The 66340-nt window shown below is 47.0% G+C and overlaps 3 protein-coding genes across 3 annotated transcripts; 2 read left to right on the top strand and 1 right to left on the bottom strand.

The window, feature by feature from the left end:
• The first annotated feature begins 15940 nt into the window (after positions 1–15940).
• Positions 15941–18241, top strand: LOC119287493. Its single transcript, XM_037567049.1, has 2 exons — positions 15941–16211; positions 17052–18241. The coding sequence occupies exon 2, from the start codon at positions 17065–17067 to the stop codon at positions 17863–17865; it is 801 nt and encodes a 266-aa protein (XP_037422946.1). The 5' UTR covers positions 15941–16211; positions 17052–17064; the 3' UTR covers positions 17866–18241.
• Positions 18242–37637: 19396 nt separating this feature from the next.
• Positions 37638–41224, top strand: LOC119283890 (pentatricopeptide repeat-containing protein At3g13880-like). Its single transcript, XM_037563250.1, has 2 exons — positions 37638–39166; positions 39859–41224. The coding sequence occupies exons 1-2, from the start codon at positions 37638–37640 to the stop codon at positions 40613–40615; spliced, it is 2286 nt and encodes a 761-aa protein (XP_037419147.1). The 3' UTR covers positions 40616–41224.
• Positions 41225–46071: 4847 nt separating this feature from the next.
• Positions 46072–49461, bottom strand: LOC119283889 (ATP-dependent zinc metalloprotease FTSH 4, mitochondrial-like). Its single transcript, XM_037563248.1, has 3 exons — positions 48874–49461; positions 48339–48418; positions 46072–46108 (listed from the first exon to the last, which is right to left on the bottom strand). Exons 1-3 carry the CDS (start codon positions 49459–49461, stop codon positions 46072–46074), a joined length of 705 nt encoding a protein of 234 aa, XP_037419145.1.
• Between the last annotated feature and the right edge of the window lie 16879 nt (positions 49462–66340).

Raw genomic sequence — 66340 nt, 5'->3', positions numbered from 1 at the left:
TCGGTACCAGCAACGCAAAGACTGGACCGGAATTCAGAGAAAACTTCCGTCGACAGACCTTTGGTCATGATATCGGCGAGCTGTTGGCGAGTGGGGATGTGGAGAACGCGGAACTCGCCGAGCGCCACCCGTTCACGGACGAAGAGGATGTCCAGCTCGACGTGCTTCGTGCCGTGGTGATGTACTGGATTGGCAAACAGGTACATGACCGACACATTGTCGCAGTAGACGAGCGTGGCCTTGTCGACGGGGTAGAAGAGCTCGCCGAGCAGCTGCCATAGCCAGATGCATTCAGCGACGGCGTTGGCAACGCCGCAGTATTCGGCCTCTGCACTGGAGCGGGAGACGACGGCCTGGCGTTTGGACGACCAGGAGACGAGCACGTCGCTGAGGTAGATGCAGAAGCCGGAGGTAGAGCGGCGGGTGTCTGGGCAGCCCGCCCAGTCTGCGTCCGTGAACGCGCACAGGTCCAGAGTGCGTGAGGCGCGGAGATGGAGCCCGAGCACCGGCGTGCCGCGCACGTACCGCAGCACACGCTTGATCAACCCGAGATGGCACTCCCGGGGATCATGCATATGCAAGCAGATCTGTTGGACGGCGTAGGCGAGCTCGGGGCGTGTGATCGTCAGGTACTGCAGGGCACCGGCGATGCTGCGATAGGCGGAGGGGTCGGCGACACGAGGCCCATCGGCGGTGAGCAGCTTGCTCTTCGTGTCGATCGGCGTGGGTGAGGGCCGACATGTGTCCATGCCATCACGGTCCAGGATATCAGCAGCATACTGCTGCTGACAGAGGAAGAAGCCGGCCGGCGTGCGCGTGACGCGGATGCCGAGGAAGAAGTGAAGGGCCCCAAGATCCTTCATGGCAAATTCAACGGTGAGCTGAGCGACGACGTGGCGAAGAGCAGCGGCAGACGATGCGGTGAGCACGATGTCGTTGACGTAGAGAAGAAGGAGCGTAGTGTCGCAGTCGTGGCGACGAACGAAGAGCGAAGAGTCGGACCGTGTGGCGACGAAGCCAATAGTCTTGAGGAAGCCGGCAAATCAAAGAAACCACGCATGCGGCGCTTGCTTCAAGCCGTAGAGGGACTTGGAGACGCGGCAGACGTGGTGTGGGCGGTCGGCGTCGACGAAGCCAGCGGGCTGAAGGCAGAAGGCTTCCTCATCCGGCGTACCGTGGAGGAATGCATTGGATACGTCAAGCTGATGGACCGGCCAGCCACGTGAGGCAGCCAGGGTGAGCACGGTGCGGATGGTAGCGGGCTTGACGACCGGTGAGAAGGTCTCGCCGTAGTCGACGCCGGCGCGGTGTCGAAAATCTCGCACAACCCAGCGGGCCTTGTAACGCTCGAGGGAGCCGTCGGCGTTGTACTTGTGCTTGAAGACCCATTTGTCGGTGATGAGGTTGGCACCGGGCGGACGCGGTACGAGCTCCCAAGTGCGGTTGCGCACAAGAGCGTCGAACTCATCGCGCATGGCGGCGAGCCAATTGGGGTCGCGGACGGCGACGCGTACTGAGGCAGGGACCGGCGAGACCCCTCCGGACGTGCTTGTAGTGGCGGCGAGACCGTCGTGGTAGCGCGGATTGGGGCGGAAGACGCCAGTCTGTGCGCGCGTGACCATCCGCCGGGGCACTGCAGGAGGAGCGGACGCAGGAGAAGGCGCGGGCGAGGAAGACGATGAAGAGCGCACTATCGAGGCAGGCGAAGCACTGGTGGAGCAGGAGGTAGTAGCCGAGCCGCCGATCGAAAGATCAACGCCCCCAAGTGACTGCATGGTCGGGAGGCGCGAGCTCGTGGCCGAGGCGGCGCCCGACAGGTCAGCGCTCCCACGTGACTGCATGGCGAGGGGCGCGGGTCCGCGCCCGAGCCGTCCGATGTAGATCCAGCGGGCGAGTTTGAACACGCGGCATGCACGCGCGAGGCACTCGATGGAGATCCCGTCGCCGACGAGCCAGCGGCCATGCGTGAAGAAGAACATGGTGCACGATCGCAGAGGCGCCGCTCGCCCATAGGGACCTGCAAAATAGGAGGAGCAAACGCAGGCGATGGTGGAGCGGCGGGGTTAACTATGGGCGGTGTGGCGAAGGGGAAGATCGACTCGTGGAAGCGAACATGGCGAGATGTGAGCACACGACGCGTCGTGGGGTCGAAACACCTATAACCGCGGTGGTCAGACGGGTAGCCTAGAAAGATATACGCAGTGGAGCGAGGAGCAAGTTTGTGTTTGGCCGTGGCAGCGAGGTTTGGATAACACAGGCACCCGAAGACGCGCAGAAGGGAGTAGTCGGGAGCGACACCTAGGAGGAGCTCATGGGGCGTGCATGGTGTGCTAGCATGACACGGCCGGCGATTGAGGAGATAGGTGGCTGTGTTGAGAGCTTCGACCCAGAAACGCACCGGCATGGATGCATGAAAGAGGAGAGCACGCACACTGTCATTGAGTGTCCGGAGGATGCGCTCGGCCTTCCCGTTCTGCTGGCTTGTGTAAGGACACAAGAGCCGGAGATGAGTGCCGTGGCGACTAAGGAGAGAGCGGACGGCAGCACTACCGAACTCACGCCCGTTGTTGGTTTGGAGCGAGAAGATAGGAAGTTGAAACTGTGTTTTGACATAAGCAGAAATCAAGCAAAAGAGGGAGGACTTCTGGTTTGTGTTTGAGGGGAAACGTCCACACGTAATGTGTGTAGTCATCTGATACGTCTCCAACGTATCTATAATTTTTGATTGTTCCATGCTATTATATTATCAACTTTGGATGTTTATGGGCTTTATTATACACTTTTATATTATTTTTGGGACTAACCTATTAACCTAGAGCCTAGTGCCAGTTTCTGTTTTTTCCTTGTTTTAGAGTATTGCAGAAAAGGAAAATCAAACAGAGTCCAATTGACCTGAAACTTCACAGAACTTATTTTTGGAAGGAAAGCAACCCGGGAGACTTGGAGTCCATGTAAGGGAAGCAACGAGGAAGCCACGAGGCAGGAGGGCGCGCCCTCCACCCTCGTGGCTCCCCTGACGTACTTCTTCCGCCTATATATCTCCATATACCCTAAAACGCTCGCGGAGCACAATAGATCAGGAGTTCCGCCGCCAGAAGCCTCCATAGCCACCGAAAACCAATCTAGACCCGTTCTGGCACCCTGCCGGAGGGGGCAATCCCTCTCCGGTGGCCATCTTCATCATCCCGGTGCTCTCCATGATGAGGAGGGAGTAGTTCTCCCTCAGGGCTGAGGGTATGTACCAGTAGCTATGTGTTTGATCTCTGTCCCTCGTGTTCTTGATTTGGCACGATCTTGATGTATCGCGAGCTTTGCTATTATAGTTGGATCTTATGTTTCTTCTCCCCCTCTACTCTCTTGTAATGGATTAAGTTTTCCCCTTGAAGTTATCTTATCGGATTGAGTCTTTAAGGATTTGAGAATACTTGATGTATGTCTTGCATGTGTGTATCTGTGGTGACAACGGGATATCACGTGATTCACTTGATGTATGTTTTGGTGATCAACTTGCGGGTTCCGCCCATGAACCTATGCATAGGGGTTGGCACACGTTTTCGTCTTGACTCTCCGATAGAAACTTTGGGGCACTCTTTGAGGTTCTATGTGTTGGTTGAATAGATGAATCTGAGATTGTGTGATGCATATCGTATAATCATACCCACGGATACTTGAGGTGACATTGGAGTATCTAGGTGACATTAGGGTTTTGGTTGATTTGTGTCTTAAGGTGTTATTCTAGTACGAACTCTAGGGTTGTTTGTGACACTTATTGGAATAGCCCAACGGATTGATTGGAAAGAATAACTTTGAGGTGGTTTCGTACCCTACCATAATATCTTCGTTTGTTCTCCGCTATAAGTGACTTTGGAGTGACTCTTTGTTGCATGTTGAGGGATAGTTATGTGATCCAATTATGCTATTATTGTTGAGGGAATTTTCACTAGTGAAAGTATGAACCCTAGGCCTTGTTTCAACGCATTGCAATACCGTTTGTGCCCACTTTTATCATTAGTTACCTTACTGTTTTTATATTTTCAGATTACAAAAACCTTTATCTACCATCCATATACCACTTGTATCATCATCTCTTCGCCGAACTAGTGCGCCTATACAATTTACCATTGTATTGGGTGTGTTGGAGACACAAGAGACTCTTTGTTATTTGGTTGTAGGGTTGTTTGAGAGAGACCATCTTCATTCTACGCCTCCTACGGATTGATAAACCTTAGGTCATCCACTTGAGGAAAATTTGCTACTATCCTACAAATCTCTGCACTTGGAGGCCCAACAACGTCTACAAGAAGAAGGTTGTGTAGTAGACATCATCATCTAGCAGAACCAAATAAAACTGATAGCCAGAGATGCTCGCAACGGGAGATGTTCATACATCAAGATGCAGTACATGAAAGGGAAACATGCTGGTGTTGGTAGAACCGCTAAATGGCAGGCGGACGTGCTTGCCCAAACTAATGCATGACACGAATATGGTGCGGACTTGCTAAAGCTAAAATGATCGGCGCCTAGACAGAGCGAAGCGTGCCCGAGCCGTTGATGCCACAAGGTGGAGTCGACGAAACCGGCGAAAGCCGAACGCGAGGGGAGCGTCGGGCGGCCGACAGGGTAGATATCACCGTCAGAGTCACATCAAAGGATCACCGCCTTGGTTCGAAGGTCCTTGATAGAGAAGCCAAAAGCGTCAAATTCGACAGAAACAGGATTATCTTGACAAATTCGGCGTACTAAAAGCAAGTTTGTAATGAGAGAGGGAGAGACAAGGACGTTGCGAAGTTGGATAGGGGATGTGCCCTCGATGAGAGCACCGTCACCGACGTGGGTGATCGGTAGATGAGCTCCACTGCCAACAATGATATGAGAAGGGGAGAGACATGGATGGAGGGAATGGAGGTTACCAGGCGACGAGGACATGTGAGAGGAGGCCCCAGAGTCGAGGTACCAGTCTGAAGCGGTGCCCGGCGAAGAGGGCACGACCGTGGCACTGTGGAGCACCGCCTGGAGAGACTTCATGTCCCATGGCTGAGGCGACGGCGCGAAGGACGAGCTAGCGCCCGAGGAGCCATAGCCATGGAAGGAGCCACCAGGGTAGCCATAGCCAGGAGGCGGACCGCCAGGGCGCCATAGCCAGGCGGCGCAGGCGCGGCGAACATGGCCTGCTGGTGGGGTGTGCCAGGGCGCGGCCCGAGGACGCCGGCACCCGGGGCACGCCAGGGCATGGGCCAGGCCTAGACAAGCCCCGTTCAGGAGTTGGCACCAGGAGCCGGCGCGGGGTAGGTAGGTGGACGCGGTGGCGCGCCAGTGGGTGGTGCAGGGGCGCTGCCGTTACCGCGGTCGTGACGGTGCGAGCGGCCATGGCCACGCATGGCGTCGGCGAGCGGCAAAGGAATTGGTGTGGCAGGTGCGGGGGAGCCGCGCCCAGCGAAGAGAGCGTGGGCGGACTGCTGTCGAGCCGCCTGCTCAGCGCGATGCTCCTCCAAGAGAAGGAAGGAGCACACCTGGAGGAACGTCAGGAGCGGGTTCTGGCAGGTGATATGTGGGATCACGGAGTGGTACTGGCGGTTGAGGCCACGGAGGAGACGAAAGACCTGCCGTGGGTCAGTTGCCGGCTGGCCCAGATCATGAAGTTGGTCGGCGAAGGTCTTGAGCTTGGTGCAGAATTGCATCACCGTCATGTCGCCCTGGATGGTGGCGTGGTACTCAGCGTCGACGTACACCGCGCGGGCCATCTGGTTGTTGCGGAAAAGCTCGTCGATGGCAAGCCACACGGTGCAGGCAGTGTCCTCGGGCTGCATGATCGCATCGAGGAGCTCCGGCGAGATGGTGGCATGCAGCCAGTGGATGACGGTGTGGTCGGCCATCTGCCACTCGGGGTCATCGGGGCGAGGAACCGCCTCAGCATCGACGTGCGCACGGAGGCCGAACATGCCGAGCACCGTGTCGAAGTGGCGCCGCCACTGAGCGTGGTTGCCGGCGAGGAGATCGAGTACGACAGGAACATGGCGACGGATGTCGATGGTCTGGAGGATGGCGGAGGGAAAGGAGGGAGGCGGCGCGGCGGGCGTGGCGAGCACGGCCGACGCGGTGACGTGCTGGAGAGGAGCGGTGTTGAGGACGCCGGCCGCACTATCGACCGAGGAATGAGGGGAGAGGACGGGGTTGTCGTCCATGGCGGAAGCGGAATCGGCAACCGGAGTAAAGGGGTTCTGGTCAGGGGTATCTGATACCATGTTAAGGAGAGGAGAAGGAATAGGATTCAACACTCATCAATTATGCTCAGAGGCTGGGTTTAAGTACAGGTTGCTATCCTCAACCGAGCCAAGATCATGGGTATGCCACTACCTTAGGACGTGCACCACTAGCTATGTTGGGGAACGTAGTAATTTCAAAAATTTCCTACGCACACGCAAGATCATGGTGATGCATAGCAACGAGAGGGGAGAGTGTGATCTACGTACCCTTGTAGATCGACAGCGGAAGCGTTAGCACAACACGGTTGATGTAGTCGTACGTCTTCACGGCCCGACCGATCAAGCACCGAAACTACGGCACCTCCGAGTTCTAGCACACGTTCAGCTCGATGACGATCCCCGGACTCCGATCCAGCAAAGCGTCGGGGAAGAGTTCTATCAGCATGACGGCGTGGTGACGATCTTGATGTTCTACCATCGCAGGGCTTCGCCTAAGCACCGCTACAATATTATCGAGGATTATGGTGGAGGGGGGCACCGCACACGGCTAAGAGAACGATCACGAAGATCAACTTGTGTGTCTAGAGGTGCCCCCCTGCCCCCGTATATAAAGGAGCAACGGGGGAGGAGGCCGGCCCTAGGAGAGGCGCGCCAGGTGTGGAGTCCTAATAAGACTCCCTAGTCCTAGTAGGATTCCACCTCTCATATGGAATAGGAAAAGAGGAAGGGAAAAGGAGAAGGAAGGAAGGGGGCGCCCCCCTTCCCTAGTCCAATTCGGACCAGACTAAGGGGAGGGGTGCGGCCACCCTTGAGGCCCTTTTCCTTCTTTTCCGTATGGCCCAATAAGGCCCAATACGTATTCCCGTAACTCTTCGGTACTCCAAAAAATACCCGAATCACTCGGAACCTTTCCGATGTCCGAATATAGTCGTCCAATATATCGATCTTTACGTCTCGGCCATTTCGAGACTCCTCGTCATGTCCCCGATCTCATCCGGGACTCCGAACTCCTTCGGTACATCAAAACTCATAAACTCATAATATAATTGTCATCGAAACCTTAAGCGTGCGGACCCTACGGGTTCGAGAACAATGTAGACATGACCGAGACACGTCTCCGGTCAATAACCAATAGCGGAACCTGGATGCTCATATTGGCTCCCACATATTCTACGAAGATCTTTATCGGTCAGACCGCATAACAATATACGTTGTTCCCTTTGTCATCGGTATGTTACTTACCCGAGATTCGATCGTCGGTATCTCAATACCTAGTTCAATCTCGTTACCGGCAAGTCTCTTTACTCGTTTCGTAATACATCATCCTACAACTAACTCATTAGTTGCAATGCTTGCAAGGCTTAAGTGATGTGCACTACCGAGAGGGCCTAGAGATACCTCTCCGACAATCGGAGTGACAAATCCTAATCTCGAAATACGCCAACCCAACATGTACCTTTGGAGACACCTGTAGAGCTCCTTTATAATCACCTAGTTACGTTGTGATGTTTGGTAGCACACAAAGTGTTCCTCCGGCAAACGGGAGTTGCATAATCTCATAGTCATAGGAACATGTATAAGTCATGAAGAAAGCAATAACAACGTACTAAACGATCGAGTGCTAAGCTAACGGAATAGGTCAAGTCAATCACATCATTCTTCTAATGATGTGATCCCGTTAATCAAATAACAACTCTTTTGTTCATGGTTAGGAAACATAACCATCTTCGATTAACGAGCTAGTCTAGTAGAGGCATACTAGTGACACTCTGTTTGTCTATGTATTCACACATGTATTATGTTTCCGGTTAATACAATTCTAGCATGAATAATAAACATTTATCATGATATAAGGAAATAAATAATAACTTTATTATTGCCTCTAGGGAATATTTCCTTCAGTCTCCCACTTGCACTAGAGTCAATAATTTAGTTCACATCGCCATGTGATTCAACACTAATAGTTCACATCACCATGTGATTAACACCCATAGTTCACATTGTCATGTGACCTATACCCAAAGGGTTTACTAGAGTCAATAATCTAGTTCACATCGTTTATGTGATTAACACCCAAAGAGTACTAAGGTGTGATCATGTTTTTCTTGTGAGATAATTTTAGTCAACGGGTCTGTCACATACAGATCCGTAAGTATTTTGCGAATTCTATGTCTACAATGCTCTGCACGGAGCTACTCTAGCTAATTGCTCCCACTTTCAATATGTATCTAGATCGAGACTTAGAGTCATCCAGATCTGTGTCAAAACTTGCATCGACGTAACTTTTTACGACGAACCTTTTTGTCACCTCCATAGTTGAGAAATATTTCCTTATTCCACTAAGGATAATTTTGACCGCTGTCCAGTGATCTACTCTTAGATCACTATTATACTCCCTTGCTTAACACAGTGTAGGATATACAATAGATCTGGTACACGGCATGGCATACTTTATAGAACCTATGGCTGAGGCATAGGGAATGACTTTCATTCTCTTTCTATCTTCTGCCGTGGTCGGGCTTTGAGTCTTACTCAATTTCACACCTTGTAACACAGCCAAGAACTTTTTCTTTGACTGTTCCAATTTTTGAACTACTTCAAAATATTGTCAAGGTATGTACTCATTGAAAAAAAAACTTATCAAGAATCTTGATCTATCTCTATAGATCTTGATGCTTAATATGTAAGCAGCTTCACCGAGGTCTTTCTTTGAAAAACTTCTTTCAAAACACTCCTTTATGCTTTGCAGAATAATTCTACATTATTTCCGATCAACAATATGTCATTCACATATACTTATCAGAAATGTTGTAGTGCTCCCACTCACTTTCTTGTAAATACAAGCTTCACCGCAAGTCTGTATAAAACTGTATGCTTTGATCATCTCATCAAAGCGCATATTCCAACTCCGAGATGCTTGCACCAGTCCATAGATGGATCGCTGGAGCTTGCACATTTTGTTAGCACCTTTAGGATTGACAAAACCTTCTGGTTGTATCATATACAACTCTTCTTTAATAAATCCATTAAGGAATGCAGTTTTGTTTATCCATTTGCCAGATTTCATAAAAATACGAATATTGCTAACATGATTTGGACAGACTTAAGCATCGCTACGAGTGATAAGGTCTCATCGTAGTCAACCCCTTGAACTTGTCGAAAACCTTTTGCGACAAGTCGAGCTTTGTAGACAGTAATATTACCGTCAGCGTCAGTCTTCTTCTTGAAGATCCATTTATTCTCAATTGCTTGCCGACCATCGGGCAAGTCAACCAAAGTCCATACTTTATTCTCATACATGGATCCCATCTCAGATTTCATGGCTTCAAGCCATTTTTCGGAATCTGGGCTCACCATCGCTTCTTCATAGTTCGTAGGTTCATCATGATCTAGTAGCATGACTTCCAGAACAGGATTACCGTACCACTCTGGCGCGGATCTTACTCTGGTTGATCTACGAGATTCGGTAGTAAGTTGATCTGAAGTTACATGATCATCATCATTCGCTTCCTCACTAATTGGTGTAGTAGTCACAAGAACAGATTTCTATGATGAACTACTTTCCAATAAGGGAGAATGTATAATTACCTTATCAAGTTTTCTACTTTCCTCCCACTCACTTCTTTCGAGAGAAACTCCTTCTCTAGAAAGGATCCATTCTTAGCAACGAATGTCTTGCCTTCGGATCTGTGATAGAAGGTGTACCCAACAGTCTTCTTTGGATATCCTATGAAGACATATTTCTCCGATTTGGGTTTGAGCTTATCAGGATGAAACTTTTTCACATAAGCATCACAACCCAAAACTTTAAGAAACGGCAACTTTGGTTTCTTGCCAAACCATAGTTCATACGGTGTCGTCAAAACGGATTTAGATGGTGCCCTATTTAACGTGAATGTAGCTGTCTCTAATGCATAACCCCAAAATGATAGCGGTAAATCTGTAAGAGACATCATAGATCACACCATATCAAGTAAAGTACGATTACGACGTTCGGACACACCATTACACTGTGGTGTTCCAGGTGGCGTGAGTAGTGAAACTATTTCACATTGTTTTAACTGAAGGCCAAACTCGTAACTCAAATATTTTACCTCTACGATCATATCGTAGAAACTTTTATTTTCTTGTTACGATGATTCTCCACTTCACTCTGAAATTCTTTGAACTTTTCAAATATTTCAGACTTGTGTTTCATTAAGTAGATATACCCATATCTGCTCAAATCATCTGTGAAGGTCAGAAAATAATGATACCCGCCGCGAGCCTTAACACTCATCGGATCTCATACATCAGTATGTATTATTTCTAATAAGTCAGTTGCTCGCTCCATAGTTCCGGAGAACGGCGTTTTAGTCATCTTGCCCATGAGGCATGGTTCACAAGCATCAACTGATTCATAATCAAGTGATTCCAAAAACCCATTAGCATTGAGTTTCTTCATGCACTTTACATCAATATGACTTAAACGGCAGTGCCACAAATAAGTTGCACTATCATTATTAACTTTGCATCTTTTGGTTTCAATATTATGATTATGTGTATCACTACGATCGAGATCCAACGAACTATTTTCATTGGGTGTGTAACCATATAAGGTTTTATTCATGTAAACAAAACAACAATTTATTCTCTTACTTAAATGAATAACCGTATTACAATAAACATGATCAAATCATATTCATGCTCAACGCAAACACCAAATAACACTTATTTAGGTTCAACACTAATCCCGAAAGTATAGGGAGTGTGCGATGATGATCATATCAATCTTGGAACTACTTCCAACACACATCGTCACTTCACCCTTAACTAGTTTCTGTTTATTCTGCAACTCCCGTTTCAAGTTACTACTCTTAGCAACTGAACCAGTATCAAATACCAAGGGGTTGCTACGAACACTAGTAAAATACACATTAATAATCTGTATATCAAATATACCTTTGTTCACTTTGCCATCCTTCTTATCCGCCAAATACTTGGGGTAGTTCCGCTTCCAGTGACCAGTCCCTTTGCAGTAGAAACACTTAGTCTCAGGCTTAGGACCAGACTTGGGCTTCCTCACTTGAGCAGCAACTTGCTTGCCGTTCTTCTTGAAGTTCCCCTTCTTCCCTTTGCCCTTTTATTGAAACTGGTGGTCTTGTCTATCATCAACACTTGATGCTCTTTCTTGATTTCTATCTTCATCGATTTCATCATCATGAAAAGCTCGGGAGTCGTTTTCGTCATCCCTTGCATACTATAGTTCATCACGAAGTTCTACTAACTTGGTGATGGTGACTAGAGAATTCTGTTAATCACTATCTTATCTGGAAGATTAACTCCCACTTGATTCAAGCGATTGTAGTACCCAGACAATCTGAGCACATGCTCACTAGTTGAGCGATTCTCCTCCATCTTTTGGCTATAGAACTTGTTGGAGACTTCACATCTCTCAACTCGGGTATTTGCTTGAAATATTAACTTCAACTCCTGGAACATCTCATATGGTCCATGACGTTCAAAACGTCTTTTGAAGTCCCGATTCTAAGCCGTTAAGCATGGTGCACTAAACTATTAAGTAGTCATCATATTGAGCTAGCCAAACGTTCATAACGTCTGCATCTGCTCCTGCAATAGGTCTGTCACCTAGCGGTGCATCAAGGACATAATTCTTCTGTGCAGCAATGAGGATAAACCTCAGATCACGGATCCAATCCGCATCATTGCTACTAACATCTTTCAACACAATTTTCTCTAGGAACATATCAAAATAAACACAGGGAAGCAACAACGCGAGCTATTGATCTACAACATGATTTGCAAAATACTACCAGGACTAAGTTCATGATAAATTTAACTTCAATTAATCATATTACTCAAGAACTCCCACTTAGGTAGACATCCCTCTAATCATCTAAGTGATCACGTGATCCAAATCAACTAAACCATAACCGATCATCATGTGAAATGGAGTAGTTTTCAATGCTGAACACCGCTATGTTGATCATATCTACTATATGATTCACGCTCGATCTTTCGATCTCAGTGTTCCGAGGCCATATCTGCATATGCTAGGCTCGTCAAGTTTAACCTGAGTATTCTGCGTGTGCAAAACTGGCTTGCACCCGTTGTAGATGGACGTAGAGCTTATCACATCCGATCATCACGTGGTGTCTGGGCACGACGAACTTTGGCAACGGTGCATACTCAGGGAGAACACTTATATCTTGAAATTTAGTGAGAGATCATCTTATAATGCTACCGTCAATCAAAGCAAGATAAGATGCATAAAAGATAAACATCACATGCAATCAATATAAGTGATATGATATGGCCATCATCATCTTGTTCTTGTGATCTCCATCCTTGAAGCATCGTCGTGATCACCATCGTCACCGGCGCGACACCTTGATCTCCATCGTAGCATCGTTGTCGTCTCACCAATCTTATGCTTCTACGACTATCGCTACCGCTTAGTGATAAAGTAAAGCATTACAGGGCGATTGCATTGCATACAATAAAGCGACAACCATATGGCTCCTGCCAGTTGCCGATAACTCGGTTACAAAACATGATCATCTCATACAATAAAATTTAGCATCATGTCTTGACCATATCACATCACAACATGCCCTGCAAAAACAAGTTAGACGTCCTCTACTTTGTTGTTGCAAGTTTTACGTGGCTGCTACGGGCTTAAGCAAGAACCAATCTTACCTACGCATCAAAACCACAACGATAGTTTGTCAAGTTGGTGCTGTTTTAACCTTCGCAAGGACCGGGCGTAGCCACACTCGGTTTACTAAAGTTGGAGAAACTGTCACCCGCAAGCCATCTATGTGCAAAGCACGTCAGGAGAACTGGTCTCGCGTAAGCGTACGCGTAATGTCGGTCCGGGCCGCTTCGTCCAACAATACCGCCGAACCAAAGTATGACATGCTGGTAAGCAGTATGACTTATATCGCCCACAACTCACTTGTGTTCTACTCGTGCATATAACATCAACATATAAAACCTAGACTCTGATACCACTGTTGGGGAACGTAGTAATTTCAAAATTTTCCTACGCACACGCAAGATCATGGTGATGCATAGCAACGAGAGGGGAGAGTGTGATCTACGTACCCTTGTAGATCGACAGCGGAAGCGTTAGCACAACACGGTTGATGTAGTCGTACGTCTTCACGGCCCGACCGATCAAGCACCGAAACTACGGCACCTCCGAGTTCTAGCACACGTTCAGCTCGATGACGATCCCCGGACTCCGATCCAGCAAAGTGTCGGGGAAGAGTTCCGTCAGCACGACGGTGTGGCGACGATCTTGATGTTTTACCGTCGCAGGGCTTTGCCTAAGCACCGCTACAATATTATCAAGGATTATGGTGGAGGGGGGCACCGCACACGGCTAAGAGAACGATCACGAAGATCAACTTGTGTGTCTAGAGGTGCCCTCTGCCCCCGTATATAAAGGAGCAAGGGGGGAGGAGGCCGGCCCTAGGAGAGGAGCGCCAGGTGTGGAGTCCTACTAGGACTCCCTAGTCCTAGTAGGATTCCACCTCCCATATGGAATAGGAAAAGAGGAAGGGAAAAGGAGAAGGAAGGAAGGGGGCGCCCCCCTTCCCTAGTCCAATTCGGACCAGACTAAGGGGAGGGGTGCGGCCACCCTTGAGGCCCTTTTCCTTCTTTCCCGTATGGCCAATAAGGCCCAATATGTATTCCCGTAACTCTCCGGTACTCCAAAAAATACCCGAATCACTCGGAACCTTTCCGATGTCCGAATATAGTCGTCCAATATATCGATCTTTACGTCTCGACCATTTCGAGACTCCTCGTCATGTCCCCGATCTCATCCGGGACTCCGAACTCCTTCGGTACATCAAAACTCATAAACTCATAATATAACTGTCATCGAAACCTTAAGCGTGCGGACCCTGCGGGTTCAAGAACAATGTAGACATGACTGAGACACGTCTCCGGTCAATAACCAATAGCGGAACCTGGATGCTCATATTGGCTCCCACATATTCTACGAAGATCTTTATCGGTCAGACCGCATAACAATATACGTTGTTCCCTTTGTCATCGGTATGTTACTTGCCCGAGATTCGATCGTCGGTATCTCAATACCTAGTTCAATCTCGTTACCGGCAAGTCTCTTTACTCGTTCCGTAATACATCATCCTACAACTAACTCATTAGTTGTAATGCTTGCAAGGCTTAAGTGATGTGCATTACCGAGAGGGCCCAGAGATACCTCTCCGACAATCGGAGTGACAAATCCTAATCTCGAAATACGCCAACCCAACATGTACCTTTGGAGACACCTGTAGAGCTCCTTTATAATCACCTAGTTACGTTGTGATGTTTGGTAGCACACAAAGTGTTCCTCCGGCAAACGGGAGTTGCATAATCTCATAGTCATAGGAACATGTATAAGTCATGAAGAAAGCAATAGCAATGTACTAAACGATCGAGTGATAAGCTAACGGAATGGGTCAAGTCAATCACATCATTCTTCTAATGATGTGATCCCATTAATCAAATAACAACTCTTTTGTTCGTGGTTAGGAAACATAACCATCTTCGATTAACGAGCTAGCCTAGTAGAGGCATACTAGTGACACTCTGTTTGTCTATGTATTCACACATGTATTATGTTTCCGGTTAATACAATTCTAGCATGAATAATAAACATTTATCATGATATAAGGAAATAAATATTAACTTTATTATTGCCTCTAGGGCATATTTCCTTCAAGCTATACAACTGCTGCACGATCCGTACTATACCTTACGGTAAACTATACAAGGTACATATAGTATAAAACTACCTAGTCTAACACGGGACTGTGATGTCCATTCTCACTTTGATCCGCATGAACAACGCTCCCGTGGAGTCGGCATTCTCGCCTCGATCCACCTTGAGAACCCTCCCAACCTGCTCGCCAACTAGGTCCCCGGTCTCCCTGCCCATCGACCCGCCCGGGACGCCGTACGCCCTGACCCAGATCGGCACCGTGTCGAAGCTGCACTCGTCCACGGTGGTGGCTCTGGGCGCAAAATCCTCCACCACCAACAGATGGTCGGCGAAGCTCCAGGGCCCGACATCCAGAGCCTTCTCCTTGTCGGCCTCCTGGCGGAAGGTGAAGAGGAACCGGTTTCGGCCGAGGTCTTCGCATTCGACGCTGGAACTGGGGCTCCAGACCGCCCCCAGAGGCGTCCCCACGTGCTGCGCTCTCGCCGGCTTATCCGAGAGGAGTTTGCCCACCGCCTGGATCTTGCCGCTCGCCTGCGGGGAGGGGCATGGCTGTTGCTGCTGCTTGTCGGTGATCCGAACCCCCTTCTTCTCGGCCTCGGTGAGCTGCAGGGTGCCCAGCTTCCCCTGCAGAAATGCTCTCCTCGAGCCCCCCATTGCTGCGGTGCTGCTACGAATCCTCCGCCGCCGCCACCACGCACCGGAAGCTAGGATTTTGGTGGTGGGTTCGCTCGGATCCCCGCTCGATCCCTAATCGTAGATTCGGATTTCAGATGGGGCAGAGGCGCTGGAACTTGAACACCTCTTGAGAGGGATGAGAGGGATTTTGGTTTTTTATTTAGGAAATCTTCCTGGAGGCTCGATGTGGGCCAGTGCAGTCCAACTCTTATGGGCCTTTTGTGTAAGGATGGCGCCTTCTTCTGGGCTAATTGGGCTTCACGTTGCCGGGCCTACATAGGACGAAAAGAAGAGAGGTTTTTCGGCCCAATCTTCCGAGCCCAGCTCCTTCCCCTTCTTTCATTCCCTCCCCTCTCACTCGTCTCTCCCCTGCCAGCCGCCGCCGCCGCCACCCGGCTCCTCCGCGACCTCCACCTCACCGCCGCCCAGATCCAACTCCGCCGACGAGCCCAACCGCCTCCATCGTCCCCATCCGCGCCGTCGTCGCAGAGCGAGCCTCAACGACGGCCCCGTCGTCCTCCGCCTCCAGCGGATCCCGCCGCCCCTGCTGCTCCGTCCCCCGACACCTCTTGCCACCGGAGTTGGCCCTCCAGGTAGCTTCCTCCCTTCACCACTTCTAGCGCCTCCCTCTTGGATCTCCAGTATGCATGTCCTTAGTAATCTCAGAAATCGATGCCTCTATCTATGTTGCAAACCTGGGCTGCTCTTCAACTTGGACCGGCGCTTCAGATTAGATTGATGCTTGACTGCCACTCATTTCGGATGATCAATGACTGACTGACTTCTCAGAGTATTAGATTGATGCTAAGGAATTAATTGATAGAATTCTAGTTCATCCGATGCCTATGTGTGTGTGTGTGTGTCCTGGTGGCGATTGCTGTTTGTTTCTTCAGGAAATTGCTAGCCCGTGTGATGCTGCCATGTAAGGTTAAATGTGTAATGTTTCCATGTTCTGCACAGTGTTCATTTGATCAACTGGGCTACATGATGTACGTATAACATAGTGACACATTTCTCTTCAGAGTATTACAGTTGCAGTTTCGGTGGTTGCTGTTTTTTTAAGGAGAAATTGGTTGCCACAATTCTAGTTCATGTCATTGCCTAGGTGTGTGTGTCATAGTAAGGGATGCAAGCGGTGGCCCGCATATCCTGCCTGCAAAACTCTTCAATCTTCATTTAGCACATCACTAGCTGTAAAATTAAGACTAAGTTTGTGGTATTGTCCCCTGCTTGCATCCTTGGTCATAGCGGTTATTGCTGTCAGTTTAGTCAGGAGTGCTACTTCATATGATGCTTCCATGTAAGGTTAAATATATTGCTTTCTTTGTTCCGCACGCACAGCATGAAGTTGTTTCTCATTCTAAACGAATTTCATCTGATGAACCGAGCTAGATGATATGTATAACACAGTGACACATTTCTGCTTTGTGCAGCCAAGGTGGTGCAATGGCCTCAGGCATCATGTTCCGACGTCTTTCCAAGACACTCACCATGAGCCCAGCAACAGCACTGGCATCTGGTATGACCAGCCAGCACCACCAGCTTCAGCAGCGTGCACCGGTGAGTGGCACGTCCAAGGGCAAGGCGAAGCTCAAAGCTGGGATGCCTCTGAGGCGTAGCGTCATAGCCAAGAAGGGGGGCGCGCCTGCCACTGCTGGGAGCGGCGGCGCTGGCCGTGGTCGCCGTGAAGCCATGGAGCGTATTACTCAGATTGCAGAGTCTTGTCTGAAGTCCTCCACTCCTCTACGGCACCTGTCCCCCAAGGAGCGTCTCCGCGAGGCAAAGCGTGAGGAGCTTGGGCTCATCTCCAAGGAACGGCAACGTGAGCTTGACGCTGCCAAGGCTAAAGCTAAAGCTAAATCCAAGGGTGCCAGTGGAGGTGATGGTGACCGTGTTCTGATGGGTCCGCCGGGCCTTGACTATATCAGTCTTGGTCTGGTGGATGAGGAGACTATCCCTGAGTATGAGCTGACAGTTGAAGATGGCCGGCGTCTTGCCAAGGAATACAGCCGTGTGCTAATGCGACGACACCGTGCACGTCAAACTGCAGAGTCAACGCTCTTGAGGCTCAAGAAGGAGGCCATTGCTGCACTCCCTGAGAAGCTGCGGGCTGCTGCTATGGTTCCTGACATGACCCCGTTCCCTGCAAACCGGTACATGGCAACACTCACGCCACCGATTGAAGGGTATATTGAAAAGGTGCGAGATGCTGCCAAGAAGTATTCAGTGAAGGAGAAACTTCGCTGAGTCCGATTCAACATGGGAGGAAAGAGTCTTCTCCATACAAGATGCTGAGAGTTTAGACGCCTTCTTATGCTCCTTTAATTAATTCTTGGCCTCTGTCTAGGTTTGGTGACTACTTTGTGCTATTTTGGTCTTAGATAATCAGATTCTGGTAATAAGCCGTCACAATTTTTATTTGCAAGATCCTGCCATGTTATTCTGACTGAACTGTTCATGTCAGTTTTAGTCCCTCCGTTTCTTTTTACCCCGCATATAAGATTTGTCTGAAGTCAAACTTTGTAAAGTTTGATGGCTACTTTGTGTTATTTTGGTTTGTGATGGTCAGATTCTGGTAATAAGCCGTCACAGTTTTTCTTTGCAAGACCCTTCCATGTTATTCTGACTGAGCTTTTCTACTTCAGTTTTGCTGTGTACTAGTGCATCTTGATATCATGTTGAGCTGAAAGCATTAAAGTGTTTCCCTTGAAATGATGCTTATGCTGAAAGTATGCTGCCAGGGTTAGTAGAAAAATGGCTTCAGGCCATAATACTTGTTATTGCTTCGGTTCTGGGTTGTTGCATCAGTCTGTTAAGTAATTACCTTGTTCATTAAACAGCGGCGAGCATGCCAAATAGGGGCATTTTGAGACATGGTAAATGCAACTGAAAGAACTCTGTTAACTCATCCCCACCTCTGAACCCTTTCTAGAATAGTAATCTGCCGTGATGATACCTCTTGTTTTGCTGTTCCTTTATCTCCTTTCATGTCTTCATATGCCCTGATGATTTCTAGAGAAATATCTAATGCCATGCCATGTTTACTTTGTTGAACTTCTGAGGGTCAGGTCTCGGGAGTGCGCTTTTGTTATGTGCAAATGGTAGTCATAGATAGATATATTTTTCTCTCTCTTTTGTAAGCTATTAATAAATGCCCATAAAGATTTGGGCATCAGCTGCAATGTTCAGGTCATCTCTTCCCTAATCTGAACTTATGCATTCAGTTATTTTAACATTTGGCTCCGGTAGAAGTTCTCTTGATGGAGAGCTTCTCTCTACTTGATGCATTTGTTTTGAACCGAATCAAATTTGTCATATTTGTTCACTTGCACCTGTACTATGATTTCTCTACCGCCTTAAACATCTCTAAAGGGCCAGGTGTTATTTTTTCTTGAATATCAGTTTTGGTTGGCACCATTAGGTGTAGAGGGTATATTCATGCAAGAAACCTAAAACTCCATTGTGTACATTAATGAAAGAAACCTGAAATTCTCTTTTGCATGTGTTCATGCAAGAAACCTCTGAACTCCTCCCAGAGGCCACGTCAGATGCCAGAGTGTCGTATTTAGCCCCGTTGATCTGGACCAAATCTAAACCCACAAACCAGATGCCAGATGCCAGTTTGTGGAGCAGATTGAACATTCTGATACATTATGAAAACATTTTTAGCGCGAGCCACAACACCCGTACAATTGTAAAATAAACAAATATCTATGAGCAATTATAAGACCACAATATGTCTATAAAATGGCACACAATCCTGTTATCTGTCTTTTTCTTTCTTTCTTATCTAATGTTATCTGTCTTATATTCTTGTTTTCTTCCACTCGCAAGGATAGTTACATAGTACACCCTCTATTTCTAAATATAAGTCTTTTTAAAGATTTCAATACATACTATATACGGATGTATATAGACATAGTTTAGAGTATAGATTCACTTATTTTGCTTCGTATGTAGTCAATATTGCAATCTCTAAAAAGACTTGTATTTAGAAACGAAGGAGAGGAAGTATATCTCTTATAGGCAGCTTAATGCGCTAGCATCAAAAAGTCTAGACTAGCTATATATGTGGAGGGATAATCCACATGCCACCAAGTAAACTACCATGCTCGAAGTATCCGACCGACCTGATCCTCTTGAAGTCACCCCTGGCAACATCGGTCTTACCATCGTCTACCTTGTAGTACATCTGGTCAGCGATGCCATTTGAGATTGTCAAGAATACCTTATCACTAGGGACAACATCGTTTCGACCAAAACGACAATGGTGCGAGTAGTAGATGCAATTTCTCTCCACCCCTCCGCGCATGTTTGCTGGCACGTGAACCGCCTTAGAGAATCTCCTCCCCAAAAACAAGGCATGCTCATGCAAGCTTGTCACCTCGAGCCACTTGTGCTTGCACTGTGCCTCCGATCCGCCCCGTGGAGATGTCAATGAGTTTGAACACCTTGAAGAAAGGATCGATGTTTGGCAACCATTTACGGATTGATGCCATCGCAAGCTCGCCTTGCAGATCTAAGATGTATCTCGTGCCACCATCGTCGGTGTAGTCAAGCCATTGCACATCTACCCGACGCTCAGCAACGATCACCGGTGCGCCGTCCTCGTTCAAGCCAATGTCGAACTTGGAGAGTGCCCTTCCGTAGTGTAGGCCATATAGGTCGCCGTTACAGAAGGCGATGTCGGCGAGATCTACCCTAGGGCAACCTTGTATTATCCTAGCTATAGTTGTATAATTAACAGTTTTGCTAAAGCACATAGTTACAGAAATGACCATAACATATTTATATCTATACCAATATAAAAAAACCTAAAGTGGGCAAGTGGCATATCCAATTAATCTCGGCCATCAAATCAATGTCAATCAAACGACCTGCACTGCTTCAATGTCGAGTGTTCATCACGTTTAGCATGCAGTTAATTTCCTGTCAAATATAGTGCTAATCATATAATAACACGCAAATAATATCCTACTTAATATCCGCATACACTTAATATACTTCCAAATTAATGTGCATTGCACGTACACATTGACTAGAATTAACCAAAGAGAATACGTCCCTTGACTTCCCGAACATCCAAGAAGGTTCAAGACTAAAACGATCATATTTGTTTTGACCAAAAGCCGTAGGCATAAATACCGTAATGTAAACGCAGACAACCTTGTTATCCGCCTTATATTCTTCCACTTGATGGATAATTATATATTCTTACAGACAATATAACTTGCTAATACAATAAAGTCTAAATTAGCTATATATGTGGAGGGAGAATCCACATGCCACCCTGTAAACCACCCTTCTTGAAGTATCCTACCGACCTGATCCTCGTTAAGTCACCTCCGGCGACGTCTTTCTTCGTGTCGTCTTCCTTGTAGTACGTCTGGTCAGGGATGTCATTTGAGATTGTCAAGAATACCTTGTCGCTAGGGATGACGTCATTTGGACCTAGACGACAATGGTTTGAGTAGTAGATGCAATTTCTCTCCACCCCTCCCTGCATGTTTGTTGGCACGTGAATCGCCTTAGAGAATTGGTAGCCCAAAAACAAGGCGTGCTCACCCAAGCTTGTCACCTCCAGCCACTTATGCTTGCAATGTGCCTCCGATCCGTCGATGCAGATGTCAACAAGCTTGAACACCTTGGAGAAAGGCTTGTGGTTTGGCAACCACCTATAAATTGCTGCCATCGCAAGCTTGCCCTGCAGATCGAAGATGTAACCGTCGTAATCCATGTAGTGGTCCTTATGATTGCTGCGGTTGACCCTATGCATGGCTAACCGATGCTCTCCAATGATCATTGGTGCACCGTCCTCGTTCACGCCAATGTCGAACTTGACGGGTGCCCGTCCATAGTGTAGGCCATAGAGCTCGCCATTACAGAAGGCAATGTCGACGAGGCTTTCCCTAGGGCAACCTTGCACTGTCCACCCACCATCTGCACAACCAACTCTACATAGCGCGACGCCACATTTAAGTGTCATGGCGGCCATGATACAACTATCTGAGGTTGGCGGCTCTGAGAATACAATTTTCAAGGCATAGACCTTGCGGGGGCCATCACGACAGCCCTCACAGATGACCCTCTCCTGTTTCTCAGACAGCATCACCTCGGCGTCGGAGAAGAGGTTCGCCACCCTGAATGAGCCCATCGTAGACGAGACGACCCAGCCGTCGTCGTGCCCGCCCGCCAGCCACGTTGACGGTGTCCTGTACTAGGGGGTACTCACCACGTCGTCTCCCGATCTATTAGATTGGGCCGAGGACCCCCGTGGCCGTATACTCATGGGCCAGTTCGGACGACTACCGCATACAAGGAAGATTCCACAAGACTTGGTGATCAAGACAAGGACTTCTCCCCACCGGCGTATTCGGTTAGGACTCTTGTTATTCCAGGCCTCCAGTGCATTATATAAACCGAGGCCAGGCTAGTCGATAGATATACAATATATACAACAATCATACCATAGGCTAGCTTCTAGGGTTTAGCCTCCTTGATCTCGTGGTACATCTACTCTTGTACTACCCATATCATCAATATTAATCGAGCAGGTCATAGGGTTTTACCTCCATCAAGAGGGCCCGAACCTGGGTAAAACACTGTGTCCCTTGTCTCCTGTTACCATCCGCCTAGACGCACAGTTCGGGACCCCCTACCCGAGATCAGCCGGTTTTGACACCGACACACGTCCTCGCCCCCACGCCCACGCCAACGGGCTTGCTTGGTAAGTCCACGACGGTGCCGTCCTCGGGACAGTGGAGACGCTCTATCATGCTACCATCTTGTCGTGACAAGAGCAGCCATGGGAGCGCCGGGACGGGTGGTGCCCCGCGCGCTGCCGTCCGCCACGACCGGCAAACGGCGGCGAAGCGTGCATGCGGGCTGTGCTGCTGCGAAGCCCTGGCGACGAGGAGATGGCGACGAGGAGATCGTCCGGGAGAGTGGACAACCAGCACCGCTGCGAAGCCCTGGCTGCGACGCCTGTGCGTGCGGGCTTCGTTTCCTGTTCGGCGGTGGCCATCCGCGCCGACAACGTTGACGGACGCTACCTCTACCGATTTCGATCAAGTAGCAAACGAGTCGTAACAAACTTCGGGCACGAATCGTATTGCCACCAAAGTTAATTACTACTATATTTTCCGGGGTAAAGTTAATTACTTCCTCTGTTCACTTTTATAAGACCTTGAAGACATTTCAAACAATGTACAAAACAGCCCATTTTAAACTGTCTGAAATGACTTACAAAAGTGAACGGAGGGAGTACTAATTATATACCGTAATAACAAACTTTCTGTTTCCTATGAAAGTCGGTCACCAATACTTGCACAAAAGTCCCTATGTTTTTTAATCAATCCGCAGTCATTGATTTTCTTTTTGGATGTTTTGATATTCATCTTTTTTTAGACAATCTCACGAAGTTTTATTTAAATCGTCACAATGTTTACAGGGATGAAACTGAGTACACCCTGATGTCCTAACCAAACATGACACGGCCCACCCTTAAATTTAAAGCGTACTTCGCTAAATTGTGAGCTTCAAAATTGGAGCTCCTAAACTCATTGACAAAACTGCATGAAGTAAAAGAACTATTGTAGCGTATAATTTTGTGCATGATGGCTCCATAACTAGCTAAACTCCGCTGCTTGATGTGGTCCACCACCACCTTGCCGTCGCATGCAACGTGAATCCTTTTGGGACTGTTTATTTGATATTTGACTGTTTTCCAATTCAACAACATTCAAATTTCCCAATCAATGAACAGATGATACATGTTTGTCCCGAACCCCCCCCCCCCCACGGGCCACCGTATATTTTCTTATTTCGGGAAAAACGGGTTGGGCAAAACCCTAATCCGGTTTCAACTAAACCGGCACCACCACAAAACCTTGCTCGACCACCACTAACAACTGGCCACAAACCTCCGTGGATCCACAGCTAACGCTCGCCATCAATTTGCTACCCACGGAAAAGGCAAGCTCTTGGGAAATCTCCAAATCCTCCTACATAACAGCAAGGATCTCACCTAACATACACCATAAAGAAAGAAACAAATCAGGCGGACGACCATGGAAGAAAGGTGGGGTGAAGAACAAAGAGCAGACCAGAATCAGATCAGGCAGACAGCCATGGGACAGAGGGGTGAACATGGAGAGGACGGTGTACCTGGAGACGAGCAAGAAGGAAGAACAAAAGCCAGACAATTGGGGAAATCTCAGGAAAATCAACAGGTCAGGAACAAAATCTACTGCTACACCTAGTACTTGAATTCTTCACCTGCTTCACCTCTCTTACAGGGAATATCTGCAAAACAAATGCGTCAGAGAAACTAGATACAGGTTAAGAAACAATCAGTAGACAAAAACTAGATACTCTGGAAATAATTCATCACTAGCAGTAGACAGAACTTCGATAGTTGTATAAGTTACACTGCAAGAACACATTGTGCCTGAATGACACTGAAAAGAACAGTAGCACACCAAGAATTGCAGTGCAAATGATAGTTTGTATAAATGACACTGTGACATTGATAGCTGTATAAATTACACTGAAACTGGCTAAGAAAATGCACCGCAATAGACGAAGAATTACAGTGCAAATCCCCTAGTAAGTACATAGTAATTCCCAGCAATGTTGGAAAAAGCAGTAGGCGTAAGCGAGGCGGTTGGCCTTCCCCTAGTGCCTAGGTGGTGCTTAAGCGTCCTAGGCGCAGCCTAGGCGGTAATATAGATTCTACTATTAGTGTGTATTTGTGGTTATTATATGTGTACTGATGTTAATTTAGGGCAGATAAATAAGTTAACTACCAGCTACTACCATTTGAATATGTGGTGTTTGGCATTTCAGTGCAGTATGGCATGATTTCTCGCTTGGCTAAACAATTTGTTGCATGCACTGCCTAGACTACCATTTATGCCCTAGGCAAGGCGTTTGGCCATCGCCTAGCGCCTAGGCCTCCTAGGCACTGCCTTTTGCAACAGAGATTCCCAGTGCAAATTGCATAGAAATTACAGTGAAAATTCCATAGATATTTCAATGTATCAATGTAAGAATGCATCAACTTACACCGGAACAAACCTACTGTATTTACACTGTTAAAATACAACTGCTAATTGTACTATTACTGACATTTCTATTCCAAAAATGCAGATTGGGAGCATGACGAGAACAATAAGTCTGGATGACATGCTTATACCTAGGACACATGCCATCAACTACCCCAGAGAAAAACTTTTCAGAATATCTGGTGAAGGTCGAACAAGTAGGGTAATCAGTAGATCGTTTCTGCCTCTACAACAAGCGAAAGGAAACAGAGATGAAGAAGTGAGAAAAATCAGAAAACAAAAATTAGATCATAAAAGCACTACCACATCACAAGAATAATGCACCCAAAACAGAAATAATAAGATGAACAAACTAAAACTGAATGAGAGCATCATGGCAAAAGGAGGAGGACGAAGCACACTTCCTCTTCAATGATTTTACTTCTGAAAAAACATAAAGCCAAAAGTCATCTCAACGAGAGAAAAATAACCAACAACATAATCAACAAGCACAAGAAAAAGGAAAAAAGGAAACAAACTTGATTAACATAAAACTTGAAAAGAGCTTTGTCAAAGGATCCTTCATCACCAGAAAGTTCCTGAAAAAAGACAACACAGCCAAAATATATAAAATTGATAACATAATCTGAAAAAAATAAGACAGAAATAACTCCCATAGGCATCGGATACGATCCTGAAGGAAATATGCCCTAGAGGCAATAATAAAGTTATTATTTATTTCCTTATAATCATGATAAATGTTTATTATTCATGCTAGAATTGTATTTACCGAAAACATAATACATGTGTGAATACATAGACAAACAAAGTGTCACTAGTATGCCTCTACTTGACTAGCTCGTTAATCAAAGATGGTTATGTTTCCTAACCATGAACAATGAGTTGTTATTTGATTAACGAGGTCACATCATTAGTAGAATGATCTGATTGACATGACCCATTCCATTAGCTTAGCACCCGATCGTTTAGTATGTTGCTATTGCTTTCTTCATGACTTATACATGTTCCTATGACTATGAGATTATGCAACTCCCGTTTACCGGAGGAACACTTTGGGTACTACCAAACGTCACAACGTAACTGGGTGATTATAAAGGAGTACTACAGGTGTCTCCAATGGTCGATGTTGGGTTGGCGTATTTCGAGATTAGAATTTGTCACTCCGATTGTCGGAGAGGTATCTCTGGGCCCTCTCGGTAATACACATCACATAAGCCTTGCAAGCATTACAACTAATGTGTTAGTTGTGAGATGATGTATTACGGAACGAGTAAAGAGACTTGCCGGTAACGAGATTGAACTAGGTATTGGATACCGACGATCGAATCTCGGGCAAGTAACATACCGATGACAAAGGGAACAACGTATGTTGTTATGCGGTCTGACCGATAAAGATCTTCGTAGAATATGTAGGAGCCAATATGGGCATCCAGGTCCCGCTATTGGTTATTGACCAGAGACGTGTCTCGGTCATGTCTACATTGTTCTCGAACCCGTAGGGTCCGCACGCTTAAGGTTACGATGACAGTTATATTATGAGTTTATGCATTTTGATGTACCGAAGGTTGTTCGGAGTCCCGGATGTGATCACGGACATGACGAGGAGTCTCGAAATGGTCGAGACATAAATATTGATATATTGGAAGCCTATGTTTGGACATCGGAAGTGTTCCGGGTGAAATCGGGATTTTACCGGGTTACCGGGAGGTTACCGGAACCCCCCGGGAACCATATGGGCCTTCATGGGCCTTAGTGGAAAGGAGAAAGGGGCAGCCCAAGGGGGCTGCGCGCCTCCCCCTTCCCCTAGTCCTATTAGGACTAGGAGAGGTGGCCGGCCACCCCTCTCCCTCTTTCCCCCTTGGGAATCCTAGTTGGAATAGGATTGGGAGGGGGGGGGAGTCCTACTCCCGGTAGGAGTAGGACTCCTCCTGCGCCTCTCTCTCTTGGCCGGCGCCCCCTCCCCCCTTGTCTCCTTTATATACTGAGGTAGAGGCACCCCAAAGACACACAAGTTGACACAAGTTGATCCACGTGATCTATTCCTTAGCCGTGTGCGGTGCCCCCTGCCACCATATTCCTCGATAATACTGTAGCGGAGTTTAGGTGAAGCCCTGCTGCTGTAGTTCATCAAGATCGTCACCACGCCGTCGTGCTGACGGAACTCTTCCCCGACACTTTGCTGGATCGGAGTCCGGGGATCGTCATCGAGCTGAACGTGTGCTCGAACTCGGAGGTGCCGTAGTTTCGGTGCTTGATCGGTTGGATCGAGAAGACGTACGGATACTTCCTCTACGTCGTGTCATCGCTTCCGCAGTCGGTCTGCGTAGGGTACGTAGACAATACTCTCCCCTCGTTGCTATGCATCACATGATCTTGCGTGTGCGTAGGAAAATTTTTGAAATTACTACGAAACCCAACAGTGGCATCCGAGCCTAGGTTATTTATGTTGATGTTATATGCACGAGTAGAACACAAGTGAGTTGTGGACGATACAAGTCATACTGCCTACCAGCATGTCATACTTTGGTTCGGCGGTATTGTTGGAAGAGACGACCCGGACCAACCTTACGCGCACGCTTACGCGAGACCGGTTCCCTCGACGTGCTTTGCACAGAGATGGCTTGCGGGCGACTGTCTCTCCAACTTTAGTTGAACCAAGTATGGCTACGCCCGGTCCTTGCGAAGGTTAAAACGGAGTCTATTTGACAAACTATCGTTGTGGTTTTGATGCGTAGGTGAGATTGGTTCTTACTTAAGCCCATAGCAGCCACGTAAAACATGCAACAACAAAGTAGAGGACGTCTAACTTGTTTTTGCAGGGCATGTTGTGATGTGATATGGTCAAGGCATGATGCTGAATTTTATTGTATGAGATGATCATGTTTTGTAACCGAGTTATCGGCAACTGGCAGGAGCCATATGGTTGTCGCTTTATTGTATGCAATGCAATCGCGATGTAATGCTTTACTTTATTACTAAACGGTAGTGATAGTCGTAGAAGCATAAGATTGGCGAGACGACAACGATGCTACGATGGAGATCAAGGTGTCGCGCCGGTGACGATGGTGATCATGACGGTGCTTCGGAGATGGAGATCACAGGCACAAGATGATGATGGCCATATCATATCACTTATATTGATTGCATGTGATGTTTATCTTTTTATGCATCTTATCTTGCTTTGATTGACGGTAGCATTATAAGATGATCTCTCACTAAATTATCAAGAAGTGTTCTCCCTGAGTATGCACCGTTGCGAAAGTTCTTCGTGCTGAGACACCACGTGATGATCGGGTGTGATAGGCTCTACGTTCAAATACAACGGGTGCAAAACAGTTGCGCACGCAGAATACTCAGGTTAAACTTGATGAGCCTAGCATATACAGATATGGCCTCGGAACACGGAGACCGAAAGGTCGAGCGTGAATCATATAGTAGATATGATCAACATAATGATGTTCACCGATGAAACTACTCCATCTCACGTGATGATCGGACATGGTTTAGTTGATTTGGATCACGTGATCACTTAGAGGATTAGAGGAATGTCTATCTAAGTGGGAGTTCTTTAGTAATATGATTAATTGAACTTAAAATTTATCATGAACTTAGTCCCTGATAGTATCTTGCTTGTTTATGTTGATTGTGGATAGATGGCTCGTGCTGTTGTTCCGTTGAATTTTAATGCGTTCCTTGAGAAAGCAAAGTTGAAAGATGATGGTAGCAATTACACGGACTGGGTCCGTAACTTGAGGATTATCCTCATTGCTGCACAGAAGAATTACGTCCTAGAAGCACCGCTGGGTGCCAGGCCTGCTGCTGGAGCAACACCAGATGTTGTGAACGTCTGGCAGAGCAAAGCTGATGACTACTCGATAGTTCAGTGTGCCATGCTTTACGGCTTAGAATCGGGACTTCAACGACGTTTTGAACGTCATGGAGCATATGAGATGTTCCAGGAGTTGAAGTTAATATTTCAAGCAAATGCCCGAATTGAGAGATATGAAGTCTCCAATAAGTTCTATAGCTGCAAGATGGAGGAGAACAGTTCTGTCAGTGAGCATATACTCAAAATGTCTGGGTATAATAATCACTTGATTCAATTGGGAGTTAATCTTCCGGATGATTGCGTCATTGACAGAATTCTCCAATCACTGCCACCAAGCTACAAGAGCTTCGTGATGAACTATAATATGCAAGGGATGAACAAGACTATTCCCGAGCTCTTCGCAATGCTGAAAGCTGCGGAGGTAGAAATCAAAAAGGAGCATCAAGTGTTGATGGTTAACAAAACCACTAGTTTCAAGAAAAAGGGCAAAGGAAAGAAGAAAGGGAACTTCAAGAAGAACAGCAAGCCAGTTGCTGCTCAAGAGAAGAAACCCAAGTCTGGACCTAAGCCTGAAACTGAGTGCTTCTACTGCAAGCAGACTGGTCACTGGAAGCGGAACTGCCCCAAGTACTTGGCGGATAAGAAGGATGGCAAGGTGAACAAAGGTATATGTGATATACATGTTATTGATGTGTACCTTACCAATGCTCGCAGTAGCACCTGGGTATTTGATACTGGTTCTGTTGCTAATATTTGCAACTCGAAACAGGGGCTACGGATTAAGCGAAGATTGGCTAAGGACGAGGTGACGATGCGCGTGGGAAACGGTTCCAAAGTCGATGTGATCGCAGTCGGCACGCTACCTCTACATCTACCTTCGGGATTAATATTAGACCTAAGTAATTGTTATTTGGTGCCAGCGTTGAGCATGAACATTATATCTGGATCTTGTTTAATGCGAGACGGTTATTCATTTAAATCAGAGAATAATGGTTGTTCTATTTATATGAGTAATATCTTTTATGGTCATGCACCCTTGAAGAGTGGTCTATTCTTATTGAATCTCGATAGTAGTAATACACATATTCATAATGTTGAAGCCAAAAGATGCAGAGTTGATAATGAAAGTGCAACTTATTTGTGGCACTGTCGTTTAGGTCATATCGGTATAAAGCGCATGAAGAAACTCCATGCTGATGGACTTTTGGAACCACTTGATTATGAATCACTTGGTACTTGCGAACCGTGCCTCACGGGCAAGATGACTAAAACACCGTTCTCCGGTACTATGGAGAGAGCAACAGATTGGTTGGAAATCATACATACCGATGTATGTGGTCCAATGAATATTGAGGCTCGAGGCGGGTATCGTTATTTTCTCACCTTCACAGATGATTTGAGCAGATATGGATATATCTACTTAATGAAGCATAAGTCTGAAACATTTGAAAAGTTCAAAGAATTTCAGAGTGAAGTTGAAAATCATCGTAACAACAAAATAAAGTTTCTACGATCTGATCGTGGAGGAGAATATTTGAGTTACGAGTTTGGTGTACATTTGAAAAACTGTGGAATAGTTTCACAACTCACGCCACCCGGAACACCACAGCGCAATGGTGTGTCCGAACGTCGTAATCGTACTTTACTAGATATGGTGCGATCTATGATGTCTCTTACAGATTTACCACTGTCATTTTGGGGTTGTGCTTTAGAGACGGCCGCATTCACGTTAAATAGGGCACCATCAAAATCCGTTGAGACGACGCCTTATGAACTGTGGTTTGGCAAGAAACCAAAGTTGTCGTTTCTTAAAATTTGGGGCTGCGATGCTTATGTGAAAAAGCTTCAACCTGATAAGCTCGAACCCAAATCGGAGAAATGTGTCTTCATAGGATACCCAAAGGAAACTGTTGGGTACACCTTCTATCACAGATCCGAAGGCAAGACATTCGTTGCTAAGAATGGATCATTTCTAGAGAAGGAGTTTCTCTCGAAAGAAGTGAGTGGGAGAAAAGTAGAACTTGACGAGGTAACTGTACCTGCTCCCTTACTGGAAAGTAGTTCATCACAGAAAACTGTTTCAGTGACACCTACACCAGTTAGTGAGGAAGCCAATGATAATGATCATGAAACTTCAGATCAAGATACTACTGAACCTCGTAGATCAACCAGAGTAAGATCCGCGCCAGACTGGTACGGTAATCCTGTTCTGGAAGTCATGCTACTAGATCATGATGAACCTATGAACTATGAAGAAGCGATGGTGAGCCCAGATTCCGCAAAGTGGCTTGAAGCCATGAAATCTGAGATGGGATCCATGTATGAGAACAAAGTATGGACTTTGGTTGACTTGCCCAATGATCGGCAAGCAATTGAGAATAAATGGATCTTTAAGAAGAAGACTGACGCTGATAGTAATGTTACTGTCTACAAAGCTCGACTTGTCGCAAAAGGTTTTCGGCAAGTTCAAGGGATTGACTACGATGAGACCTTCTCACCCGTAGCGATGCTTAAGTCCGTCTGAATCATGTTAGCGATTGCCGCATTGTATGATTATGAAATTTGGCAGATGGATGTCAAAACTGCATTCCTGAATGGATTTCTGAAAGAAGAGTTGTATATGATGCAACCGGAAGGTTTTGTCGATCCAAAGGGAGCTAACAAAGTGTGCAAGCTCCAGCGATCCATTTATGGACTGGTGCAAGCCTCTCGGAGTTGGAATAAACGTTTTGATAGTGTGATCAAATCATTTGGTTTTATACAGACTTTCGGAGAAGTCTGTATTTACAAGAAAGTGAGTGGGAGCTCTGTAGCATTTCTGATATTATATGTGGATGACATATTACTGATTGGAAATGATATAGAATTTCTGGATAGCATAAAGGGATACTTGAATAAAAGTTTTTCAATGAAAGACCTCGGTGAAGCTGCTTACATATTAGGCATTAAGATCCATAGAGATAGATCAAAACGCTTAACTGGACTTTCACAAAGCACATACCTTGACAAAATTTTGAAGAAGTTCAAAATGGATCAAGCGAAGAAAGGGTTCTTGCCTGTGTTACAAGGTGTGAAATTGAGTAAGACTCAATGCCCGACCACTGCAGAAGATAGAGAGAATATGAAAGATGTTCCCTATGCATCAGCCATAGGATCTATCATGTATGCAATGCTGTGTACCAGACCTGATGTATGCCTTGCTATAAGTTTAGCAGGGAGGTACCAAAGTAATCCAGGAGTGGATCACTGGACAGCGGTCAAGAACATCCTGAAATACCTGAAAAGGACTAAGGATATGTTTCTCGTATATGGAGGTGACAAAGAGCTCATCGTAAAAGGTTACGTTGATGCAAGCTTTGACACTAATCCGGACGATTCTAAATCGCAAACCGGATACGTGTTTACATTAAACGGTGGAGCTGTCAGTTGGTGCAGTTCTAAACAAAGCGTCGTAGCGGGATCTACATGTGAAGCGGAATACATAGCTGCTTCGGAAACAGCAAATGAAGGAGTCTGGATGAAGGAGTTCATATCCGATCTAGGTGTCATACCTAGTGCATCGGGTCCAATGAAAATCTTTTGTGACAATACTGGTGCAATTGCCTTGGCAAAGGAATCCAGATTTCACAAAAGGACCAAACACATCAAGAGACGCTTTAACTCCATCCGGGATCTAGTCCAGGTGGGAGACATAGAGATTTGCAAGATACATACGGATCTGAATGTTGCAGACCCGTTGACTAAGCCTCTTCCACGAGCAAAACATGATCAGCACCAAGGCTCCATGGGTGTTAGAATCATTACAGTGTAATCTAGATTATTGACTCTAGTGCAAGTGGGAGACTAAAGGAAATATGCCCTAGAGGCAATAATAAAGTTATTATTTATTTCCTTATAATCATGATAAATGTTTATTATTCATGCTAGAATTGTATTTACCGAAAACATAATACATGTGTGAATACATAGACAAACAAAGTGTCACTAGTATGCCTCTACTTGACTAGCTCGTTAATCAAAGATGGTTATGTTTCCTAACCATGAACAATGAGTTGTTATTTGATTAACGAGGTCACATCATTAGTAGAATGATCTGATTGACATGACCCATTCCATTAGCTTAGCACCCGATCGTTTAGTATGTTGCTATTGCTTTCTTCATGACTTATACATGTTCCTATGACTATGAGATTATGCAACTCCCGTTTACCGGAGGAACACTTTGGGTACTACCAAACGTCACAACGTAACTGGGTGATTATAAAGGAGTACTACAGGTGTCTCCAATGGTCGATGTTGGGTTGGCGTATTTCGAGATTAGGATTTGTCACTCCGATTGTCGGAGAGGTATCTCTGGGCCCTCTCGGTAATACACATCACATAAGCCTTGCAAGCATTACAACTAATACGTTAGTTGTGAGATGATGTATTACGGAACGAGTAAAGAGACTTGCCGGTAACGAGATTGAACTAGGTATTGGATACCGACGATCGAATCTCGGGCAAGTAACATACCGATGACAAAGGGAACAACGTATGTTGTTATGCGGTCTGACCGATAAAGATCTTCGTAGAATATGTAGGAGCCAATATGGGCATCCAGGTCCCGCTATTGGTTATTGACCAGAGACGTGTCTCGGTCATGTCTACATTGTTCTCGAACCTGTAGGGTCCGCACGCTTAAGGTTACGATGACAGTTATATTATGAGTTTATGCATTTTGATGTACCGAAGGTTGTTCGGAGTCCCGGATGTGATCACGAACATGACGAGGAGTCTCGAAATGGTCGAGACGTAAAGATTGATATATTGGAAGCCTGTGTTTGGACATCGGAAGTGTTCCGGGTGAAATCGGGATTTTACCGGGTTACCGGGAGGTTACCGGAACCCCCCGGGAACCATATGGGCCTTCATGGGCCTTAGTGGAAAGGAGAAAGGGGCAGCCCAAGGGGGCTGCGCGCCTCCCCCTTCCCCTAGTCCTATTAGGACTAGGAGAGGTGGCCGACCACCCCTCTCCCTCTTTCCCCCTTGGGAATCCTAGTTGGAATAGGATTGGGGGGGGAGTCCTACTCCCGGTAGGAGTAGGACTCCTCCTGCGCCTCTCTCTCTTGGCCGGCGCCCCCTCCCCCCTTGGCTCCTTTATATACTAAGGTAGAGGCACCCCAAAGACACACAAGTTGACACAAGTTGATCCACGTGATCTATTCCTTAGCCGTGTGCGGTGCCCCCTGCCACCATATTCCTCGATAATACTGTAGCGGAGTTTAGGTGAAGCCCTGCTGCTGTAGTTCATCAAGATCGTCACCACGCCGTCGTGCTGACGGAACTCTTCCCCGACACTTTGCTGGATCGGAGTCCGGGGATCGTCATCGAGCTGAACGTGTGCTCGAACTCGGAGGTGCCGTAGTTTCGGTGCTTGATCGGTTGGATCGAGAAGACGTACGACTACTTCCTCTACGTCGTGTCATCGCTTCCGCAGTCGGTCTGCGTAGGGTACGTAGACAATACTCTCCCCTCGTTGCTATGCATCACATGATCTTGCGTGTGCGTAGGAAATTTTTTGAAATTACTACGAAACCCAACAGATCCATCTTCCGGGATGTCATTAGGCACGAATGGCTCACGAACAAAATCCGCACTCTCAAAATATGATACTAACGGAACATCCTGGTGATAGACTTTCCGAAGCTTACCCATTAAGCTAAAACCTATAAAGTACAGAGCTAAAAGCATGAATATTACACTGCAAATTAGGGCAAAATTTACATTGTAAATACATATAATAAGCGAGGCGATTACACGGTAAAACTAGGGGCACTATAAAAATTGAGAAGAAAAACTACAGTGAAAATTAGTATGAGAGAGTAATACAAAAATAAACAAAAAGGCCAAAATTCAGGAATTACATAACTGAACCAAGATAAATACACTGCAAAAAAGTGACAAAATACGCTGCAAATATATATATAAATAATCGTAATTCTAGGGGAATTTACACTGGAATCAGGGCCCATATAAAATGTCAGGAATTACATAGCTGAAACGTTAAAATTACATAGTAACTCGCGTAAATTACACTGAAACTATAGGATGAATTACACAGTAATTATTGGGCAAATTACACTTTAATTATAGAGTGAATTACACTGAAGCTACAGGATGAATTACATGTAATTCTAGAGTGAATTACACTGAAACTACATGATGAATTACATAGTAATTCTAGAGTGAATTACACAGTAAAACTACGGCACGAATTACACAGTAATTCGATAGTGAATTACACTGAAACTACATGAAGAATTACACAGAAATTCTATAGTGAATTACACTAAAACTACAAGATGAATTACACAGTAATTCTATAGTAAATTACACCGAAACTACATGATGAATTACAAAGTAAAAATCGGGCAAAATACATAGTAAATACTAGTAATTCTAGAGTGAAAACACTGAAACTATGGGGATTACACAGTAAATCTGAGGCAAAATACAGAGTAATTCTAGTGTATATGACACTGAAACTATAGGGATACACAACAACACTCAGGCACTCAGCACAAGCAAATATACAAACCTGCATCACATACACAGTTCCTAGGGCATTAAAAGAAGGAGAAGCTTAAAGGAATTACATTGCAAAAGCACATAAAAAATCACACCAAGGCTAGTACAGGGCTACACCACAGAATGACACATCAAAAAATAGAGCACTGACGCGCTGGGTAACTAAGAGGAACCTAACTACATCTAAACCTACACTAAGAGGGATTTATGCACTCACAGGCCAAAGGGGACCTGCGGCAGAGGGCAGAAGAGGAACCTAACTACATCTAGAAACATCTAGGAACCATAGAACCAACACGCCCAGGGGAGGAAACACCCATCTACCAGCGAACAAACAGACCACCTATGACTGAACCATATATCTATCTGAATCACAAAACTAAACACGCATGATCCTACCACGAGCAGACGAGGAACAAAAATGGCGGGCACCACAAAGCAGACAATGAACGATGGCGGACAGTGCGAAGCAGGATGAACCACTAAAACTACAAGCACCTACCATGAATCTACAACAACGCGGCCCAGGATCACAACACACACCTAACACGAGCACTAACTAAATCACATCAGTAACTGACCCCTAGATCTGGAAGCTACACACTGAGAAATGAACAAAAATCACGCGCTCAAGAGAGAAATTGAGAGAGCAACCAACAGCAGGAGGCGAGAATCCAAGAGAAATGAGAGAAATCAAGCTCCACTGGTGGGGGATCTCGGAATCGAAATGAACAGAAAGGAATCGCATCCACTGCCCAAGCGCATGTTCCTCTATCTGCCTCACTATCTCCTCTCTCCCTTATCTACAGTGCCGCGGACAAAACCTGAAAGAGGGGGAGGGGGCGGAGCGGTAATGGGCTGGGACAAAAAAACGGACCCGACAGAAAAACAAGCCTGAAAACCAGACAACCAAGCACAAATCTCCATGCAACAGCGGACGGCCAGCGATTTGAATGTTGACGAATTGAATAACAGCCGACTGTAAAATAGCAAATCCCTTTTCCTTTGTTGGTTCAAATCCTCGGCGAGGCTAGTGCCACCCGGACAGCAAGCGCCTCCAACATCGCCGGATCAGTTATACCTCTAAACTCGATCACTGAAACTCCCATAAATTTTACATCATACTCTCGCCAAACTGTTGCAGCAGCTATATTCACCTGGCTTTCAGTCTGAGAGCTCGCAGACCGAACGAATCGTTCGGGGAGATAATACTACACACACGAAAAGAAACAAATGGAGTCCCCCCCCCTCCCCCCCCTCCCTCAATTTTCACCTGTGGGCTCGCCTCACTTGACCAAATCTCAGCCAATCAGCTCTAACCACGTCGTCAATCCCCCGTAAACTGCGTGTGAGTCCAGCATTGCTCCGTTCGGGGCTACAACCCAATTCCGAGCAAACAGTTCCCGTTTAGCCATCATATTCGTTGTCGCTATTTCTCCTAGCTTATCCTGTACAAACCTAGTTGGCCCAAGCTGAAAGAAGGCCAGGTACAGCCCATTAGCCTAGTGTTGCACAAAAAAAATGTCCAAAACAAAAAAATAATGATAAAAGATAGAAAACATAGAAAAATACGGAAAAAGGTTATGTTCACACAAACTTTGCATGTTCAATTTTTTTTCTCTGAAGTAACCAAAATTAAATTTCTGAATTTGCCGTGTTAAAAATATATTTCAATGGTTTTTTTAAATGCCACATGTATTGAAAATCATAGAGATGCATATTAATGTAACAAAATTCAAAAATGCCGTGTTTTGGTAGAATAGTGCTTTGAAATTGACCGTTAGAAAAATAAACAAAAGTTGCCATGTGTCACATAAGTAAGCTAGTACTACCTCCGTCCTGATTTATTAGCCCCTAAGTATTTTGTGCCAAATTTTGATCATGGATTTAATTAACTAGATAATGCATGTCACAAGAAATAATGTCATTGAAAACTGAAAACTATGTTTAAATAAGAATACAACGATATTTTTTTTATGACATATATTAACATGTTGTCAGTAAAACTATGGTTAAATTTTAGCATAAAATACGAAAAGAACGATTAGACCAGGACGGAGGTAGTAGCTTATTTTCTTTTTTGACGATCGGACGGAGCTTAACGTAAATCTAACCGTGGTGTGATTCCACAGTAATTTGGAGGCTGTTAATAAAATGTGTCTCGAGTGAGTGAGACGTGGGCCCATCTGTCAGCGTCACATGGAACTTCGTTCACATCCACATCCTTCGTACTCCAAGTGTGATATCCAAGCAAAGAATAAATAAAAAAAGAGAAATTAATAAACCTCGCTTAAACCTCGTCCGTTCGGTCGTTCCGACGACCAATGCTGCTCCCGCACCGGAGACCCAGCCACCGTCTTCTCCGGCAACAGCCGCCCCCGCCCCCGCCCCCATCCCAAACGCCGCCGCCTCCTCGCCGGCGCGGCCCTCCCCCGGAGGCTCCGCCACCACCTCGCCGCCGCACCCCTCCCCTCGACCCGTCGGCCTACGCGGGCCTCCTCCGGGCCGCGTCGAGGGGGCGGTCGCTGCCGCTGGCCAGGCTGACCCACTCCCACATGCTCCGCGCCGGTTTCCATCCGGGCCTGTTCCTCCGCAACAACCTCCTCGCCTCCTACTGCCGCGGCGGCGACATGCGCCACGCCCGCCTCCTGTTCGACGGAATGCCGCGCCGGGACGCCGTGTCCTGGAACACCCTCATCGCGGGCTACTCCAGCCAGGGCGGGTCCGGCGCGCGCCTCGCGCTCGCCGCCTTCCGGGACGCGCGGGGCGGCGGCGTCCGGGCGGACAGGTTCACCTACGCCGCGGTGCTGGCGGCGTGCGGCAGGGCCGGGGACTGGAGGCACGGCCGGGCGGCGCACGGGCTGGCCGTGGTGAGCGGGCTTGCGCAGGACGTTTTCCTGACCAACTCCATCATCGACATGTACTCCAAGTACGGGTTGATTGACGAGGTGAGGCTGGTGTTCGACCGGGCTGAGGAGCGGGACGAGGCGTCGTGGAATCTGCTGCTGTCGGCGTACGTGCGCATGGGATGGCCGGAGGTGGCTGTGCACGTGCTCGTCTGGATGCACCGGTCAGGGGTGAAGCTTGATAGCTTTGCCTTGGGTGGGATCCTCAAGACTTGCTCCGAGCTCCAGGGCTCCGAGGATGTCCGGAGGATGCTGCACGGCTGCGTGGTTAAGGTTGGTTTGGACTTGGATATGTTTGTCGGGAGTGCCATGGTGGACATGTATGCCAAGAACGGTGGACTTGAGGAGGCGATCAAGGTGTTTGACTGCATCCCGAATCAGAATGCGGTGGTTTACGGTGCCATGATCGCGGGCTTCGCTCGGTTAGGTAATGACCCTTGCCCCGAGGTTAGAATCGAAGCTGTCAGGCTTTTCTCAGACTTGCTCCGGATTAGTGTAAAACCGTCCAGGTTTACTTTTAAGAGTGTGCTCGAAGTCTGCAATTTGACCAATGCGGTGCACTGTGGGAGGCTGATACACGCTCATGTTATATTCAATGGGTTTCAGGACGACGAGTTCATAGCAAATGCGCTGATTAACTTGTACTCCCAAGCACGGTCAGTAAGTGACAGTCTGAGGTGCTTCCAGATGACACCCAGGCAAGATGTCGTCACATGGACATCCATGATTACAGCATTCACGCATGATGAGAATTTTGAGCAGGCACTAGGCCTGTTCCTAGAGTTTCTTTCTGTTGGAAAAGAGCCAGATCAGTTCACTTTATCGAGTGTCATGAATGCCTGTGCTGCTCTGAGTCTACCAGCAACCTGTAAGCAGATACACTGTTATACGATCAAATCTGGACTTGGTCAGTTCACTGTGTGCGGCAATTCTCAGATTTCTATGTATAGGAATATAGGTGATGTTGAGGCTTCAAAGAAGACATTCGAGCAGATTACATGTCTGGATATATTCTCATGGTCTGCAATGATTTTGAGCTACGCAGTCCATGGCCATGAAGGCGAGGCTCTAGTGCTCCTGGAGAAGATGAAGGATTATGGTGTCGTGATAAATGATATTGCTTTTCTTGCCGTTCTCATTGCTTGCAGCCAGCAGGGGCTGGCAGACGAAGGTTTCAGGTACATACTCTTGCAAAGTAATGATTGACCTGACTGTTTTGTTGTTTCTCAAAAAGTGCTTTGTCTTCCTCCTGTGAATTTTTAGTATCCTCATGTGTATTATATATGCTAGTAGCAACTTATGAAGGACATTAAACGTTCAATATTCAACTCATCCTACACAGAATGCATATGCCATAGCAAGGGAGATATGATAGTCTGGGAATTGTGTTGTGCAATGCAACATAGCTAAGTGTAGCTCCAAAAATCGATTTGCCAAATGCCTCACATTCTTGCTCCAAAAAGACATGTTAAATTAGCTACTATTTACTTGCGCCAAACCTAGGGGTTACCTATATTGTGATATCATACCTACCCTCCTGACTGGAAATGTAGCTTGCGTTCAGTTTCTCATGTGAACTATATTTATACCTTTCCTAATTACCAATGTCCAGGGACTGGTAAGATCACCAGACTTGAAGTAACACCGCCAATGCCGGTCCCAAGCCCGGATGCAAAAGGTGGAGGGTTCAAGTTTGACATACCCTTCCTGAACAAAATTATGCATGCTCAGAACTAAAGTGTATGATGCTAATTGAAGAATGTGCTATAAAGGAACGTTAGAAATAGGGCAGTCTCCTCTATTTCTGGCACTTCTATCCAATTTCTCAACAATGTTCACAATTCATCAAGTATGTCTTTTTGTAATGCAGGCACTATGAGAGCATGCTATCAGATTATGGCTGTTCCTCAAATACGAAGCACAAAGCTTGCGTAGTTGACCTCCTTGGCCGTGTTGGTAAGATATCTGAGGCTGAAGATTTCATAATGGGGTCTGGATCAGAAAATGACCCAATACTTTGGCATGCACTGTTGCGGGCATGCAGAATCCATGGGGACAAAGAGAGAGGTATAAAAACCGGAGAGAAATTAATGGAACTCGAGCCCTTCGCTGTTACTTCATATGTGGTGCTGTACAACCTCTACATGGATGCCGGCAAAATCTCATTGGCTATGAAGACTAGAGGCCTGATGAGAGAGCGAGGCATGAGTAAGGAAGCCGGGATTAGTTGGGCCGAGTTTGGGGGATCCATCCATCATTTTACTGATGGAAATAACTCCTGCCCACACAATAATGCAGTTCATGCCAGATTAGAAGAGTTGCTGGTCAGTGTGAAACAGAAGACTGAGCGTGGTGGAACGGACATTTGGGAATTAGGATTCCAGAGCAGAAAGGATGGCAAGATCTCACTTGCCAGACATGGTGAACTACTGGGTGTGGCTCTTGGGCTATCCACTTTGCCATCTGCTGCTCCTGTAACAGTTATGAAGAACCAGAGGATATCCTGGGAAAGCCATGAAACACTGAAGTTGCTATCAGCAAGGGAAAACAGGGGAATAATTGTCAGAGATCCGACTCATTTTCATCGTTTTGATCAAGGTTCATGCTCTTGCAGAGACTACTGGTAGACATAAGTGATATATAACCTTGGGAGTAGAAAAACCTTAGAAGGGTCAGCGGAACAGTTTGGCCATTCTTGCAGCTGAGGTTGAAACTGGTGTCTGGCAGTTGGGATCGGAGGAATGAGAGGATTACAGTAAAGGGTACAGTGGCATTCCACTGAACGGAAGCTGTGCCATTCCACTGAACAGAAGCTGTGAACATGTAGCATACGATTGTGCTTGATGATGTCCAACTCCAGCCACGCATCACTTTGCGATTAAGCGTCACACGTCTCGAGCTGTTCATCTCTGCTGAAACCATGGGATTGCTGGAGATGTGAAGGCAGAGCTGCTTCCCTGCATCTCAGCTAGAACTGTGGCTTAATCGTATATACTTGGGGCATTTTTGTGAGCAAAATGTGCTGACCTGAACAGCCGGCAGCTGCTGTTTTGCGCCATGGTAAAATCTGAGGCCCATCTGCAGCACGTACACTATAGTCACACTGCTGTAGAAGCTGTGGTAGAAGTGTTAATATTGAGAAGTTCCTGATGGGGAGAAAAGCTCATTGTGAAACGAATGATGCGCTACACTCTCACCAAGATGAAAGAATTAATTCACTGGGAATGTTTTTTGCACAGGCTGACGTAGGTTACAGGTATAGTTGGAAACACATGCTACGTTTATGCAAGTAACTTATGATATTTTTACATAGCTATTGAGCTGAAATTGCATTTATATACCCTTGTGCTGAATCACAGAAATTCTAATAATAAAATCCTTGGTGTACATTCGTGTTTTAGATACAAATGCAGGAGTTTTCACTGATTCAAAACACATCATTCTCTTCAGACTTAAGAAACAAAATTCATACATAATAAAAAGAAAATAATCTTCTTAGGTCAGAACTATTTAGCCTCTCACCTTTTAGGGTGAAGGAGGTGTTTCTTGATTCTGCCGACAATTGTTAAAGGGTCGCGCTAACTGCCACACGTGTGGCAGGAAGGGAGACGCACCACACGTCTCTAATGTAAACATATTGCCACGTCATTGCATGCATGCATGTAGGAATCTTTTTGGATTTTTAGTTTTTAAAATGTTTTATCTCTTAAAAGAAAAATCCGATTGAAAATCCGTTTTCACCATTAAATCCCTCGTGATGAGATCTTCGAAACTAGATCTCATGTTAATATGTTTTGATGAAATTTTTTTTGGATTAAAAGTTGCCATGTCTATTGCATATGAATTACCATGATGTTTACACTGAAATTGCCATGATATGTTTCAGCTATTTTCTTCTACATTTAAATGTAAATTTTGACATTTATAAAACGGGGAATTAAGAAACTAGACTTGCCATGAACCATAAACTAAAATTGCCATGATACATGCACGTAAAATTGCCATGGTTCATACAAAAAATAATTTTCATGGTCAAAGTACTGGAGTTGCCATCATCAAAATACTAAAATTGCCATGATCTACAAACTAAAATTGCCACATGACAACTTTAGTTTAAGCCCTATGGCAACTGCAGTGTAAACACCGTGGTAACTTCTGGCAAATTTTTTTTTTTTTGTCGAAACATATCAACATGGGGTCTAGTTTTGAAGATCTCGTCGAGATGGATTTAATGGTGAAAACGGATTTTTAGTTCGCTTTTTTATTTAGGAGATACAACATTTTTAAGCCGAAAACCAAAAAAAATTCTGCTGATGTCATCTATTCATACGTGGCAAAATGAGTGGTGATGGAGGCGTGTGGGCGATGTGCAAACGCCCAGACGTGTGGGCGTTAACATTTCCGTTGTTAAAACCGTTTACTTGCGCGTATACTAGTTTGGTGATCTGTGTTAGAAGTTAGAACACGGTTGTGCTGTGTGTGTAGTTATCATATTGTATAGGGGCTTATTTGCTTATTTCCCTCTTGTGTGTATGTACTGGCTGTTGGCCCCGTTCAATACAAGAAGCTCATTTTGTAACAATCTGGTCTCCGGTGAGAGTTTTGATAGGAATATGCAACTTGTATTCCCATGAGGCCATAGGCCGATATATATATACATGTACAGGTGTGAAACATATGCAGGAAACCCCTTATACAACGGGATAAATACAAAGGGGTACATGACTTATATTATAACTCTAACACCTCCCCCCCTCAAACTCATGGTGGATGAACAACACTGAGTTTGGAGAGATAAAAGCCATGTTGTGCTCTAGTCTGAGCCTTCGTCAGGAAATCCGCCAACTGTAACTCAGAAGGCACATACTGAAGAGCAATAACCTGATCCTGCACAGCAGCGCGCACATAGAAAGCATCAACACCAATATGCTTGGTGAGCTCATGCTTCACAGGATCGCGTGCAATGCTGATAGCACCTGTACTGTCAGATAAAAGCAGAGTCGGTGTAGTGACAGAAACACCAAAATCCTGAAGTAACCACCGTAACCAAGTCACCTCTGCCGTCAAAAGAGCCATTGCTCGCAACTCAGCCTCGGCACTCGAACGGGAAACTGCAAGCTGTTTCTTCGTCTTCCAGGCAATGAGAGAACCACCAAGAAAAACACAGTAAGCAGAGAGTGAACGGCGATCGGAAGGATCACTAGCCCACGTAGCATCCGAATAGGCCTGGAGTTGTAAAGAACTGGAGCGAGGAAAGAATAGACGGTGAGAGATCGTGCCTCGAAGATATCGAAGAACACGAAGGAGATGACTATAGTGAACCGAGGTGGGGGTAGAGACAAACTGACTCAGAATATGAACCGGATAAGAGATGTGCGGACGAGTGACAGCTAGATAGACAAGACTGCCAACAAGATGACGATAACGCGTCGGGGCAGGGAGAGGATCACCATCAGTAACACGGAGGTGAACATTGAGCTCCATAGGAGTCTCAACAACGCGCTCGTCAGTAAGAGCAGCACGAGCAAGAAGATCCTGGATATACTTTTCCTGGGATATAAAAAAGCCATCAGAGGTAGAAGAGACTTCAATCCCAAGAAAGTAGCGAAGAGGTCCAAGATCAGACATAAGAAACTGCTCACTAAGACGGGCCTTGACAAAGGCAATATACTCGGGGTCATCCCCCGTGATGATCATGTCATCAACATAAAGAAGAAGAAGAGTCCGACCACGAGAAGAAAGGTGAATAAACAATGCTGGATCATGAGCACTTGCTAAAAAACCAGCAGCAGTGATCACAGAGGCAAAGCGCTCAAACCAGGCGCGGGGGGCTTGCTTAAGGCCATAGAGAGAGCGACGAAGACGACATACCATGCCATCAGGAACAGAATACCCAGGTGGTGGCTGCATGTACACCTCCTCACGCAGCTCACCATTAAGAAAGGCATTCTTAACATCAAGCTAAGATATAGACCAGTGGCGTGCAGAGGCAACGGCAAGAAGTGTACGAACAGTGGTCATATGAGCCACGGGAGCAAAAGTCTCGTCATAATCACGACCATGCTCCTGCTGAAAACCATGAGCCACAAGACGAGCTTTGTGACGCTCAAGAGAACCATCGGAGCGAGTCTTAACCTTGTAGACCCACTTACAAGTGATCGGACGGACTCCAAGAGGAAGAGAAACAAGATCCCAGGTACCAGTGCGTTCAAGAGCAGCAATCTCCTCTGCCATCGCAAACTGCCATTCAGGATGAACAACAGCCTGATGGTAAGAAGTCGGCTCAAGAACAGCAGCGCCAGCGGTGGGAAATCCAAAGCGATCAACAAGCGGACGAGGACGAGAACGCAAGCCATAAGTAGGATGAGAGGAAGATGACGACCCATCCACAGAGGCATCGACTGGTCGTGGACGACGAGTGTAATGCTGAGGAAAAGATGGAATAATAGAAGGAGGAATCGACAAGGTAGAATCAGGGGGTGGCGACGAAGAAGTCACCGGAGATGAAGGTGTAGAATCCGGTGACAGGTTGGGAGAGGAGACCGGGGAGGAAGTCACCGGAGATGAAGGTGGAGAACCCGGTGACATGCTAGGCGAGGAGACCGGGGAGGATGATGGCTGCAAATCAACTAGATGTGGAGAAGGAGAGGAAGTGGAACGGAGAGGTACAGTCTCGGCGGGGGTGATAGGTGAGTCAGGAAAAATGAGGAAAGAGATATCCTGCACTGAAAAAGTCGAGGAAGATGGGCGTGGGTAGAAGGGACGAGACTCTTAAAAAGTCACATCTTGAGAGATACGCATCCGACGACCAATAGGATCCCAACAACGATAGCCCTTATGCTCATCACTGTAGCCTAAGAAGACACACTCAACAGACTGAGCGGTCAGTTTGGTGCGTTCGCGAGGGGCAAGAAGAACATAGCAAACACAACCAAACGAGCGAAGCATCGAATAATCGGGAGAACGATCAAAAAGTCGCTCGAAAGGAACACCACCCTGTAGAGCAGCGGAAGGTTGTATATTGATAAGATAGGTGGATGTGGAGACGGCCTCAGCCCAAAAATGAGGCGGGAGAGAGGCAACAATCATCAATGCACGAGCCGTCTCAAGAAGATGTCGATGCTTTCGCTCAGCCACACCATTCTGAGCATGAGCACCAGGACAAGAGAATCGAGAGAGAGTCCCGTGCTCAGCAAGAACACCACGCAACATCTTAGAGATATACTCGCCAGCGGAGTCAGCACGAAAAACACGAATGGGTGAAGAGAACTGAGTATGAACCATGGCAGCAAAACGCTTATAAATAGACAACACCTCAGAACGAGAAGTCATGAAATAAAGCCATGTGTAACGAGAGAAATCATCTATGAAAATAATATAGTATTTATGACCACCTTTCGAAGCGAAAGGGGCCGGACCCCATACATCAGAATGGACTAAATCGAAAGGACGCTTAGACACTGACTCACTATGTGAATATGGTAACTGAATCTGCTTGCCAAGACGACAACCCTGACACTCTAAAAAGACATCTCCTGAGACAGACCCCAGAAGGCCTCGACGAACTAAAGAAGACAACCGAGAACCACACAGATGACCAAGTCGATGATGCCACTGCTGGAAAGAACCAGTGACGGAGGCGACAGAAGCAGAAGAACTGGCGATGGTGGTGGCAGCAGAAGGAACATGAAGCCAGTCCAACTCCCAAAGACCCTGAGAATCACGGCGGCGAGGGCCAGCCCCAACCAGAGTGTGCGTGTGACGGTCCTGGACAGAACAAGAGTCAACGTCAAGGATGACGCGACAACCAGAATCCGTAAGTTGACCAGCAGAAAACAAATTCATGGTAAGTCGAGGAACATGAGCAACATCAAGAACAGAATAAGAAGGAGTAGTAAGATTGCCTCTACTAGCAACAGAAAGTGGAGCACCATCAGCAGTGAAGACATGAATAGGAGAATCCAGTGATCGAAGAGAGGACAAAGTGGAAGAATGAGAAGACATGTGAAAAGAAGCTCCAGAGTCCAGAACCCAGGGGGATGTACCTGACTGTGTAGAGGGTGGTTGCTCAGTGCAGGAAGCATCAGTCACAGAACCGGCAGTACCCGTCGAGGAAGAACCTGAAGCCGCGAGCAGACGCTTAAGTCTCAGAATATCCTGCTCAGTCAAAGCAATGGCTGAAGCTGTCGAGGTAGATGACGAAGTCCCTGAAGATGATGATCGAGCCTTGCGCAGGTGTTTCTTCTTCGTGTAGCACTGAGACTCAAGATGACCATCATTGTTGCAATAAGCGCAATGTGGACGGGGGCGACCTGAGCCTCCAGAAGGAGTGGGCAAGAGCGGCGGAGCACTCGAGCGAGAAGGGGTCGGTGGAGCAAGTGGCGTAGGAGCACGAGTAGCGAGCACAGAGGGAACCTCCAGCAAACCAGCACCACGTAAGCGAGTCTCCTCAGCACGAATCTCAGAAAGCGCCTCCATGAGAGAAATACGGCCACGAGCAAACAACTGAGCACGCCGGGGCTCAAACTCCTTACGGAGCCGAGACAAGAACTCATAGACGCGATGAAACTCCAAATTGGCCTGGACAGCCTGGCAACAGGGGCAGGTACGACACCCAGCACTACGGAGAGAATCAAGCTGGCGCCAGATAGCAGAACTCTGTGCATAGAAGTCATCAACAGTGGAGTCACCCTGCTGAAGAGCATGCTCCTGACGGATCACAGAGAGGTATAAGGCATCACCAGAGGGCTGATAGCGCTCACGAAGACGTGTCCACATCTCAAAGACAGTAGAAAGACCCAGAAATTCAGAAGCAAACTGAGGCAGAACACTAGCAGTGAGAACAGCTGCAGCACGAGCATCATCATCAAGCCACTGGGTGTAAACAGCAGAGCACCATGATACGTCTGAAGAGCCTCCTCATAAGCCAAAACCCTCTCACCATAAGCACGATCAGCAGCCTCATCAGCAACCTTAGCCGCATCCTTGGCGGCCTGATTAGCATCCGTAGGAAGAACCGATGGAGTTGGCGGAGTAGGGGCCACCGGAGGAACTAGACGTGGCGGACAGCAGACCTCGTCAGAAAGAACACCCCAAAGACGGATGCCACGCATGTGAATGCGCATGAAGCCAGTAAACTCGGTGTAGTTAGTACCATCAAAGATCACCGGACAGCGAGGGACAGCTACATAGCCCGATGCAGCAGACTTTTTTTTTGAGAACCGACGAGAGCACCAGCGACAGCAGAGTCGGGAACAGCAGAATCAGGTGCGAGATACTGGTGGATCGGACGACCTGATCGGGCGGGCCGGCGCGAGCGACCTGATCGGGCCGGCGCTGGCGACTGGAGACTGGATCGCGCGTCCGCTGGAGAGGACGCTAGCGACGGGATCCGAGCGGGAGAGAGAGCGCTGTCGATGGAGCAGCTTCGAGCGGGAGATCGGCGCTGCTGGGAGATCGAGGCCGGCACCGTCGATCGGGGAAGAGAGCAGTTGGGACCCGGCTACAGGATCTTGGGCAGGACCTGGCAGCTGGATCGGTAAGAGCGGGACCTGGCGGCTGGATCGGTAAGAGCGAGACCTGGCTGGATGGGTCACGAGCGGAACCGGTCGGCTGGATCGCGGGCGGGACCTGGCGGATCGATCTGGGAGTCTCGATCGGGGGTGGGAGGGAGAGTCAGCGCAGCCAAGGATGAAGGCGTCGCGACGGAGGTGGATCAACAGCACGAGTTGCGCGTGCTATAAAATTGACCTAGCTCTAATACCATGATAGGAATATGCAACTTGTATTCCCATGAGGCCGTAGGCCGATATATATATACATGTACAGGTGTGAAACATATGCAGGAAACCCCTTATACAACGGGATAAATACAAAGGGGTACATGACTTATATTATAACTCTAACAAGTTTCATGCTCAAGGAGGGCGCTGGCTAGCACATGAAGCTCCTTACAGTGCGGTATGAGAATCGTTTCCACATTCTTGTAAGCCTTGTCCAATAGCTGATTCACCTCCTCATCGACCTGTGCAGTCTTCTGCCCCCTCATGGTCATCCTCTTCCCACCGTGACTTTAAAGAACGCGGGGGTTACCTATGACACACAGAAGATTATTCTAAAATGCTACTCTCTCCGTTCGGAATTAGTTGTCTCGGATATGGATATATCTAGAACTAAAATATGTCTAGATATATCCATTTCTGCGACAAGTAATTCCGAACGGAGGGAGTAATAGGTAATTATTTTTTTGCACCTATAATACACATGGCACCCCCACTAGATCCACCCCTGCCACCACCACAATCGTCGTCGTCGTAGGAAACAAGGCCGACCCACCCACTCATAGCATACCTGGTGACCATGTCTATTGCCAGCTGCGTCGCCTGGCTTAGATCAGCCAATGCACCAGCAGTCACCTCGCTCTCACCAAGCTGAATAACTCGGCAAGAATTATTTTGCACAAGCTGACAGGTTAGTAGGTATAGTTACAAACACATGGTACGTTTATGCAAAGCACCTAATGATATCTTTATACAGGCTTTTGCAGCTGGGAAAATGTATGTAGCTAGGACTGAAATTGCAATTATTTATCCTTATGCTCAGTTGCAGAAATCCTATTCAACTCTGAAATACAAATCTCAAGGGGCGAAGGGGAGGGTGTGTGTGTGTGTGATAGTAGCAGTTTTTTTATGATTCATTCAAAGTTTCAAACACACAATATGCAAAAGTGCAAAACACTTCAGACTTGTCTGAAACAAAAGGTCAGAGAACATCTCCTTTGCATTTGTTGTCATGCAGCTAAAGGATCAAAAGAAGAAGAAAAAACTTGTTAGGACAAAACTGTTTTGCATCTCTGTTGTTTTCTCATTTAATTAGTTGACGATACAAGTTCATTTATCTGGTCTCCGGTGAGAGTTCCATGCTCGAGAAGGGCATTGGCTAGCACATGAAGCTCCTTGCTGTGCGCCGTGACTATCTTCTTCGCGTTCTTGTAAGCCTTGCCAAGCAATTCTCTCACCTCCTCATCGGCCAGAGCCATCGTATGCCCACTCGCAGTCGCTGCCTTCTTCCCGCCACCACCATCACTGTTGTTGCCATAGGAAACAAGGCCGATCAGCTCGCTCATACCATACTTGGTGACCATATCTTTCGCCAGTTTAGTCGCCTCGCTTAGATCAGACACGGCGCCAGAGCTCACCTCGCTCTCTCCAAATATAAGCTCCTCAGCCACCCTGCCTCCCATGAGTATGTCCAATTTGGCCAGCATCTTCTTCCTTGAGACTTTGTACACATCTTCTTCCTCCGGCAACTGCGTCACCATGCCGAGAGTGTTCCCCCTCGGGACAATGGTAGCCTTGTGGATTGTGTGAGCACCGTCCGTGTGGATAGCAACAAGGGCCCTCCCTCCCTCGTGGTACGCACTCATCTTCCTGCAATTATCAGGTAACACTGCCGATTTTCGCTCGCTGCCCATCATGATCTTGTCCTTTTTTTTTGAACAGTCATGATCTTGTCCTTGGCGTATTCAATGTGATCCATTGTAACAGCTTCTGCCTTATCCTTGGCAGCCTTCAGGGCAGCGTCATTCACCAAATTTGTCAGGTCTGCACCTGAGAATCCCGGTGTCCCCCTCGCAATGGTCATCAGATTCACACCCTTGGCTTTGACCTGAAAAGAAGCATCATAGAGAAAGGTCAAAGTCTTGCAACTACGAAGACACCTTATCTTTTTGGACAGAGTTTGTACCTTTGCCATACAAGCCTTGAGGATCTGTCGTCGACCCTCGACATCTGGACTAGGAACGTGTCGCTCCCACCTTGGGATTTTTCAGGTACTGAACAATGTCCTCAAGCTCAGCCTTGGCTTCGTCGACTCCCTTGACATGACTGAATCGCGTGGTTGGTTTCGTGGACACGTCATTCGAGTCATCCAATCGGTCGAATGTGCCCTGCTCAACCAGTCTGTCAGCCAGACCATTGCCGTAATAGATCACAAGGCCGGTGGCCGCAATGGTCCGCAGGGTAGGCCAAAGCTCCTTGATCAACTGATCTTTGAACGCCGTGTCAAATGATGATGTCTCACCTGCGGGCAAAAAAAAAAAGCAAGTTGTGGAACAAATGGTATGCGGGATCAATCAAAAAGAAGAATGGCAGCGAAAGAAACCTCCAGTGTGCAGCTGAAGGGTGACGAGGGCTTTTACGTAGTCGGAGAGAGCATGAGACTGCGTCGGATTCTTGGCTTCGAAGTCCTGCACGACCCCCTGTGCTCTCCGAAGTTCCGTATCTCCTCTGTAGGTTTCCGCCTGCAGCAAGCACGCACCAAGTAAGTGCATTATAAGTTTTACAGAAGGAAACCTAATCAGTTCCTCCATGGCAAATGGCAGCAGTATTAATTCTTTTTTCCTTTTATTTTGTGTGTCATCTTTGCATAGGGGCCATGATAATCTTCTGGGAGTCGGGTAGTTGGCAGTGGCCAGTATATCGATTTGAAGCTATAGGTCTACATACCGACGCCAATGGTGCTTTTTGCAGCAGGTACCCTGGAGCTGGAGGAAGGAACAGCAGCTGCCGCACCGTAAACCCGCCTTGCAGCCTGCGACAGAAACACGTGCAGAAATCAAGACGACAGGAGAACATAACCTTATGGCTTCCAGCCCCAAAATCACTGTCGGTCGTGGCGCCACCGGTCGGGCCGCTCCCGTGGCTGCTACTGCCTACTGTCGCCGCACGACGACAGCAGGTTAAAGCGCCTCCACTGCCCCGAGGACGGCACCGTCGTGGCCTTGAGCAAGCCCGTGGGGCTGGGGACATGGCTCGTCGGCGGGTACGACGGTGGCTGGGCCGTTTCGTTCACGCTGGCCTCCATCAGGATCGCCAACCTCTTCTCTGGCGCCGAGTGGATGCTTGCCAAGAAACAGACGACGATAGTCTGCGAGGGCCAGGGCCATGGTCACGTGGTCGCCTTCAAAATTGTATTCTCCGAGCCGCCAACCTCAGACAGTTGTATCCTCGCCGCCATGACACTTAATTGCGGCGTCGCGCTCTGCAGACTCGGTTGCACAGACCGTGGGTGGACGGTACAAGGATGCCCAAGTGTACAGCTTCTCGACATCACCTTCAGCAACGGCGAGCTCTATGGCCTACGTGATGGAGGGACACTCGTCAAATATGACATTGGTGCGAACGATCGAGGACGGTGCGCCCATGATCATCGCGGAACATCAGCTAAGCCATGCAAAGGATCTACCGCACCCGTCATGGGACTACCACATAGATTATGCCGATTACATCTTCGATCTGCAGGGCGAGCTTGCGATGGCATCCCTTCGCACGTGGTTGCCAAACCTTGAGCCTTTCTTCAAGGTGTTCAAGCTCATCGACGTCTGCACCGGTGGATCGGACGCACACACTACAAGTACAAGTGGATGAAGGTGACAAGCTTGGGTGAGCACGCCTTGTTTTGGGAAACAAATTCTCTAAGGCGGTTCACGTGCCAGCAAACATGCACGGAGGAGTGGAGAGGAATTGCATCTACTGCTCACGACATTGTCGTTTAGGTCCAAATGATGCCGTCCCTAGTGACAAGGTATTCTTGACAATCCCAAATGAGATCGGTGACCAGACGTACTACAAGGAAGACGACATGAAGAGAGACATCGCCGGGGGTGGCTTAAAGAGGATCAGGTCGGTAGGGTACCTCAACAAGGGTGGTGCATTTCCTGGCATGTGGATTATCCCTCCACATATATAGCTGGCTAGACTTTATGATATTAGCACATTAAATTGTCCGTAAGAACATATAGTTATCCATGGGAGTAGAAGAAAAGAAGAAATGTAAGGCAAATAATAGAGATGTGTGCATTTTATAGACATATTGCAGTCTTATAAATTGCTGAAAGATAGTTTTCTTTTACTATTGCAGCCGTGTTGTGTCTCACACTTTTTTTCGAATCACGAGGAGAGCTGCATGTACTCCCTCCGTTCCCAAATATTTGTCTTTCTAGCGATTTCAACAAATGACTACATACAAAGCAAAATGAGTGAATCTACACTCTAAAATATGTCTACATACATCCGTATGTTGTAACCATTTGAAATGTCTAGAAAGACAAATATTTGGGAACGGAGGGAGTATTATATTAGAGATAGAGATGAAATACAACACGACCAGTACAACAATCCGCAAGTCCGGAAAAACAGAACAAGATATGACTCCCAAACTCAACAAGACGATTAACACTACTATCAACTAAAGAAGAATCAGTCGTCCTGAGCTTGCCACCTCCCACTGCCTAGCCTTCACGCTTTGATCTGATTGATGACACTTTGCAAACCCGTGAATTGATTGTCAAACACCCTTCCGTTTCTCTCACGCCAAATTCTCCATACGATCAGATGCACTAACGAGTTTAGGGACTTCCTCTTATATCCTTGAATTGTCGACCTTGCACTCAGCCATCAATCCTTGAGCGACTGGATATCCCGGGGCACAACCTCGCTCAGTCTTGCCCACCGGAGCACCGTGTTTCCAAATTATCCGCACGACCATGCATCCTATGAAAAGATGATCAACATTTTCTTGATAACTATGGCAGAAACAACATGCATCCTTATGTGGCAAGCCAAGTTCCGCGAGGCGGTCAGCAGTCCAAACATGACCTCTGATGACGAGCCATAAGGACAGTTTAATTTTCAACGGCGCCCAAGAGTTCCATATGCTGCAGGCTGTGTTGCACTTAACCGCAGCACAAAAATGTGCATTGTAAGGTGACCTCGCCGTGTATTCTCCTTTCGCTTCCCATAACGAAGTCCACTTATCTTTTACAGTGGGAGAAAATTAGAATACGGCTCAACAAACTTGGCGCGATGGTCAAGTGTATAATCCACAAAGTAATCAAAATGTTAAATTGGCTCCCCAAACTTAGGTTTTCAGGTTGGGAGCTGCCGTGGCCTCAGCTTTAGATTTTCGATAATTTCATTGGTATGAATATTCACAACAATGCATTACGCATGGGACGTTATCTAGTTTCATTGAGAAACCACTCTCATCACTGTAGTCTAAGATCTGATTTTCATGCTACAGGCAATCCAACGATACTGCTCCACTCAATGGACGTGATGGGTGGCGGTGCTCGATTGTCGTGTAAAAATTCTACGTCTAGCAAGATTCATCAGTTTATACATGGCCTCGCCGTAATTGTGGACATGGCAATGAGAAACGATGGGTTAAGCGTATGCCCTAGACAGGGACACGTGCGTGTTAAATAGGGCAAGAGGCCATCGAGATTACAGAGAGAGGTTTCGGGAGGTTAAGATCGATCCTACCTGCCTAACTAACACGCAAGACACACGCACGCCTACATCGTAATATACACGGTTTATACATATACCGTGTATATACAGAGAATACAACGTTTAACACTCCCCCTCAATCACAACTATCCAAGTTGAGATTGTGCCTGAAAGCTTCTAACTGCCGCAGAGTGAGTGGCTTGGTAAAACCATCTGCTACCTGATCACCAGTAGGAATAAACCTGATATTCAACAGCTTGCCAGCCACTCGTTCACGGACAAAATAATAATCGATCTCGATATGCTTTGTCCTGGCATGAAAAATAGGATTGGCAGATAGGTATGTAGCACCAAGATTATCGCACCAAAGTGAAGCTGCCTTTAGATGATGAATACCCAATTCTGTCAACAAGTTCTGAACCCATATTACTTCAGCAGTTGCATTAGCTAAAGCCTTATACTCTGCCTTTGTGCTTGATCGAGAAACAGCTCCACGAAATCAAGTTACTGCCAAGAAAAACTGCAAACCCCCCTGTGGACCTTTTGTCATGAGGACAACCTGCCTAATCTGCATATGAAAAAGCACTTACAAGCATTGAATCTGATTTGCCAAGTCTGAGTCCATGATCCTTAGTTCCTTGCAGATACCTGAGGATCCTTTTTACTGTAGTCTAATGTACAGTAGTAGGGGCATGTAAGAACTGACAAACTTCATTGACCGAATAAGAAATATTTGGTCGAGTCAATGTCAAATATTGTAAAGCTCCTAAAATGCTCCTATACCTGGTGGCATCCTCTGCGCTAAGTACCTCCCCATCATGAAGAGACAATTTTTTAGAGGTAGACAATGGTGTGGACGACGGTTTGCAACCTTTCATCCCCATCCCCTGAAGAATTTCTTGCACATACTTCCCTTGTGAAAGCACAATACCATTTGGCACAATCTTCACCTCAATCCCGAGAAAGAAATGAAGACTAACCAAGTCTTTGAGAGCAAACTCCTTATTCAAGTCCTTGAGAAGGGCCTCAACTGCTTTAGATGATGAACTTGTAACAATAATATCATCAACATAAATGAGCATAAAAATAGTAATCCCATGACGATGGTAATAGAATAATGATGTATCACCCTTGGAAGGAAGGAAACCTATGTTGGAAATATGCCCTAGAGGCAATAATAAAATGATTATTATATTTCCTTGTTCATGATAATTGTCTATCATTCATGCTATAATTGTATTATCCGGAAATCGTAATACATGTGTGAATACATAGACCACAATGTGTCCCTAGTGAGCCTCTAGTTGACTAGCTCGTTGATCAACAGATAGTCATGGTTTCCTGGCTATGGACATGGGGATGTCATTGATAACGGGATCACATCATTAGGAGAATGATGTGATGGACAAGACCCAAACCTAAGCATAGCACAAAGATCGTGTAGTTCGTTTGCTGTAGCTTTTCTGGATGTCAAGTATCATTTCCTTAGACCATGAGATTGTGCAACTCCCGGATACCGTAGGAGTGCCTTGGGTGTGCCAAACGTCACAACGTAACTAGGTGACTATAAAGGTACATTACAGGTATCTCTGAAAGTGTCTGTTGGGTTGGCACGAATCGAGACTGGGATTTGTCACTCCGTATGACGGAGAGGTATCTCTGGGCCCACTCGGTAATGCATCATCATAATGAGCTCAATGTGATCAAGTGGTTGATCACGGGATCATGCATTACGGTACGAGTAAAGTGACTTGCCGGTAACGAGACTGAACAAGGTATTGGGATACCGACGATCGAGTCTCGGGCAAGTAACGTACCGATTGACAAAGGGAATTGAGTACGGGATTGATTAGGTCCTCGACATCGTGGTTCATCCGATGAGATCATCGAGGAGCATGTGGGAGCCAACATGGGTATCCAGATCCTGCTGTTGGTTATTGACCAGAGAGTCGTCTCGGTCATGTCTGCTTGTCTCTCGAACCCGTAGGGTCTACACACTTAAGGTTCGATGACGCTAGGGTTGTATAGATATAAGTATGCAGTAATCCGAAAGTTGTTCGGAGTCCCGGATGAGATCCTGGACGTCACGAGGAGTTCCGGAATTGTCCGGAGGTGAAGAATTATATATAGGAAGTGTAGTTTCGGCCATCGGGAAAGTTTCGGGGTCACCGATATTGTACCGGGACCACCAGATGGGTCCCGGGGGTCCATCGGGTGGGGCCACCCATCCCGGAGGGCCCCATGGGCTGAAGTGGGGAGGGGAACAAGCCCATAGTGGGCTGGTGCGCCCCCCCTTGGGCCTCCCATGCGCCTAGGGTTGGGAACCCTAGGGGAGGGGGCGCCTCCACTTGCCTTGGGGGGTACTCCACCCCCTTGGCCGCCGCCCCCCTAGGAGATCCCATCTCCTAGGGCCGGCGCACCCCCCTAGGGGGGCTATGTAAAGGGGGGGAGGGAGGGCAGCCGCACCTCAAGCCTTGGCGCCTCCCTCTCCCCTGCTACACCTCTCCCTCTTGCAGAAGCTCGGCGAAGCCCTGCTGCGATCACTGCTGCATCCACCACCACGCCGTCGTGCTACTGGATCTTCATCAACCTCTCCTTCCCCCTTGCTGGATCAAGAAGGAGGAGATGTCATCCGCTCCGTACGTGTGTTGAACGCGGAGGTGCCGTCCGTTCGGCACTTGGTCATCGGTGATTTGGATCACAGCGAGTACGACTCCATCATCCCCGTTCTCTTGAACGCTTCCGCTCGCGATCTACAAGGGTATGTAGATGCACTCTCCTCTCATTGCTAATTGACTCCATAGATTGATCTTGGTGAAACGTAGGAAAAAAATTTGTTTTCTGCTACGATACCCAACAGTGGCATCATGAGCTAGGTCTATGCGTAGTTACTATGCACGAGTAGAACACAAAGTAGTTGTGGGCGTCGATATTGTCAATTTTCTTGCCGTTAGTAGTCTTATCTTGATTCGGCGGCATTGTGGGATGAAGCGGCCCGGACCAACCTTACACGTACGCTTACGTGAGACCGGTTCCACCGATTGACATGCACTAGTTGCATAAGGTGGCTGGCGGGTGTCTGTCTCTCCCACTTTAGTCGGATCAGATTCGATGAACAGGGTCCTTATGAAGGGTAAATAGAAATTGGCAATTCACATTTCACTCGGATCATGTTTGACAAGAGGGATGTCTATCTGAGTGGGAGTTCATTGAATAATTTGATTAGATGAACTTAATTATCATGAACTTAGTCTAAAATCTTTACAATATGTCTTGTAGATCAAATGGCCAACGTTGTCCTCAACTTCAACGCGTTCCTAGAGAAAACCAAGCTGAAAGACGATGGCAGCAACTATACGGACTGGGTCCGGAACCTGAGGATCATCCTCATAACTGCCAAGAAAGATTATGTCCTAGAAGCACCGCTAGGTGACGCACCCGTCCCACAGAACCAAGACGTTATGAACGCTTGGCAGACACGTGTTGATGATTACTCCCTCGTTCAGTGCGGCATGCTTTACAGCTTAGAACCGGGGCTCCAAAAGCGTTTTGAGCGACACGGAGCATATGAGATGTTCGAAGAGCTGAAAATGGTTTTCCAAGCTCATGCCCGGATCGAGAGATATGAAGTCTCCGACAAGTTCTTCAGCTGTAAGATGGAGGGAAATAGTTCTGTCAGTGAGCACATACTCAAAATGTCTGGGTTGCATAACCGCTTGACTCAGCTGGGAGTTAATCTCCCGGATGACGCGATCATTGACATAATCCTTCAGTCGCTTCCACCAAGCTACAAGAGCTTTGTGATGAACTTCAAGATGTAGGGGATGGAAAAGACCATTCCTGAAGTATTTGCAATGCTAAAATCAGCAGAGGTAGAAGTCAAAAAGGAACATCAAATGTTGATGGTGAATAAAACCACTAAGTTCAAGAAAGGCAAGGGTAAGAAGAACTTCAAGAAGGACGGCAAGGGAGTTGCCGCGCCTGGTAAGCAAGCTGCCGGGAAGAAGCCAAAGAATGGACCCAAGCCTGAGACTGAGTGCTTTTATTGCAAGGGAAGTGGTCACTGGAAGCGGAACTGCCCCAAATACTTAGCAGACAAGAAGGCCGGCATCACAAAAGGTATATGTGATATACATGTAATTGATGTGTACCTTACCAGTACTTGTAGTAGCTCCTGGGTATTTGATACCGGTGCGGTTGCTCACATTTGTAACTCAAAGCAGGAGCTGCGGAATAAGCGGAGACTGGCGAAGGACGAGGTGACAATGCGCGTCGGGAATGGTTCCAAGGTCGATGTGATCGCCGTCGGCACGCTACCTCTACATTTACCTACGGGATTAGTTTTAAACCTCAATAATTGTTATTTAGTGCCAGCTTTGAGCATGAACATTGTACCAGGATCTCGTTTAATACGAGATGGCTACTCATTTAAATCCGAGAATAATGGTTGTTCTATTTATATGAGAGATATGTTTTATGGTCATGCTCCGATGGTGAATGGTTTATTCTTAATGAATCTCGAGCGTAATGCTACACATATTCATAGTGTGAATACCAAAAGATGTAAGGTTGATAGTGATAGTCCCACATACTTGTGGCAATGCCGCCTTGGTCACATAGGTGTCAAACGCATGAAGAAGCTCCATGCAGATGGACTTTTAGAGTCTCTTGATTATGAATCATTTGACACGTGCGAACCATGCCTCATGGGTAAAATGACCAAGACTTCATTCTGAGGAACAAGGGAGCGAGCAACCAACTTATTGGAAATCATACATACTGATGTATGCGGTCCAATGAGTGTTGAGGCTCGCGGTGGCTATCGTTATGTTCTCACCCTCACTAATGACTTGAGTAGATATGGGTATGTCTACTTAATGAAACACAAGTCTGAGACCTTTGAAAAGTTCAAGGAATTTCAGAGTGAGGTTGAGAATCAACGTGACAGGAAAATCAAGTTCTTGCGATCAGATCGTGGGGGAGAATACTTGAGTCATTAATTTGGCACACACTTAAGAAAATATGGAATAGTTTCACAACTCACGCCGCCTGGAACACCTCAGCGTAATGGTGTGTCCGAACATCGTAATCGCACTCTATTAGATATGGTGCGATCTATGATGTCTCTTACCGATTTACCGCCATCATTTTGGGGCTATGCTTTAGAGACTGCCGCATTCACTTTAAATAGGGCTCCGTCGAAATCCATTGAGACGACACCGTATGAATTATGGTTTGGGAAGAAACCTAAGCTGTCGTTTCTAAAAGTTTGGGGATGCGATGCTTATGTCAAGAAACTTCAACCTGAAAAGCTCGAACCCAAGTCGGAAAAATGCGTCTTCATAGGATACCCTAAAGAAAATGTTGGGTATACCTTCTACCTCAGATCCGAAGGCAAGATCTTTGTTGCCAAGAATGGGTCCTTTCTAGAGAAAGAGTTTCTCTCGAAAGAAATAAGTGGGAGGAAGGTAGAACTTGATGAAGTATTACCTCTTGAACCGGTAAGTGGCGCAGCTCAAGAAAATGTTCCTGAGGTGCCTGCACCGACTAGAGAGGAAGTTGTTGATGATGATCATGAAACTTCAGATCAAGTTGCTACTGAACTTCGTAGGTCCACAAGGACACGTTCCCCACCAGAGTGGTACGGCAACCCTGTCTTAGAAATCATGTTGTTAGACAACGGTGAACCTTCGAACTATGAAGAAGCGATGGCGGGCCCGAATTCCAACAAATGGCTGGAAGCCATGAAATCCGAGATAGGATCCATGTATGAAAACAAAGTATGGACTTTGACTGACTTGCTCATTGATCGGCGAGCCATAGAAAATAAATGGATCTTTAAGAAGAAGACAGACGTGGATGGTAATGTGACCATCTATAAAGCTCGGCTTGTCGCTAAGGGTTATCGACAAGTTCAAGGGGTTGACTACGATGAGACTTTCTCACCCGTAGCGAAGCTGAAGTCCGCCCGAATCATGTTAGCAATTGCCGCATTCTATGATTATGAGATATGGCAAATGGACGTCAAAACGACATTCCTTAATGGTTTCCTTAAGGAAGAATTGTATATGATGCAGCCAGAAGGTTTTGTCGATCCTAAGAATGCTGACAAGGTGTGCAAGCTCCAACGCTCGATTTATGGGCTGGTGCAAGCATCTCGGAGTTGGAACATTCGCTTTGATGAGATGATCAAAGCGTTTGGGTTTATGCAGACTTATGGAGAAGCCTGCATTTACAAGAAAGTGAGTGGGAGCTCTGTAGCATTTCTCATATTGCATGTGGATGACATACTGTTGATGGGAAATGATATAGAATTCTTGGAAAGCATAAAGGCCTATTTGAACAAGTGTTTTTCAATAAAGGACCTTGGAGAAGCTGCTTATATATTAGGCATCAAGATCTATAGAGATAGATCGAGACGCCTCATTGGTCTTTCACAGAGTATGTACCTTGACAAGATTTTGAAGAAGTTCAAAATGGATCAGTCAAAGAAGGGGTTCTTGCCTGTGTTGCAAGGTACGAGATTGAGCTTGGCTCAATGCCCGACCACGGCAGAAGATAGAGAAAAGATGAGTGTCGTCCCCTATACCTCGGCCATAGGGTCTATCATGTATGCTATGCTGTGTACCAGACCTGATGTAAACCTTGCCGTGAGTTTGCTAGGAAGGTACCAAAGTAATCCCGGCATGGAACACTGGATAACGGTCAAAAATATCCTGAAGTACCTGAAAAGGACTAAGGAAATGTTTCTCGTTTATGGAGGTGACGAAGAGCTCGTCGTAAAGGGTTACGTCGATGCTAGCTTCGACACAGATCTGGATGACTCTAAGTCACAAACCGGATACGTGTATATTTTGAATGGTGGGGCAGTAAGCTAGTGCAGTTGCAAGCAAAGCGTTGTGGTGGGATCTACATGTGAAGCGGAGTACATGGCAGCCTCGGAGGCAGCACACGAAGCAGTCTGGGTGAAGGAGTTCATTACCGACCTAGGAGTCATACCCAATGCGTCGGGCCTGATGACTCTCTTCTATGACAACACTGGAGCTATTGCCCTTGCCAAGGAGCCCAGGTTTCACAGGAAGACCAGGCATATCAAGCGTCGCTTCAACTCCATTCGTGAAAGTGTTCAAAATGGAGACGCAGAGATTTGTAAAGTACATACAGACCTGAATGTAGCAGATCCGTTGACTAAACCTCTCCCTAGAGCAAAACATGATCAACACCAGAATTCCATGGGTGTTCGATTCATCACAATGTAACTAGATGATTGACTCTAGTGCAAGTGGGAGACTGTTGGAAATATGCCCTAGAGGCAATAATAAAATGATTATTGTATTTCCTTGTTCATGATAATTGTCTATCATTCATGCTATAATTGTATTATCCGGAAATCGTAATACATGTGTGAATACATAGACCACAATGTGTCCCTAGTGAGCCTCTAGTTGACTAGCTCGTTGATCAACAGATAGTCATGGTTTCCTGGCTATGGACATGGGGATGTCATTGATAATGGGATCACATCATTAGGAGAATGATGTGATGGACAAGACCCAAACCTAAGCATAGCACAAAGATCGTGTAGTTCGTTTGCTGTAGCTTTTCTGGATGTCAAGTATCATTTCCTTAGACCATGAGATTGTGCAACTCCCGGATACCGTAGGAGTGCCTTGGGTGTGCCAAACGTCACAACGTAACTAGGTGACTATAAAGGTACATTACAGGTATCTCTGAAAGTGTCTGTTGGGTTGGCACGAATCGAGACTGGGATTTGTCACTCCGTATGACGGAGAGGTATCTCTGGGCCCACTCGGTAATGCATCATCATAATGAGCTCAATGTGATCAAGTGGTTGATCACGGGATCATGCATTACGGTACGAGTAAAGTGACTTGCCGGTAACGAGACTGAACAAGGTATTGGGATACCGACGATCGAGTCTCGGGCAAGTAACGTACCGATTGACAAAGGGAATTGAGTACGGGATTGATTAGGTCCTCGACATCGTGGTTCATCCGATGAGATCATCGAGGAGCATGTGGGAGCCAACATGGGTATCCAGATCCTGCTGTTGGTTATTGACCAGAAAGTCATCTTGGTCATGTCTGCTTGTCTCCCGAACCCGTAGGGTCTATACACTTAAGGTTCGGTGACGCTAGGGTTGTACAGATATAAGTATGCAGTAATCCGAAAGTTGTTCAGAGTCCCGGATGAGATCCTGGACGTCACGAGGAGTTCCGGAATTGTCCAGAGGTGAAGAATTATATATAGGAAGTGTAGTTTCGGCCATCGGGAAAGTTTCGGGGTCACCGGTATTGTACCGGGACCACCGGATGGGTCCCGGGGGTCCACCGGGTGGGGCCACCCATCCCGGAGGGGCCCATGGGCTGAAGTCGGGAGGGGAACCAGCCCATAGTGGGCTGGTGCGCCCCCCCCTTGGGCCCCCCATGCGCCTAGGGTTGGGAACCCTAGGGGAGGGGGCGCCTCCACTTGCCTTGGGGGGTACTCCACCCCCTTGGCCGCCGCCCCCCTAGGAGATCCCATCTCCTAGGGCCGGCGCACCCTCCTAGGGGGCCTATATAAAGGGGAGGGGAGGGAGGGCAGCCGCACCTCAAGCCTTGGCGCCTCCCTCTCCCCTGCTACACGTCTCTCTCTCGCAGAAGCTTGGCGAAGCCCTGCTGCGATCACTGTTGCATCCACCACCACGACGTCGTGCTGCTGGATCTTCATCAACCTCTCCTTCCCCCTTGTTGGATCAAGAAGGAGGAGACGTCATCCGCTCCGTACATGTGTTGAACGCGGAGGTGCCGTCCGTTCGGCACTTGGTCATCGGTGATTTGGATCACGGCGAGTACGACTCCATCATCCCCGTTCTCTTGAACGCTTCCGCTCGCGATCTACAAGGGTATGTAGATGCACTCTCCTCTCGTTGCTAGTTGACTCCATAGATTGACCTTGGTGAAACGTAGGAAAAAATTTTGTTTTCTGCTACGATACCCAACAACCTAGTGACTGCAACTTCAATGACAGGCGTGAGTACCAAGCTCTAGGTGCTTGTTTCAGTCCATACAGTGCCTTATCAAGCCTACAGACATGACGTGGAAATTTTTTGTTTTCATACCCAGGAGGTTGTCTCATAAACACTTCCTCTTCGAGAACACCATGCAAGAACGCGTTCTTAACATCTAGCTGTTGAATGCACCAATTTCTAGACACTGCAACTGAAAGGATCAACCGAATAGTAGCAGCCTTTACTACAGGACTAAATGTGTCCTCGTAATCAATCCCATACCTTTGCTTGAACCCTTTGGCTACTAGGCGTGCCTTGTACCTATCAACAGTACCATCAGATTTCCTTTTTACTTTATAGACCCACTTACAGTCAATAATGTTCCTCCCTCTAGCTGGTGGAACAAGATGCCAAGTTCTGTTTTTGATAAGGGTAGCAGATTCCTCATCCATGGCCTCCTTCCATCGTGGGTCACCAAGGGCTTCACTCACACTTTGCGGTTCATGTGTGGCACAAAAAGAACCCCAACGTACACAACCATCATTGTAAAGTTTGGGTTTAATTATACCACTCTGTGATCTGGTGCGGGACCGTTCAGGAGGCGGCGAAGCTGGGCGAGAAAGGTGCTGTTGGAGCCGATTGGATGAAGATGACACATCAGATCCACTTGCCGCAGAAGATCCGCTGGGGTGCAACTCCTGTAGAGATGCACCGGCACAGCCAGCCGCTTCTCCCATGCTGCCAATTGGCGCATCCAGGGACGCATCGAAGGACGCGGCCCCACCTGGGCCACGCGAAGAGAGTCCACCTGCGCCCTCCTGCAGCGGCAGCCGACCAGAGCCACGTGCGAGGGGCCCGCCTGGCCCGACCGTGGGAGCGGCCCGCTGAGCCGAGGCGTCCAGCGCCCGACCAGAGCCACGTGCGGGAGGCCCACCTGCCCCCGCCGTAGGGCCGTCCAGCCTGGGCGACGAATCAAAGGCGGGCGCGGATCCCACAAGCGATCCGCCTGCGCCTGACATGGTAGATCCCGAGGGGATTCGCCCGCCCGAGTCCACACGGGGATCAGAGCCGGGATCATCTGTGGCTGCCCCTGTGGAGTCCGAGTCCAGCATAAAATCATAGCCGGTTTCACCTGTTGCTTCCATATTTTCCTGCACACTTTCAGCAGAGGCATTATGTGACATGGACACATGATCATTAGGTTCTTCTGCACCCCAGGAACAAATTGTGGAGATGGGAGAAGGTGGGAGGGAAGAAGAATAAGCTCTTTTCGGAGTTGGGCGCCGGCGTTTGGGTGAAGTTGTGCAAAAGCAAGAACTTGTTCATCGAACACCACATCTCTAGAGACATACACACGGACAGTAGACACGTCCAAACATTTGTAGCCCTTATGAAGGCTACTATACCCTATGAACACACATTGCTTAGAGCGAAATTCGAGCTTGTGTTTGTTGAAGGGGCGTAGGTTTGGCCAAACGGCACAACTAAAAATACGAAGGAAAGTGTAGTTTGGTTTTGTGCCGAACAAACGCTCTAGTGGATTTTGATTATGAATGACTCAACTAGGGACACGATTGATAAGGTAGACAGCCGTGAGGAAAGCCTCGTCCCAAAACTTGAGAGGCATATAGGCATGAGCGAGCAAGGAAAGGCCAACCTCCACTATGTGCCTGTGTTTGCTTCAGCGGATCCGTTCTACTGGTGTGCATGAGGGCACGACACATGGTGGGTGATGCCTATGCGCTCAAAAAATGAATGGAGTTTTTGGTATTCGCCACTCCAGTCCGTTTGCATAGCAAGGATTTTGCGATCAAAAAGACGTTCAACATGTTGTTGAAAGAGATGAAACTTCGCAAAAACATCAGATTTATTCTTAAGCAAGTAGATCCAATTGAACTTACTAAAATCATCAATAAAGTTAACATAGTATTTTTGCCTGCCAATAGAGACGGGTCCAGGACCCCAAACATCTGAAAAAACTAGCTCTAAAGGAGCTTTTGACTCACTAGTGGAACGAGCATAAGGGAGCTGATGGCTCTTGGCCATTTGACATGAATCACACACAAGGAGGTGATCTTTTTTATTGGACACTGGAAGACTAAAATCTCGAAGAATTTTCTAGACCACCGGGAGAGCAAGGTGCCCTAGGCGTTTGTGCCATCCTGATGTAGATGGTTTGACCACACTGAGAGCTTGTCGGGTAGGTGCATCATGGCGAGCAGACACAGGAAATAGGCGACCTCTACTCTTGCTTTGAAGAACAGTTCTCCGGGTGGCTCGGTCCTTAACAAAGAAAATTTCAGGGTAAACTTCGAGAAAAGCATTGTTATCTCTAATAAGTTTGTAGGCAGAAAGAAGACTCTGATCATATTGTGGTGCATGAATGATATTGTTAAGTTTTAAGGAGCCATGAGGGGTGGTGAGAACCGAATGATCAATGTGCGCAATGTCCATACCTTGTCCACTTGCAGTATGGATTTGATCTGTGCACTACCGGAATAACCCTATATGCCTACGACCTTATCTATGCCGACGGATTTTTGTCGGCGCCATCGGCATAACTCGAGCTACGCAGACGGCCTGGGAAAAGCCGTCGGCATAGAGAAGCCATCGGCATACCTTCATCTATGCCTACGGCAGCCGTAGGCATAGTTAGGCCGTCGGCATATACCGATCTATGCCTACGGTGGCCGTAGGCATAGTTAGGCCGTCGGCATAGATGTGGCCCTGGTGGCCCGGGGACAAACGGCGGGCTGACGCCGTCAAATCTATGTCGACGGCCCTGACGGCGGCCGTCGGCATAGATATTATCTATATTTTTTTACTAGGAGCTGCCACGTGGCAGAGCTATGCCGACGGCAAAGCCGTAGGCATAGTTTTCCATCTATGCCTACGGCCTTGCCGTAGGCATAGCCCTGCCACGTGGCGCCTCCTGGCAGCCCCTGGCCGAGAACTATGCCTACGGCATGGCCGTAGGCATAGATATTATTTGTTTTTATTTTAAATTATTTTTATTTTTAAGTTAAATTTTGTTTAATTTAAATCTAACTTATCTAGACTTAAACATACACAAATATACATCGATTTAGGGTAGAATTTTCCATAGATTATGAATATCCAGTTTGTTTTTGTTTTTGAGTATGTTAGAAATGTGGCCTCCTGTACTTTTGCATGTAGGTCCTTCTGCTTTATTAAAATCATAAGTAATTGATACTTGGATTGATTTTGACAAAATTTATATGGTTTTTTATCAGAATCTTGAAAGGATTATGTGTTATACTATGTTTCAAATTTGAACAAACTTAAATCATGTTTGCTTCATCAGATTGTTTCAAGGACTGTGGTGGCGGGTGCAAAGGCAACTGGCTCAGGAGTGTGACCCCTCATGGACGCTGATGCCGCTGTCACTTGGAGGGAGGAAACAGCCATGTCGGGTTGACACGAAGGGAATCTTATGGTGGGTTTGTCCCAGACCTTGTTCTCAAGTGTTCCTATGGGCCGACCTATCACAACCAGGTGAAACCGTCCATTGGTCAAAGCTCGTCCGGTGAAAGTCAAAGGCGTAGATTTCCGGGTCAACTTGTCTAGGGTTCGGCTGACCGGGGACCGGTTCGGCTGACCGAGTCCTCATACATGCCGAAAGATGTGGTGCCATGTCTAAAGGGGCAATACGCGGCTCCGGTGTGAGGTTCGCCCTCATGAACGGCGATGCAATCGAAGTAATCCTTCTGCGGTTTTGGCGTTGCATGAATATTCCTGAACACTTGGAGCGTAATCAATTCATGAGATTTTTATACAGTGTAGACACATATGATATAATATGTGTGGCAATTTCTTATATTTTTGTAAGATGCAGGAGTATGTGAAAAAATCCCCCACCATGGATTGTTCTTCGCATGTCTACGAGTGTGGTCGGGGGCCTTTGGGGGCTAGCTATGCCATCAAATCTTGCGCCAGGTCCTCTTACATGTCTAGAAGTGTGCTGTCAGGTGCAAACAAACGACATGCGGCTCCGGAGTGTGACCCCCTTCACGAAAGGCGCTACCGTCGGC

This window comes from Triticum dicoccoides, chromosome 4A, assembly GCF_002162155.2.
Source record: "Triticum dicoccoides isolate Atlit2015 ecotype Zavitan chromosome 4A, WEW_v2.0, whole genome shotgun sequence".
NCBI lineage: Eukaryota > Viridiplantae > Streptophyta > Magnoliopsida > Poales > Poaceae > Triticum > Triticum dicoccoides.
Note: the sequence above shows the minus strand (reverse complement) of the source record. Positions and strands in the feature narration are given on the sequence as shown.

Bases quoted from the DNA above. Each gene is read 5' to 3' on its own strand.
- LOC119283890 (XM_037563250.1), top strand. From the start codon at position 37,638: ATGCTCCGCGCCGGTTTCCATCCGGGCCTGTTCCTCCGCAACAACCTC. The intron at 39,167-39,858 runs GTACATACTCTT...TTTGTAATGCAG, and splicing joins CTGGCAGACGAAGGTTTCAG to GCACTATGAGAGCATGCTAT.
- LOC119283889 (XM_037563248.1), bottom strand. From the start codon at position 49,461: ATGGGCAGCGAGCGAAAATCGGCAGTGTTACCTGATAATTGCAGGAAG. The intron at 48,419-48,873 runs GTATCGTCAACT...CGAGTTATTCAG, and splicing joins GAGACCAGATAAATGAACTT to CTTGGTGAGAGCGAGGTGAC. The intron at 46,109-48,338 runs GTATGCTATGAG...TCGCGGCTTCAG, and splicing joins GCAATAGACATGGTCACCAG to GTTCTTCCTCGACGGGTACT.
- LOC119287493 (XM_037567049.1), top strand. From the start codon at position 17,065: ATGGCCTCAGGCATCATGTTCCGACGTCTTTCCAAGACACTCACCATG.